Here is a 72,089-nt window from a genome sequence, read left to right on the forward strand (position 1 = left end):
GCAATGTAGTTTATTATGTTTGAACATATCAGATCAGTAAATACTACCCATCCTGATATTTAAAAATAGCTATTATATGGAATAGTTTTATTCTAAACTGACATTAACATTCACACTCACATTTCATTCTTTCTTTTCTTTTTTAATGAATGGAAATCATAGTCTCAATCATTTTCTGAATGGGAAAGGACCATAGTGAAAGAAAGAATGGCAAGTTTCTATTCTGATGTAACTGGAAAGTCAGAATCTCAGTGTTTTTTCAGTCTCATAACAGTTTCAGGACCCTTATGTAAGCAACAACAGTCACGTTGGGTCTACTTTAGCCATAGGCAACTTTCACTGTGAAAAAGTGAAGAATCTTGAGGCCCTGAGCTCAAACTCCATATTGCCAAAACAAGAAACAACAAACAAAAGTAAGGAATCTGCTGTTAACTTTTATATTCATATGCTACTTTTTTCTTAAAGAAAAAACTCTGAGTTTCTTTTTATTTTTAGTTAATTATTTCTTTTATTGCTAGTATTTGAGAAATTCACTTCCTCTACCTGTGTGTTCTTAAATCTGTTTTCTCTAATCTCCTTGAATTGGTATAATAGATATCTTGGGTTCAAAGTAAGTAAACACTCTCAGCAACATTTCATAAACAAGGCCAGGTAGCACGTGCAAAACCTTATAAGGAGTAAGTAGGAGAGTTGAGGCTTAACCTGAGATTGACATAAAAGCCTAAACTTCTATCCACGGTGCTGAACAATTCTAGTTTTCCCCATTTCTTTCCATTACATTCTTCCCCCAACTTCTAAGCATGTGCTAGTGTCTCTTTCCTTAAACCAGTTACAGTGATTTCTTCCCTAGATCTTACTCCTCCAGGTCATCTTTTCTTTTCCTTTTTTGAGACAGGGTCTCGTTATGCAGTCCATGCTGACCTTGAAAACCCACATCTTTCCCTATTCTTTAGGTTTATATGAATAGTTCATTTTTAAATGAATGAATCACAAATTACTTATTTCTACTAGTGATGGAATGTGGATTTTTCCATTTTTTTTCCTACTTTTAGTAGAGCTGTCATGAGCAATCTTATATGTGACTTTTGATGGACAAAGCACCATCTTGTTTATGTATAAATACAGGAGTGGAAATTTTGCCTCATAGACTACAAGTTATTTGTTAAGTTTTAGTAGATATGCCCTAATCCTTTTAATACATTTTTATTGGTGCATATTAATTGTACAAAGGGGTTTAATTGTAGTATTTCCACAATGCATATATTTTACTTTTAGTAAATTCACCCCCTCTATTACTGTTTCTTATGTTCCTCTTGCCCCCGCCACCTTATTTTTAGATAGCTTTTAGTGAATTTCATTATTTTTTTAGACACAGATATAATATGCTTTGATATTATTTAACCTCCATCACCTCGTCTTTCCCCCCCCCACACACACTGGTTTCCCTCAAACAGTTCCACATTGACATTCATGTCACACACACAGACACTTAGGCCTACATTCCAGAGAGTCCACACATGGGAAAAAACATATACTACTTTGTCTTTCTGAACCTGTTTTATTTTGCTTGACATGATGATCTCCAGTTCCACCCACTTTCCTTAAAATGACATAATTTCATTCTTTTTTATGGATGAACAGTACTCCACTGTGTATATATAAATTTCAGTTCACCAGTTGATGGGCACCTAGACTGGCTCCATAGCTTGGCTATTATGAATAGTGCTACAATATTGCTGCAAATGTTTATAATTAAAGTAAAATAGTGTGTAGATGTCTTTATTGTATCCTGACTTACATTACTTTGGATATTTGTCCAAGAGTAGTGCAGCAGGGTCATATTTTAGTTCTAATTTTAGTTTTTTAGGAACCTCAATGCTGATCTCCATAGTGACTGTACTAGTTTACATTCCTATCAATGATGTGTAAGGATTCCATTTTTCCCTGCTTCCTTGCAAGAGGTTTCTTTGTTCTATTTCATATAAGTATATGAAGTCCATCAACCACATACGCTCACCTTAATCTCCTTCATTTACCCTCCTCCTGGCATTAGTAACTAGTGTCTGTTTAGTCTATCAGTACTGTGTCTATTTCACAGTCTTGTCTTTCATTATTAATATTTAAGTTGATGTTCAAAGGGGGTTCTCTATGTATCCCTGTGGGTATACTTTATCTTGGTCCATTCAACTCCATTACTCTCCCTTACCCCTTTACCTCCCACCCCTCTTTTCAACAGTTTTCAATATTCATCCTTATATCCTCTACCTTCACAGATGTGATGTTTTATGATATTACTGATGCTCTATCACTCTCTTTTCCTTGCCCTCTTTCCCTGAGTTCCACAGAGCAGTTCCACTACTACAAACATGTTCTACATATGAGTTCATAGTGATCATACTTGTTTTTTGTGTATGTGTTTATCTTTTGGATCTATCTTCCATGTATGAGAGAAAACATGCGGCCTTTGTCTTTCTGAGCCTGGCTTACTTCACTTAACATGATGTTCTCCAATTGCATCCATTTACATTAAAACCCCATGTCATTATTCCTTGTGGCTGACTGAAACTCCATTGTGTATATATACCACAATTTTTGATCCATTCATCAGTTGTAGGGTATCTGGGTTATTTCCATAGCTTGGCTATTGTGAATAGTGCTGCAATGAATATTGGTGTACAGGTGTCTCTATTGTATACTGACTCACATTCCTTTGGGTAGATGCTCAGGAGCGATATCACTGGATCATATGGCTCTTCTATCTTTAGCTTTTTGGGGAATCTCCATCTGCTTTCCATAGTGGTTGTACTAATTTGCATTCCCACCATCAATATATAAGGGTTCCTGTTTCACCATATCCTTGCTAGCATTTGTTGTTTTTGCCCTTGATTATGGCCATTCTAACTGGAGTGAGATCAAATGAGTGTAGTTTTGATTTACATCCCTTTTATAACCAGGGAAGTTGAACATTTCTTCATGTATTTACTGGCCATTTGTATTTCTTCCTTTGAGAATTTCATGTTTAACTCATGTGCCCATTTCTTCATTGTGATGTTGATTCTTTGGGGGCTGAGTTTTTTGAGTTCCCTGTAGATGCTGGATATTAGTCCCTCATCAGATGAATAGCTGGCAAAGATTTTCTCCCATTATGTGGACTGTCTCTTGAGTCTAGTGACTATTTCCTTTGCTGTGCAGAAGCTCTTTAGTTTGATGCAATCCCATTTGTTCATTCTTTCTCTTAGATGCTGAGTCTTTTGAGTTCAGTTTAGGAAGTCATTCCCTATACCTTTATGTTCCAGTGTATTTCTTACTATTTCTGGAGTTGTTTCAAAGTTTCAGGCTTTATATTAAGATCTTTGATCCACTTTGAGTTGATTTTGGTACAGGGTGAAAGACAGTGATCTAGTTTCAGTCTTTTACATGTGGAGATCCAGTTTTCAATATTTGTTGAAAAGGCTGTCTTTCTCCATCATGTATTTTGGTCTCTTTTGTCAAATCACAGTTGGCTGTAGATGTGTAGGTTTATGTCTGAGTCTCCTATTCTAATCCATTGGTCTTCCAGTCTGTTTTTGTGCCAATACCAAAGCATACATGTTTTGACAAATAATCCCTCCCATAGACAAAATGAACAAACAATAGTATTGACTACAAAAATAAAATTGATCATAATAAAACTCCTTTGTGCAATTAATACATGATAAATGGAAAAACTCAAGTCCTATGGAGACCTATTTTTCATTCTTGTCCTTTGTTGTTTAAGTGTCTGTTTATTGTTCACTGGATTTTTTGCCTTGGTATTATACCTGTATTTGTATTGTGCTTAAGTCAATGTAACCCCCTCTCCACTGCACTTCCTTGCCCTTTCTCCCCCCATCCTGTGTTAAGTTTTCAGCGTACTTCCTTGTGTCTTGTTCCTACACAGGTGTGATGTGCTTCATTATTATTTGCTATCTTTCTTTTTCTTTCCATCTTTTTCTCCTTTCTTGGTCTCCTCTACCAGTCCCACTTTTGGATACATGTTCTGTAAATATTTCTATGTTTTACCCTCCTATATGAACAACTACATTTGCAGAATATTGGATCTTGTAACTATTTTAAATTTTTGTTACCTAACTCATTTTTCTTCTTCTTTGTTTTTTTTGGTAATACTGGTGTTTGAACTCAGGAGTTCATACTTGCTAGGCAGTACTCTACCACTTGAGTTAATCCACCAGGTCTTTTTTCCTTTTGGGTATTTTCTGGACAGGGTTTCATGAACTACTTGCGCAGGCTGGCTTTCACCCACATGACACTCCTGGTCTTAGACTCCCAAGGAGCTAGGATTATAGGTGTGACCAGCCAGCTCCTGGCCTGACTCATTTCTTAATAGCTGAGTTTTACATATTCTAGGAGTGTTACATATTCTAGGAGAGAGAAGATACTCCTCAAATACATGATCTATGTAAAATCACAATCAAAGTTTGCTGAGAATTTGTCTAGTTCTTTAAATATGTACAAAAACAATATATGTAGCACTGGGCTTAATATATTCATATGCACCTTCCCATACTTGTACATACAAACACAACAGAAACAAAGCAAAACTCATTAAAATAAAGAACTTTAATAATATAGCGAGACATATTCATTTGAACACATGGGGCTGGAAATATCTGTTTACATATCTGGGGTCTAATCTGTTTGGAATATAATGACATTTCCTTTATGTCTATGTTAAGAATATTTTATTCTTTTGGTTGAATTAGGGGTTGAAATATAACTTACGGATAATTAATATGGGAGTTAAAGGAAACTATACCTAAGCTAACAGTATTGGTGTTAGAAGAGAAAAAAGAAAAAATATTTTCACATTTGGAAAAGAGAACAGTAATAAAAGTATTGCTCTTTTAAGAACCAAGCATGAGAGGTTTGTGTGTGTATGTGTATATATGTGCGTGCTTGTGTTTGAGTGTGTGTACATGTGTATTTGTGTGTGTCCATGTGTGTGAGTGCCTGTGTGTGCATGTTTGTGTTTGTCTGTATATAAAAGAAATAATAGCAGAAAATAAAGGTTGAATTTTAAAACAACATGTTACAATGACTTAAAGTAGTTCAAAACTTTCCAGTTCTCTGTTGAAGGCCATGTACACATGAAGCTGCATGTGGACTCTGTACTCTCCTGGCCTCTGGCTAGCCAGGACTGCCTGGAGGACTTGGGAATGGTACCTGGCCAATCCTGTGCCAAAGAAGATGGGAGCTGACTCTTTTTCTGGAACAGAAGTTTAAAAATAAAGACTCAGCCATCACCCAGATGGGCAGGGGTCTGCAGCTGTTTGTGCACCCTGTTGAAACTGGAAGTTTGATATTGCTATTCTAATAGAGGTGACTGGGAAGGAGTGGCAGGGACAGGGTGGCAGGGAATTGGATGGGGCAGAGACCTAACCCTACTTCCCCAGGCTCTGTTTTAGATCATCATGAGCCACCCCCAACCCCTATGATCCCAGAAGGTGATACATGGGCTGCCCAGCCCTTCCTGTTCCTCTGGCTTCTAGATCTCACATGGCACATCAGTAGGGCTCGGGGGGGGGGGGGGTGGGGGGGGGCAAGCTGCCAGAGCCTGTCCTTGTGTGGGCTCCACCATCTCAATGAGGCTCACCTCTTGAAGGTCATACTGCTATGCCTTCAGCACTGCCCTCTCATTTTCATACAGGACAAAGAATTCTCCCATGGTGTCCATGGCTCTGGACAGCTGGTGATAGAGATGTTCTAGATCCTTCAACTTCTTCCCAAACTCCAGCTTCTCTTGCAGGACCTGCAGGGCCTGGTGACTTTGCCCTCCCTCTGCAGCCCCCACAGTTGTCCCAGACAGCTGTCCCAGGAGTCAGGCCTGCCAGCTGAGCCAGGTACTGGCAGTGTGTCTTCTGCTTCCTCCGTCGCTCCAGCAGCTGGGCCTTCTCTTCCTCAGCTCAGGTGAGAGTGACACTGAGAAATGCCACCATGGCTTCAGGGCTGTCCTGACCCTCTGGGATGGTGTGATCAAGTGGAGGAGACGCCTCATCATTGTTCATCTTATCAACTCCATCTTCTTCCTCAGGGACAGACAGGAAGCTTAGCTGGGCCTACAGGTGATAGTTTTGCTGGTTGGTTGCTTCCAGCTCATTCTAGGTTTCCCTCAACTCCTGGTGGACCATCTCCAAGGCCATCTTGCCTTGTACCTGCCCGTGCTGCAGCTGCTCCAGGAGCTGGGTCTGCATTAGCAGCTGCCCATGCAGTGCCTTCTCGTCAGAGGTCAGCAGTTGGTAGGTGGCCAGGTGTTGCTAATATGCGGCCACTTACTGCTACAGGTGAGAAAGGTACTGGTCTTGCTGCCCCTGTAGGCCACAAGCCTCCTGGCTGTTGGCTACCATGGTTGCCTTCATGTCTCTCAGTATCTCCTGCAGCTGGCCTACCTTCTTAGCCAGCTGGGTCTTGATGTGCTGCTCCGAGTGCAGGGCTCTGGTGAGCTCCACATTGTTTCTAAGCATGATGAATTCATTCTGCAGCTCAGCCAGCTGATCTTTGAGCTGGCAGTTCTGTTGGAGTGTGCAGCTGACTGTGGTTCAGTCGTTTTCCACAGTTTCTAAGATCTTCTTGTGGTCTTCAGCCTGCTGGCTCCAGACCTCTGCCCTGAGCTGCAGCGACAGCAGCCGCTCCTCCTGCTCCTGGTTGAGCAGAAAGGGGTGGTGGCTGAGCTAATAGAAGTAGTTAATTGAGAAGCAGACTGGGATAGGTATGAAGGATCAAGTAGGTATTAAGACAGGAGAGAGTTGGGGGAGAACAATGGGGAAAATTGAAAAGATAGACAAACATATAAATACCACAGAATAGAAAAAAAAATCTGGAAATCTGTACATTAAAAACATTGGTGGTGAAGAAGGATTGTGGGTAGGTAGAGAGAGAGAGAGAGAGAGAGAGAGAGAGAAATTGGAGGCTAAGAATGCAAAACTTTTGTTGGGGTGTACAGAAAAAGAAGCTACAAATAAGTAAAAAATTCTACAGCACAAATTTAGCTGCAACAAACACAAATTCTACATAAAAATTGTGAATTTTCTATTACTTTTCTGAGCTGTTGATCTCTGTCCACCCTGTGTTTGAGTATTTCAGTCCACTAAATGGCAGGCTAATTGGATACCTGCCTCAGGATGGTGCCTGATGCTGGGGAGAGAGAGGTGTTTGAAGATCTAAGAGGGATCTCTGGAGTTTTTACTGTCAACTTCCCTTCCTCACTCCCTCCACACTTGCAACTTTTTCCTCTCTCAAGCACCCCAGAACTTACAGACTGTAGTTGTACACAAATGCGGTTTTTTGTCTAGATGTCTTCACTGGTGTTGGTCTCCAGTGGGGTTTGAGGTGCAGCAACTTGTTGGTGTTGCTATCTCTGCTACACCTGCTGTTGTGCATCCCACAACTTCTTAGGCTGCACTGTGCCATGTTCCAATGACTGTGGGCTACTGCCGGTTCCCAGTAAGTTTTCCCTGGTGGGTACCTTTCCCTGCTGTCCTTCACTACCCCTGCAAATGGGTGTGTGGGTTCCAGGGATTGTCATGCATGGGTTCCAGGAAGGGTCTTTTTTCAAAGGTACCCATGCCATGTGGCTCCACTTCTGCTCCCTGGATCCCAGCAGCTTTCCTCAGCAATTCACCTTTCTTGTTTGGGTGCAGTTCTTGGGGTGAATATTTCAGTTTCCCCTTCCCTGCTGGAGGAGGAGGAAGGTGTTCATCTCGTGTGGGGGGAGTGCACACTTACAAACTGTTTCTCCATGAATTCTGTTGCTTCACTCTTTGTGGGTTCAGAACAGAGCTCTTCTATTTGCTAACTCTGGGACCAGGTGTGGTCTTCAAGGGCCCTCAGTTTCCACCTTTGTTCAGTTTTGTCAGAGCTCCAGGATTTGGAGCTGTCAGCAATCTGACATCTTGCTCCTCTTTCTGCAAATGCCATCTCATTCCTAATTATGTTAATTTTGGTCTTTTTCCTCCTAATTTTAGTCAGATTTGCTAGGTGTTTATTAATCTTATTTATCTTTTCAAAGAATCAACTTTTTGTTTCATTGCTTCTTTGTATTTTTTTGCTCTCTGGTGTATTGGCTTCACTCCTTATTTTTACTATCTCTCTCCTTCTGGTTTTGGGTTTAATTTATTCTTGTTTTTATAGGCATTTGAGATGCAGCATTAGGTCATTTATTTGAGCTCTTTTTGTGTTTTTAATATATGCATTCATGTCCATAATCTTTGTCTTTAGCACTGCCTTTACTGTGTCTCACAGGTTGTGGTTAGTTGTGTTTTCATTTTCATTAAATTCCAGGAACTTTTTTGATATCCCCCCTTATTTCTTCAATGACCCACTGTTCATGGAGCAATCTGCTGTTCAGCATCCAGGTGTTTGAATATTTTCTACTGCATCTTCTGTTGTTGATTTCTGGAGTATTATTCTGTTGTAGTTAGACAGTATGCCAGGAGGTTATTTCAATTTTCTTTGTTAAGATTTGTATTGAAAGTGAGAGCACACAAGGGAGATGTGAGGATAGGTAAGACACCTAAAAAACTAGATAGCATTTGTTGTCCTCACTGCAGAGAAACTAAAGAAGATACTTTAAAGCAACTGAGACCAATAGGAGAAGGGGACCAGGAACTAGAGAAAAGGTTAGCTCAAGAAGAATTAACTTAGAAGGTAACACACATGCACAGGAAATCAATGCGAGTCAACTCCCTGTATAGCTATCCTTATCTCAACTAGCAAAACCCTTGGTCCTTCCTATTATTGCTTATACTCTCTCTTCAACAAAATTAAAGACAAGGGCAAAATAGTTTCTGCCAGGTAGCGAGGGGTAAGGGGGGGTAAGGGAGGGAGTGGGAGGGGGAGGGAAGGGAGGGAGTGGGGGAAGGGGGGAGAAATGACCCAAACATTGTATGCACATATGAATAAAATAAAAATTAAAAAAAAAGATTTGTATTGAGACCTAAAATATGGTCTGTTTTGGAGAATATGTCATGGGCTATTGAGAAGAATGTATATTGTGCTGTTGCTGGGAGAGAATACTCCACAGACGTCTGTTAGGTCCCTTTGATCTATGGCATCATTCAATTCTAAAGTTTCTTCTTTATTTTTGTCTAGATGGCCTATCTATTGGTGATAGTGGAGTATTGAAGTCTCCCACTAACACTGTTTTGGGGGCTCTCTGTGTTTTTAAGTCCATTAGTGTATGTTTAATGAAGTTGGGTGCACTGACATTGGGTGCATCCAAATTAGGAATTGCTATTTCCTCTTGATGTATTCCTCCTTTTTACTAGTATTAAGTGAACTTATTTGTCTCTTCTGACTAATTTAGGTCTGAAATCTACTTTATCTGATATAAATATTGCTACTCCTGCCTGTTTTAGGTAGCCATTATTAGCTTGGAAAATCTTTTTCCATTGCTTCACTCTAAACTGATGTTTGTTTTTGTTTATTAAGTGGGTTTCTTGTAAACAACAAATCATCACAACTTTCTTTTTACTCTAGCTTCCCAGTTGGTGTCTTTTGATGGGGGAGTTGAGGCCATTAACATTCAGTGGTAATTTTGAGAGGCATGTGCTGATTGCTGCCATTTAGTTATTTTTGTTGTATTAGGGCTTGTGTGTGTGTGTGCAATTGATTGTATGATATTCTCAAATTACTTGTGTGCTCTTCCTTTAAGAATTAATAATTCCCATCCTTTCACAGAAGTGTTTATTTTCATCTTCTGTGTGTAGGATTCCTTTGAGTTTCTTCTGGGGTGCTAGTTTAATGGTCATGTATTGTTTTCAGTTTCTGTGTATCATGGGAGGTTTTTGTTTCTCCTTCAATTTTGAATGATAGTTTTTCTGAGTTGGGTATTCTGGGTTTGAAATTGTTTTTATTCAGTGCTCAAAATACCTCACTCCATGCCCTTGATTTTAAGGTTTTTGTTGAGAAATCTGCTGTGATTTTAGTGGGTTTACCTTTATGTAAACCCACCAAATTATATATATATATATATATTATTGTTCTCTTGTGGCCTCTAATATTCTTTTCTTGTTCTTGGTGCTAATTGTTTTACTTATAATATGCTGTGGGGAAGTTATATCTTGGACTTCCTGTATCTGGATTGGCATCTCTTTCTTGAGATTTGGGGAGTTTTCTGCTATTATTTTGTTGACTATGTTTTCTATATCTTTGGCTTATACAACTTCTCCTTCTTTGATGCCCATGGTTCACAAGTTTGGTCTTTTGATAGAGTTGCAGAGTCCTTGTATATTCCTTTTATAACTCTTCAGTTTTTTTCTTGAAGTATGCCTCTGTTTTTTTCTTTCAGAATTTCTTTCTGAAATTCTGTCTTCCACTTGTTTCAGTCTGCTGGAGTGACTTTCAACTGCATTTTTAATTTGACTTAAGGAACTTTTTGTTTCTAGGCTTTGTTAAGCTGCTGTTTTGCACCTTGTATTGCCTTCTTTAGTTCATTTATCATTCTTTTAAAAATAATTTCCTTGGTTTTGTTCCAATGTTGTTGAAATTCTCTTTTAGTTCATTTAGTTGTTTCTATGTTTTCTTAATTTTTTAATTCATATTCTCTTGGGATTCATTGAGTTGTTTTTGTATTTCCATTTTAAGATCTTTAAACATTCTTGTTATTATTCTTCTGACCTCAGCACCTGAGTATTCATCCCTTTCACTGTCTGCCAAGTCCTCTATTGTGTGATTGTTAACCTTTTGAGGAGTCATATTTCTCTTCCTTCTTTTTTCCCCATATTCTGTTTTTGAGATTTGCTCATGTATTGTTGATTAGTTGGCTGGGTGTTTCAATCACCTGTTATCTGTCCCTTGACTTAATTTCTATGCTCTGGGTAGCTTAGTTGTTAGGTTGTTGTAACTTTTCTGCCCACTGAAGTATTGTTAGCAATAACAAATTCACAGATTTAATGCCAAACTAGTTATTTACTTAGTATATAAAACCCTTGGCATTATTATCTATAAACAGTATGTATTGGGGAAATAAAAGTTGTTTGTCTAGAGATTAAAATTTAGGTAATAAAAATGATGGGGATAGAATAAGAGATGGAGGGGAGAAGGAGATGGAGAATAGGTGTGAGGTGTGGGGCTACAGAGTGATAAGTCCTAATATATGTAAAGGTGTAGTTAAGTCATTGTGGAGGAGGGTTCTATTTTCAGGGATTGCAGAGAGATAGGGATGGGAGTAATGTATAAGGCTGGTAGTAGACTACTCAGTGAGTGGTTAGTATGGAGGAAATATGGACAGCGGGGGTAGAAGGAGGGTGAGGAGAGGAAGATAAGGAGAGGGAAGGAAGAAAAAAGAGAAAGAGAAAAAAGTAGGGTGAGAGAAAAGAAAATGGAACAAAAGAAGCTAAGCAAATTAAAATTTCAACAGAATGGAAAAAAAGATAATTTTAAAAATTAAAATATGTATTTATTGTCCACATATCTTCCTTGTGGAGGGGAGTGGGTTTTCTCTCAGCTCAATGAGTGTGCTGGGCACTTCCCTTGCATTTCTAATCTGGGTTCTGTCCTTTTCTGACAGGGGCTTTCTCTGGATCCCTGCCTCTCTTTAAGGTTGATATACTTGGCTGGATTGCAGTTGGTGGTCCTTCTCTCTATTGGATAGGTTTGGGAGGGTTCCACTCAGGATGTTTAAGCCCAAGCTTCTCTTGGTGGGGTAGGCAGTCAGGGTCAACTTGTTTGAGAAAGTGGGTTGTCTGAAATGGTCCAGTGAGGAGGTGATGTGTGAGTAGTGTCCAGCCCTTCCCATCAGCTGGGCAAGCCTAGGAACTGTAGTTAGTTGTTTGATCGAGAGCTCTTTTCTGGGGTTATTAGTTTCAACTCTCTACTAGCTTCTCCATGGTGAAGTATTGTTTTAAACAATGTTTTATAGTTTTCAGAACATGTTAGACAATTCTTTTGTAAAGTTTATTCCTAAGGATGTTATTATTTTTGATGGTATTACAATTGAAATTGTGTTTTAAGTTCCTTTTTGTTTATACAGCAAGTAAAATTGGTTATTGTATATTGATATTGATGCCTGCAATTTTGCTGGTTTTTTTCTAGTTCTAGTAGAAATTTAGTGGATTCATTGAGCTTTTCTATGCATAAGGTCATACCATTTATGCAGGTATAGTTTTATTTCTTCCTTTCCAGCTTGGGTTTCTTTATTTTAATTTCTTTCACCTAATTTCCCTGGCTAGCCCTCAAGCATAATTTTGAATACAGATGTTGAGAGCAGAAATGCTTGTCTTCTTTCTGATGGGGGGTAGTGCAATGAGATTCAATCTTTGCCTTTAAGTATTATTATAGTTATTTGGTTTTCTTTGTAGATATGCTTTATCAAGTTAAGGGTATTCCCTTCTATTTCTAGTTTGTTTAGACTTTTTTTTGCTTTTGCTTTGTTTGTTCATTTTTTACTAGTGGGGATTAAACCTTGGACCTCCCCACATGTTAGGCAGGTGTCCTTAATCTAAACCCTCAACCCTTTGGTTTTCAAAAAAATTGAAACAGAGTCTTGCTAAGTTGCCCAGGTTGGCCTCAAATTTGTGAACATCCTACCTCAATCTCCTGAGTAGCTGGGATTATAGGCATGTGCCATAATTGATGTACCATGACCAATGATGCAATTTTTTAAGATCATGAAACAGTGTTGAATTTTGCCAAATGTTTCTATTTTAATGATCATGTTTTTGTCTATTATTCCTTTGATATCATGCATTTGCATTAATGTATTTTGAGATGTTAAACAAACTTAGCATTCATAGGATAAATCTCACTGGGCAAAGGTTTAAAAACTTTTACTCATTATAGATCTATTCAGATTTTTTATTTCTTCTTGAGTCAACTTCTCTTGTGTGTGTTTTTCTAAGTATTTGTTCACTTCATCTAGCCTATGGCAGCTAGTCTTGGCCTTGGCCTTGAGACAGATTCCTTAAACCCCCATGTAAACTCTGCAGATCAACACTCTTGTTGAGGACATACTTATGTAGAGCAGCCCCTTTACTTACTGTCCATCTTGAGGACCACTTCAGTACTGTTTAAGATTCTTAACAAGTGCTCTTAAGTGAACACAGTGGCATTTAATTCTTCTTTCTTTAGAATACCAATCATACCCACATCAAGACACTTTGAACAGTCCCTTGCAGAAACTCTCTTCCCAACACTTTTCAACTGACCCCAGCTGAGAGTTTGGCTAGACAGACTGGTGTTTCTTGAAGTTCATATGTGCTAATAGCTTCTCTGATTTTTTCTTCATCTTGGGTTGTACTAATTTCTTCATTTTTGAATAACAGTTTAACTGGGCATAGAATCCTTGGTTGATTGTCTCTTTCAACACTTTGAAGATGCATCCCACTGTGTTCTGATATTCATGGTTTCTGATGAGAAGTCAACTGCAAATGTTAGTGAAGCACCCTGATAAAGTTGTTTTCCTTTGCTGCTTTCTCTGTCTGCCATCCATCAATTTGACTATTGTGTATGAAAGTGTGGATCTCTTTGAGTATATTTTGCTGAAATTCATTGAGCTATTTGAATGCATATATTAATATTTTTAATTGAGTTTGGGATATTATTTCTTTGACTGTATTTTCTGCATGTTTCTTTCTTCTATTAGGACTCAAGATTATATATGGAGAGATCCAAGATGGTGAGTAAGGTGCAGAAGCAGACAGCATGAGCTCTGTGACTCCAAAACCTTTCTGGGATGCTGGAGCCACACTTGGCAGAAATAGAGCAGCAAAGAGAATCAAAACTTTGGCACCCTGAACACCTAGCCCATGGAAAGCTTCTCCACACCACGTTACACTGAGAACACAGGAGGGCTGCTGTGCCACCAGATGCTGGCTCCAAACCTGCTTGGGAGACATTCAGCAAACCAACAGCAACCAAGCATCATGTGGTATTCCCCCAGTCACCCCTAGGATAAACCAGCATAGCACCCTGGGCAGACTGACCCCCCCCACCTGCAAAAAACAATCTGAACATTCAGCAAGGAACTGAAAACTAACACACAGCAGAAGGGTGGAGTTGCTGAAAGTGCACTGAGGAAGGGGGAGGGGCAAGGAGCTAATCTCCACACATACTTTCAATAAACAAAGGCTGGAAAAGCAGAAGGGCTGCTAGTGGGCAGGTGATGAGCTGCTGCCTGAAATAGAGCAGGTAGCAGTCCACAAAACTCATCTCCTGAGCCAGTGAGCAACATCCAAAGCAAATGACACTGCAAAATTGAAAAATAATCAGCAAACCATCACAACATGCTGACATCAGGGTGCTGGCTGACGGATCACTGACCTTGCCCCAGAGAAAGAGGGCAAGGCAAAGAAACAGGCCCCTAGTAAACAGCACAGTAAAAACCCAACTCCAAAGCAGGGCAGCTGGTGGGCTACAGAGCTGATTCTGGAACCTGAGGACAATATACAAACTTAAACTGCCACACCCCACTGAGGTAGGAGTTGACCAAGAAGCTGCCTCTGAAAGACAGAAGAAAAAAAAAAAAAAACCAACAACACTACCCAACCACCTGGCAAAACTACAACAGAGCTTCTGCTTATATACCAACACCAGGATTGGATTTTGGAGGAGTAACACCAGAACTCAAACTAAGATTGAAATTCTGTTGTTCCTGAACCCGGAATTGTTTGTTGGTCTGTTTGTTTGTTTGTCCTGTTTCTTCTTTGTTTGTTCATCTCTCCACATTGATTTCTTTGTTTTTTTTTTTTTGGTAAGTTTTACTATTGTGGATTAGCAAATATGAAATTACACCCAGACCAGGGACAGAAACAGCATACACACACTTAGCTACAACCCAGTACAGCCACAAAACAAAATTAAACCAAGGAAAAGAAAACAGGTGATGAAACCGCCATCTAGCCTATCAAGAACATAGTTGCACAGTACCAGTGAAGTGATGGGAAGATGAAAAAGGTATGTAAAACATTCTCTGCCAAAAATAATTCAATACAGGATTCAGAGGGAAATGAAGAAAATGGGTACCCAGTTCTGAACTCTAACAAAACAAAGATAAACAATGCCAAGGAACCCAACGAAGCCAAAAAGAACATCCTCAAAGAAGAAATCCTACAAGTAATCACTGAGAATTTCATGAAGATGTTACTAGACATGGTTAACCAAAATGTACAAGAGGCACTCAAAAAAATTTAAGACACCAAAAATAAAGAATACGAGAAGACAAGGAAACAAATAAATGAACTCACAGGAGCCTTAAGTAAACATCAAAGTGAAACAGAAAACACTATGAATAGAGAAATAAATGAATTAAAGATGCAAATAGACAATATTAAGGAGGAAGTGACCCATGATATGGAAAACCTCAGAAAAAAGAATAAAACAGAAATACAAAACACAATGGAAGGCCACTCCAGAAGACTAGAACAAGTGGAAGATAAAATGGATATTAAAGGAAAAACTGAGGAGCTATTAGTCAAACAACTCAAGATGTTTGAAAGGAATATACAAGAACTCACCAACTCCATCAAAAGACCAAACCTGAGAATCAAGGCATTGAAGAAGGAGAAGAGGTGCAAGCAAAAAGAATTAGTAATATATTCAACAAAATAATAACAGAAAATTTCCCAAATCTAGAGAAAACTATGCCCATTCAGGTACAGGAAGCCTCCAGGACACCAAACAGACTTGACCAAAATAGAACTACCCCATGACATGTTATCATTAAAACAACAAGCACAGAGAATAGAGAAAGAATATTGAAGGCTGTAAGAAAGAAAAAACAAATAACATACAAGGCAAACCCATCAAAATCACAGCAGATTTCTCAACAGAAACCTTAAAAGCAAGAAGAGCATGGAGTGAGGTCTTCAGGCACTGAATGAAAATAACTTCAACCTTAGGATACTCTACCAGTAAAACTATCATTCAAAATAGATGGAGGAATTAAAGTCTTCCATGATAAACAGAAGCTAAAACAATATATGACCACCAAGCCACCACTACAAAATCTTCAAGGAATTCTGCACACAGAAAATAAAAGCAAACAAAAGCATGAGAAGACAGGCAACACCAAACCACAGGAGAAGAAAAGACAAGGAATCAGAGAGTAACATTAATTCAGCTGCACATAATCAATCAAACCCTTAAATAATAAAAACAAGTAAATGACAGGAATCACTACATACATATCAATATTAACACTGAATGTTAATGGACAACTCCCCCATCAAAAGACACTGTTTGGTAAATTGGATCAAAAAGGAAGATCCTAAAATTTGTTGTTTACAGGACACTCATCTCATTGACAGAAATAAGCACCGGCTTAGGATGAAAGGCTGGAAGAAGATTTACCAAGACAATGGCCCTTGAAAACAGGCAAGAGTAGCAATACTTATCTCAGACAAAGTAGACTTCAAACTTACATTGATCAAATGAGATAAAGAAGGACACTCCATACTAATAAAAGGGGAAATAGACCAAAAGGAAATAACAATTATCAACCTATATGCACCCAATTTCAGTGCACTCAATTTCATCAAACATACTCTGAATAACCTAAAAGCATATATAGATTCCAAGACAGTAGTAGTGGGATACTTTAACACCCCCTTTCACCAATAGATAGGTCATCCAAACAAAAAATCAATAAAGAAATTCTAGAGCTAAATCATACCATAGATCAAATGTACCTAGCTGATGTCTACAGAATATTTCATCCAACTTCTGCACAATATACATTCTTCTCAGCAGCTCATGGAACCTTCTCTAAAACTGATCACATCTTAGGGCACAAGCAAGCCTCAGCAAATATAAGAAAATAGAAATAATCCCATGCAGTCTATCTGATCACAATGCCTTAAAATTAGAAATCAACAACAAAAACAACAGTAAAAAACATGCAAACAATTGGAAGCTGAACAACACATTGCTCAATGATCAATGGGTCCTTGATGAAATAAAAGAGGAAATTAAAAGGTTCCTGGAAGTTAATGAAAATGAAAACATGACCTACTGGAACCTATGGGACACAGCAAAGGCAGTCCTAAGAGGAAAGTTTATAGCCATGAGTGCATATATTGAAAGGTCAGAAAGATCTCAGATCAATGACCTAATGCTACATCTCAAACTCCTAGAAAAACAAGAACAAGCAAAACCCAAAACAAGCAGAAGGAGAGAAATAATAAAAATAAGAGTTAAAATTAATTAAATAGAAACAAACAAACAAACAAAAGCATACAAAGGATCAACAAAACAAAAATCTGGTCCTTTGAAAAAATAAACAAGATTGACAGATCCCTGACAAACCTGACTAAAATGAGGAGAGAAAAAACCCAAATCATGGATTGGAGAATCAACATAGTAAAAATGGCTATACCGCCAAAAGCAATCTACATGTTTAATGCAATTTCCATCAAAGTCCCAATGACATCCATCACAGAGATTGAAAGTCTACTTTCAAGTTTATTTGGGAACAAAAGAGACTGCGAATAGCCAAGGCAATACTCGGAAAAAAGAGCAATGCTGGAGGCATCACAATACCTGACTTCAAACTATATTACAAAGCAGTAGCAATAAAAACAGCATGGTACTGGCACAAAAACAGATACAAAGACCAGTGGAACAGAATAGAGGATCTGGATCTGAATCCACACAGGTATGCCAACCTTATTTTTGACAAAGGCACCAAAGACATATGGTGGGGAAAAGATAGCCTCTTCAACAAATGTTGCTGATAAAAGTGGTTATCTGTCTTCAAAAAACTGAAACTGGATCCATGTTTATCAACCTGTACTAGTATGGGCTCAAAATGGATCAAGGACCTTAATATCAGACCCGAAACTCTGATATCAGTACAGGAAATATCAGGGAATACTCTGGAAGCAATAGGTATAGGCAAGGACTTCCTCAATAGAACCCAAGCAGCCCAGCAACTAAGAGAAAGGATGGACAAATGGGACTTCATAAAATTAAAAAGCTTCTGCACAACAAAAGAAATGGTCTCTAAACTGAAGAGACCATCCATAGAGTGAGAGAAAACATTTGCCAGCTATACGTCAGACAAATGACTGATAACCAGAACATACAGGGAGCTCAATAAACTAAACTCTCCCAAAATCAATGAACCAATAAAGAAATGGGTAACTGAACTAAATAGAACTTTTTTAAAAGAAGAAATTCAAATGGCCAAAAAAACACATGAAAAAATGCTCACCATCTCTGGCAAATAAAGGAAATGCAAACCAAAACCACACAAAATTCCATCTCACTCCTGTTAGAATAGCTATCATCAAAAACACTACCAACAACAGGTGTTGGTGAGGATGTCAGGAAAAAGGAGCCCTTGTACATTGCTGGTGGTAATGTAAGCTGGTGCAACCACTCTGGAAAACAATATGGAGGCTTCTTTAAAACCTAAACATAGATCTACCATATGATCCAGCAATCCCACTCCTGGGGATATACCCAGAGGAATGTGACACAGGTTACTCCAGAGGCACCTGCACACCCATGTTTATTGCAGCACTATTCACAATAGCCAAGTTATGGAAACAGTCAAGATGCCCCACTACTGAAGAATGGATCAAGAAAATGTGGTATTTATACACGATGGAATTTTACTCATCCATGAAGAAGAATGAAATCTCATCATTTGCAAGTAAATGGATGGAACTCAAGAACATAATCCTGAGCAAGTTAGCCATGCTCAGAAGACCAGAAATTGTATGTTCTCCCTCATATGTGGACTTTAGATCAAGAGCAAAGGCAGCAATGTTGTTGGACTTGTTCACATGCTAAGGGGAGAGCACATATGGGAGGAATAGGGAAAGGTATGAAACCCAAAACTTGAAAGTGTTTGATGTCCCCACGGCAGGGGAACTAATATAGTAACCTTAAAGTGACAGAGGTTAATATGGGAAGGTGACCAGGAAGTAGTGAAGAGGTCAGGTAGAGATGAATCAATTCGAGTTGTTATACACTTGTGCATGGAAGCAATGCCAAGAATCTCTCTGTATAGCTATACCTATCTCAACTAGGAAAACCAGTTTTGTCTTTCTTATTATTGCTTATGGCTTCAACAAAATTGGAGAAAAGGGCAGAACAGGTTCTGCATGGAAGTGAGGGGTTGGGGGAGAGGGAGGGCATAGGGAGGCAGGGAGGAGAAATGACCCAAGCAATGTATGCACATATGAATATATGAATAAAGAAGAAAATATTTATCAGCTAACAAAAAAAGGATTATGTATATGCTGACATGCTTGATGGTGTTCATTTTCCTTTTCTTTTTCCTGTCTTGTCCTCAGACTGAGGAATGTTATTAGCTTAGTTTCAAATTCACTAATTTTCTTACCAGTTCATAATTGTTGAATCTTTCCAGTGAAATTGCACTTTGCTTGCTTGTACTTTTCGACTCAAGAATGTCTAGTCAGTTTTTTTCCTACAATGTGTATTCTTTTTAAATCTTCTCTGTATAGTGAGGCATTGTTGTTTTACTTTTGTTTAATTCTTGCAACATGGTTTCCTTCAGTTTTTAAATATATTTATAATAATTGATTTCAAATTTGTTTTCTAAGTACAAAATCTGGGTTCCTTCACAGGTATTTTTGTTGGCTGTTTTTCTACCCCTGTGTGTGTAGCATTCTTTTCTATTTTTTTGCATGTCTCATAATTTTTTGTTGAAAACTGGAAATTTTAGATAATATAAAAATTTTGGTTTCATATTTTTCTGTCCCCTAAATTTTGTCATTACTGTTTTAAAAAAATTTTTTGATGATTATTTGTTTGTCAATGTTCTTGGATTAATTCTGTAGATTCTGTATTCCTTGCAATATTTCTCACATTTTGGAGGTTAGTTCATTGATTTCTTTGGCTTCTTAGTTCTCTCAGATGTGCTTTTAAAAATCTAAGGTTTTATAGCATACATGACTTATGCTACTTAATTGAGAGTCACAGTAGTTTATGATTTTCTGCATCTAACTAGAAGTGGAACCCTTCCTAAGATTTTGAGATACTGTTTATTTTTCCCATGGTAGAGGTCTTGTTTATGCCCATTTCATAGGTCAGGAAATGTATATTATGTGAATTTCAGTGATTTGTTCTGGACTAACTACTCAGTGAATTTCAATATCTGTTTAAAATCAGGTCATTTTTTTTTTTACTCTCAATCTGGCAGTTTTCCCATTCATTATATTGTTTAGGGTGAAGAGAAAGGACTTAATGATTCACACATCAGAACTGAATTCAGGGAACCATCTCTTGGTGTTGGATTGTCAATTATGTGATTACCCATGAAGGTAGAGCTTAAACTGGTCCATCTTAAAGTAAATTGGGAACATTTCATGCATTTTTCTATTGAGAGTTACAATTTAATTCTAGTTTTAGTGTTCTTCTCAGTAGCTAGATAAGGAGACTTCAGAGGTTACACCTGCCAGGTAAAGGGCAATGGCTCTGTACATAATCTAGGGCATGTTTTCTGATGTACCTATTAACACCTGGCTTAGCAGAATTTTTGCACTTCTCAGTCAAGTTTTCCAAGACCCAGAGAGAGAATGTCCAGCTATTGACATAAGCTAATGAAGCATAAGCTAACTCCAATTTTGAAGAATTTCTCAAGTATAAAAAATGTATATAAACATTTTCATATTCCTAAAGAATATGTATGTGTATGTATATATAGCTGAAATTCTTTAAATTTTATATTGTGAGACTGCTAAAGTAATGATTCTTTGTTTACTAAGACAGCAATTAACACAAATGTTTGCCCTATGCCATTTTTGATTTTGTAAAGTGGGATCTCATTTTTCCAATTTAAGATTATTTTAAAAGAAACAAGCAGATGTTTCTTAGAGTTAATGGCATCATGGTACCTAAAGACATTTTTCAGTATTTCTCCCCAGCTCCAGTCATATTTCCTTCTTTGTGGCTATACTATTCATTGTGCTTTGACTTTAAGCATCTTTTTTCCCCCCATACTGGGATTGCTACTGTGTGCTTGCTAGGCATCTACTCTGCCACTTGAGCCATTCTGCCAGCCTTGTTTTGCATTGGCTATTTTTGAGATAGGGTTTTGCTGTATGCCCAGGTCAACTGCAGTCCTCCTCTTTGTGCTTTTCCTGTGTAGCTGGGATGACTGGTGTGCATCACTGCATCCAGCCATTAATTGAGATGGGGTCTCATGAACAGGCTGTCCTCAATCTGTGATCCTTCCAGTTACTACCTGCTGAGTAGCTAGGATTACAGGCTTGAGCAGCCATGCCCCATTGGCTTTAAGCATCTTTATATGTTAACTCAAAGGGAAGATTTTGTCCTATCCTACAGGCTGTATGTAGGAAGAAACATACTTATGGGCAAGTGGTGCCTTCTCTGTTTTATTTTCTCCTTCTTATCCGCCTTTCCCTTAACATCCATAATAATCAGAGTTTAAATGAAGAATAAGATAAGAACATATTTGTTGTAGTAATGGGGGAATGAAGAGTCTTCTGTCTGTCGAGTAAAAATGGCATTTGTGAAGTGAGGAAGTGAACAGATAGTTCCATAGTTGGCAAATGGCTCAATGGTTCTTTAGCATTTAACATGGAAACCGCCTCGCCCACACTCCTTCCATTGGGAAACACTCCACTCCTTTTGCTTCTTTGACAACCTTTTGTTCTTATGCTCCTCTCTCCTCATTGTCATTCTGTCTAACTTCAGTTTTGGACATGTTGATTTAGAAAGACACATGAGACAGCCAAGCAGAGATCATGTAGCCCTTTGGATCTAGAGATCCTAATGTCCTTTCTGAGTCTCCTTCAACTCTCAGGCCTGGGTTCTCTTCTCCTCTTTCCTTTCTCATCTCATTTCTCTTTTTTCCCCTCCTCACTGATCTTCTGTTTGGCAATGACTTTTGAAATTCATGAGAATTTTCAGATTTACATCTCTAGCCAGTAGTCCTCTGGGCTGTAGATTTTCATATAAGCCTGTTTGGAAATGTGTCTATTTTTCCACCATAATTCGAGCTGCCCAGGAATAGGCCCTATCTTTCTTGTGCACTATTGTATCTGTATTACCTAGAAAAAGTTCTTGGGATTCAATGGATGCTACAAAATTACTCAAATTAAGAAATGTCTAGATTTATCAGGTCTTTTGAGACTCTTAATTGAAGTAATCAATTTTCCTCCCCTTACTAGACTTGTGATTGGCTGTGTGGATGGTGTAGTGAGAAAAATGCACAAACCAATTACTGAGGTGACCATTATGGGGGCATTTTATAGAAGCTTTGGAGAATAAGACTGTACATTGTGCACCAATGGATTGTGCCTGTAATTGTAGTAACTTGGGAAGCTGAGATCAGAAGGATGGTGGTTCCAGACAAGCCCCAGCAAAAAAGTTTGTGAGAGCCCTCTCAAAGGAAAAAAGATGGTCATGGTGGTATGTGCCTATCATCCCAGCTATGGCAAGAAGCATAAAATAGGAGGATAATGGTCTATCTAGTCAGTCTATGCAAAAAGAAGACCCTATCTCCAAAATAACCAGAGTAAAAAGGGCTGGAAATGTGGCTCAAGTGGTAGAGTGCCTGCCTTGCAAACACAAAGCCCTGAGTTCAAGCCTCAGTGCTGTCCCTCCCTCCAAAAAGAATAAAGTCATCTGGAGGTGTGGCTTGGGCTATAGGGCACCTGCTTTGCAAGTGCAAAACCCTGAGAAAAGGATAAAGTAATAGATGTGCCATTAAATTTAGTCTGGCTTGTTGAATATTTGTGTGAGTACATCACATACTGATGTCCATTCTTCATCAATGGATACTTGGCATGTTTACATTTTTCTGTGATTAAAAGCTTTTATACTATTAATATTATTAACAAAGTCATATTCAGTGAAAACTTTATAGAGAAGCAGGGTCAAATAATTTTGTGAAAGAATCTATTTTAGTGGTTAAGATATTCTAATATCCTCGAAATGTTTTTTGAGCAACTGAATGAGAGCTAAGATTGAGACCATTAAAAAAATTTCCTCCTTTGTTATCTTTCAAAACATTCATAAAATAAAAAGTGTCCTATAACATATGGTAGTTATAAATCCTAGTTGTATAAGGAACACTGTGTAATTGACCCCCTTTCAATCCAATAATAGAACATTAAAAACCTTTAAGCTACCATAAATTCCTCTCCTTCTGCCATCTTTCTGCCTTCCTGCTACCTCCATGTCACAAGGTATCAACTATTCTAAAACTTTTATATTATGACATTGTTTCTTTAAAATACAGTTTTATTACAAATACATGTATGCCTACATAGGCCCATGGTCTGTATTTATGTTTGAGTTTCTTTTTTTGGGGGTGGTATTGGTGTTTGAACTCAGGATCTCATGCTAAGTAGGCATGTACTCTACCACTTGAGCCACACTTCCAGTCTTTTTTTGCTTTAGTTTTTCTTCATATGAGGTCTCTCACTTTTTGCCCAGTACTGGCCTCAGACCACAATCTTCCTACCTACGCTTCCCACATAGCTGGGATTATATAGTGCATCACCATGCCTGGCTTGTTTGTTGAGAGGGGTTTTATTATTTTTTTTTCTGGGACTGGTCTCAAATCACAATCCTCCTAATCTTTGTCTTTCAAGTAGCTGGGATTAATGGTGTGAACCACCATGTCCAGCCTGTTTTGGGGGTTTGTAAAGATGGTGTTCTACAGGTATCATTTTTCATTTGCATACCTGTGTGCACAGTATTTGTACTATATTCACCCTCCCACACCATCCTCCCCCACCCACTGGTTCCAGTCTCCCCAGACAGGATCTGTTCAGCCCTCCTGGAATGATGGAGGGGGTGAATTCAAGTATACTATCTTTGATATATTATAAAAATTTTTGTTTGTAAATGCCACAATGTATCCCCATCCAGCACAACAATAAAAGACTCCAAAAAAACCAAAGAGAAGGAATTTTGACTATCTGAATGTCCAGAAAAAATAGCAAAGGTTTTAATTCATTATCATTAATGCTGAAAATTCTGCTGACAAATTCATTTTTTTCTAAATTGAATATTGTTACCACATATGCTGAAATCTGTGCGTTATCATTTAATGTGGGTTGAGTAAAAACCAATGAATATAGAGAATAATTAAAAAAGAGATGGTATTCTATGTAGCTTATTGGGACATGGCTTTTTCTTGTTATATATTGTTTTCAAGGTATACCTATGTTGGTACAGGTAACTGTAGTTCAAACATTTTCAATAATATATATATATTTTATATATATTTCACAATTTTGCTTGTCTGTTTACAATCAATGGACATTTGTTATATTTCTACTTTTTATGCCATTAAAACTTTTCTCATACAATTTTAAAGAAAATATCTGTTTTGTTAACAAATAATTTTTCTTTACTGTTTAAAAACACATAGCTAATACATTATGTTATTTTTCTTTTTTTTTTTTTCATTTTTCTTTTATTATTCATATGTGCATACAAGGCTTGGTTCATTTCTCCCCCCTGCCCCCACCCCCTCCCTTACCACCCACTCCACCCCCTCCCGCTCCCCCCCTCAATACCCAGCAGAAACTATTTTGCCCTTATCTCTAATTTTGTTGTAGAGAGAGTATAAGCAATAATAGGAAGGAACAAGGGGTTTTGCTGGTTGAGATAAGGATAGCTATACAGGGCATTGACTCACATTGATTTCCTGTGCGTGGGTGTTACCTTCGAGGTTAATTCTTTTTGATCTAACCTTTTCTCTAGTTCCTGGTCCCCTTTTCCTATTGGCCTCAGTTGCTTTAAGGTATCTGCTTTAGTTTCTCTGCATTAAGGGCAACGAATGCTAGCTAGTTTTTTAGGTGTCTTACCTATCCTCACCCCTCCCTTGTGTGCTCTCGCTTGTATCATGTGCTCATAGTCCAATCCCCTTGTTGTGTTTGCCCTTGATCTAATGTCCACATATGAGGGAGAACATACGATTTTTGGTCTTTTGAGCCAGGCTAACCTCACTCAGAATGATGTTCTCCAGTTCCATCCATTTACCAGCGAATGATAACATTTCGTTCTTTTTTATAAAAATAACATTTCGTTATTTTTCTTTAATAGGATTTTGCCAGCAATGCTTGTACTTTTTGTCATATTGTAGGTGACAATTATTCTTGTAACTTCCTACAATCCCCTAATTTCCTCTTACTCTGGGGCCTTTGTACACACTTGAAGAATTTTTGCCTCCTACACCTAATTTTCATTTCCCTGAGAACTTCCTATTTGCCCTTCAGATTTCATCTTAAATGTCACTTTTTCCAGGAAGTCTTCCTGACCACCCCAGGTTGTGGTAGGTGGCTCCAAATCCTGTCACATTCTCCTGTACTGCTGTGTATTCCCTTTTCAAAGCACTCCAGATGTTCATATGTACAATAGCTTTTGGCTTACTCTCTGGCTTACTATTTACTAATACATTAATTTGAAATGGTAGACCTGTGCCTCATTTTATGATGTATTCTTGGAACTTAGCCCTGAGTCCTGAAGTAGAGAGCTATTCAACAAACCTTTGTTAAGTAACTAAATTCGGGAATTTCTAATCTCTTACCTTCTGCTCAAATTATCAATAAGGGCACCTATCTCTTGGTGAGTGGAATAGTAATATTTTCCCTGTGGGCCAGGTACTTTAACACTGTCAGCTGTCAAAGATGGAGATCAGCAAAGAACTAAACAAGCTGGGCCTCTAGTCATTCTGTGCCTCCTGGGCCCGCAGAGACATACCCCACAAAGGCAGCTATTGATTTCTGCCATTAGTCTGCCAGGCAAGCCAGCAATAATGGCTTTAGGAATTTTGTCCATGAATATTTCCTGTTAATTTCCCAGGAGTAAACCCAGCTGCTCCTCCTCTTTTAACAAAAAAAAATTAAGGAGCAGGTGGAAATTAGCATACTCATGAATGATTATTAGAAAAGAATTATTTACGTGAATTTGGTATAGCAAAGAATAAGAAGTAAAACACAGAAGCACTGAAAGTTTTCAAAGGATTTAATTTGCAATCTGAAATAAATAAAGCAACAACCCAGGTAGAAAAATATATCTGATTTATGGAAACACATTCCCATTCCATTTAAAAATACTTATTATTTTTTCAGGAACTGGTAAATCCTGAGATATCTAAGTCCTTCATTGTTCAGACAAAGGAACAGTTGGTTAGCTGAGTAATTTTCATCTCTTCTTGTATCTCAGATCATTTTAAAAAAGATATTATTTTCCTTTCCTTAAAGTACATCCCTGTAAGCATCCGTTCAGGGTGGTCTACTTGGACTGACCTCTTGGTTTTTGTCTGCCTAAGTATGTCTGTAATGGTTAATTTTGTGTGTTAACTTGGCTACATTGTGAGACTGAGATATTTGATCAGATACATCTGGATGTTGCTTTGAAAGTATTTGATTCATATGAGACCTTCATTATAAAGGTTATTTCTTTTAATTAATTAATTAATTATTTAGCAGTTTATATTTACAAAAATTTTGAGTGCAAAGAACAGAGGAATCTCATATGTCCATTGTTTCCGAGTTTTGTCTCTTATTAACATGTTGCTTTAAGTGGTACATTTGTTACAGTTGATGAACCAATGTTGATGTATTATTATTGATTGAAGTCTGTAATCTAGAGTGCACACTTTGTTTTACATTCCATGTGTTTTGACAAATGTGTAATATCATATATCCATCATTACAGTATCATTCAGAATAATTTTACCACCCTACTCCCAATGCTCATCATTACAGTATCATACAGAATAATTTCACAATCCCACTGCTCATCTCACCCACTCTCCCTTCCTAATGCATGGCAAACATTGATTATATGCTCTCTCTACAGTGTTGCCTTTTCCAAATGTCATGCACTAGGAACCATGGAGCATTTTCAGACTGGCTTCTTTCTCTTGGGAATGTGCTTTTAATGCTCACCCATGTCTTTTCAGGTCTTGATGGCTCATACATTTTTTTATATAATGTTCCATTGTAGGGCAATACGTCAACTTGTTTTTTATTCACTTATTGAAGGTCATCTTTATTACTTTCACATTTCGACAATTATAAAGTTGTTATGAATATTAACATGGAGGTATTTTTGTAGGTATGTTTTAATTTCTTTTGGGTATATACCAAGGATGGCAATTATTGTTATTTGTAAACAAAGATAGCTTTATTTCTTCTTTCCCTGTCTATATATCTTTCTTTTACTGCCTGCTACATTAGTGAGGACTTCTAATATGATTTGAAAAGGGGTGACCTTGCCTTTTTCCTGATCTTGGAGGAAAATCTAGCTTCTCACATTAATGTGATGTTAGCTGTGTAGGTTTTTAGATTTTAAAAAATCAGAGTTCCCCTGTATTTTTAGTTTACTGAGAATTTTTATCATGAGTGGGTATTGGGTTTTACCAAATGCTTTTTCTGTACCTATTGATTTGATATATGATTTTATTCATTAGCGTGGCATCTAGTAGACTGAATTATTTATTCTTTAATACTTTTATTACATTTTGAATTAGCATATACTAATAACATGAGGGGGTTTCATTGTCATAATTCCATACATGTATGCAGTATACTTTGATTAAGTTCACCCCCATATCACATTCCTATTCCAGTGTTGGTAGGTTTCATTATGCTGTGATGTACTTTGATCCTCTTTACCCCTCAGTATCCTTTCTTTTTCTGCTGATCCCCCCAGATCACATCTCTTTTGCATTCATCTATCATCTATCATCATTATCGTCATCATTGTCATTTTTGGTCTAGGTTCCACATATGAGCAAGAACATGTGATGATTTGTTTTTTGAGCTTGGCTTATCTCACTCAACATGATGATCTCTAGTTCCATCCATTTTTCTAGAAATGTTTTTCAGAATTTGAACCAACCTTGTATACCACGGATAGATCTATTTGGTCATGGGGTATGATTCTCTTTATACATCGCTAGATTTGATTTCCTTATATTTTGTTGAGAGTTTTTCATCTACTTTCATGAGAGATGTCAGTTTGTAGTTTTCCTTTCCTGTGATGTTTTTGTTTGGTTCTGGTTTTAGAGTAGTACTGGCTTTATAAAAACTTAGGAATTATTCGTTCCACTTCTATTACTTCTATTTTCTGAAAGTAATTGTAGAGAATGGGTAGAATTTTTCCTTAAATGTTTAGTTGGATTCAGTAGTGAACTAATTTTTGCCTGGTGATTTCTGTTTTGGAAAGTTATTAATTACTATTTGATTTCTTTAACAGATACAGGCCTCTTCAGATCGCCAAAACTCACACAAGAAGAGATGGATTGTGTCTTTCCAGGAAATGGTCAATTTCATCCAGATTTTTAAACCTGTGTGCATATTGTTGTTCATAAAATTTCTTTACTATCTTTTAATGTCCCTAGTATTAATATGTCACCTTTCCAGTCTAGCTCCTTTTTCCTAAATGTGCTTAAGATCCTTCAATGTCTTTTCATGACTTTATTATTCATTTCTTTTTATTACATTGAAAGATTGCCAGTTTGTTCACCCATTTACTGATTGAAGGACATCTTCGATTTTACAGTTTTGGCAATGACAAGTAAAGCTGCTCTAAACATTTTTTGTGAAGGTTTTTGCATGTGCAGGATTTCAAACCATGTGGGTAATTAACTTTTATGAAAATCAGTAAATCCTATGTTTAGATTTTTTTTTGCTGGTGGATGTATGGTTGCTCTAGCATCCTGCAATGAAATCCTGTCCTTTCTCCAGTGAGTTGTTTTGCTCTTTTGTCAAAGGTCAGTTGACTATATTTACGGAGAGCTATTTGTGGGCTCCTATTCTGTTCCATTGATCTACATATTTATTCATTCAGCAACATCACACTTCTCTAGGTATTTGGATTTATAGCAAGTCTTGAAGTTGGGTAAAGTCAGTCCTTTGGCTGTTATGGGTCTTTTCCCTTTTATATAAACTTTAGAATCGTTTGTAATCATCTATAAAATAAATTGATGAGATTTTGATTGCAGTTTTATCGAATCTGTCCATAAGATTATTAAGATTGACATCTTTACAGGATTGAGTCCTCTTATCCATAATTGTGGAATATCTTTCCATTTATTTCTTTCATTTGACTTGTCTAGTTAAAAATATAAATCTTGTACATATTTTATTAGATTCATGCTACTCTCAGTTTTTCTCTTTTCCACAGTCTTATTGAGGTAAAATTGACAAATAAAAATGATATGCATTTAAGGTAAGAATATGATGATATATGAATCCTTTGTGCAATGATTACCACAGTCAAATTTAATTAATGTATCTGTCAGTTCACAATGACCATTTATTTGGTGTGAGAACATTTAAAATTTGTTGTTACAAGTCCTTCATTTTTTAAACTACTAAGGCATTGAGCATAATTATTTAATATTGCTTCTGATAATCCCAATTCTTCTGTCTGTTTCTGTTGGTTCTCACCCATAGTGAGTGCTTGGCTTCCTTCTATGTTCATTTCTGTTGGACTGTGAAGTTTCATCTTTCCTAGTAAACTTAGTAATCTTGATGAAACCCAAATATATGTTTCTCCAGAAAAGTTCTGTTTGATTCCACCAGGGCCTGGGAGTACCACTACTTAGGGAATATTTTTAACTAAAACTTAAACTAAGTTTGTTTTGAGGATTTTTTCAACCATCCAGGTATATGAATTTAGGTTGAAAATCTGAGGCTATGAATTTTCAGGGAGATTCTTGCCCCTCTATTCCATTAAAATTGAAGTCAGGCAGTTCATGTTACAGTTCTGGGATAGTATAGTGGGATCCTGCTGGAAGTTGTGGTTTATTCCTAATTCATCTTTGTCTTGAGATCTCTTTTAGGTGCTGGTTTTTTGGGGAAGATGTTTGCTTATTAAACTGGCTTCCTTGGGCAGGTCAGGATTTGAGAGACCCTGTCATGAAAACAGAAATGCAAATTAACCCAATTTATGCTTTCTCTCAAAAAATCAACTTGAAGTCTTCTGCTGATGTCCCTCTGTCCCTTTCTTTTCTCATTCTGGTTGACTGTTCCTCTTTCTTTTTAGATTATTATACATGATGTAAAGAATTTTCCTCTAAAAATTAATTAAGATATTTTATTTAGCATTCCTAATGGATTTTAGAATAGTAGAAACTTGTACCCGACTGCTTTGGGGGCCCCAGCTCCAGTGTTTGACATTTACCTGGAGCATCTATGGCCATAGCTATAGCATGTGCACTTTCAGCCTGCTGGTGGTCCTCCCTGGAGTGGCAGCAGGCACATGCTCTGTGTCACAGCCAGCAGCACTTGAGGTCAGCTGATGACCACAGCGCTGTATTTCCATGTGTTGAGGATGGGGTTGAGATGGATGCTAGGGAGACTGGAGTTGCAGATGGAGTGAGCAGTATGTGGGGAGACCCAGATCTGTGGCTTATTCTTGGCTCCTTCAAGGGCTCAGGGAGAAAGTGGCTCCATTTATTTTGACTAGAAATTAATCTTTTGGTTTTTTTTTTTTATCTATCTGTGTTTGTTTATTTTAAGACTCTTTCTGGATTTGGCTTTGCTTACAAAATAATTTTTAAATTTCAACTTCAGTCTTGAGTTGTGTAGCACACTTCTAAGATTGTCTAGTTCTGATGTATGTTGGTCTTATGTCTTGAATCATTGACTCATGACACTGAGTTTGTCTTTAAGTAGAAAGTTGCAGTTTTTATCCCTTCTGTGACCATGTTTCTGGTATACTTTCATTGTCTTTTAGGGATGCTAATTTACCACTTTTTCTTTTCTTATAATAAATTTTCATGAGATTTGAGGGATTAAGAAACTGTTCTGTGGCCACTAAAATATTTTAAGCTCATTCATGCAACGAGAGTTTTACACACAGAGTTTTTTTTTCCTTTCTCCTTTTATTTTATCATTTTTACATTTACTTACAGGTGTATACATTGTTTGTTCTAACCCCCTCCAAACCCCTGCTTCCAGGCAGATCCTGTTCCACTCTCTTCTCTAATTTTGTTGAAGAGAAAACATAAGAGATAATAAGAAAGACATAGTGCTTTCACTAGTTTGAGATAAAGACAGCTATACAGAGAGAGTCCTAACATTGCTTCCATGCATTTGTGTGTTGCAACCACATTGGTTCATTTCTACCAGACTTCTTCACTACTTCTCGGTCCTCTTCTCACAGTGGCCTCTGCTATTTTGAGATTACTTTGTTTGCTCCTCAACAGGGAACAGCAGCACATCAACCACATTCAAGTTTTAGGTTTCCTTTCCTTTCCTTATTTCTCCCATGCATGTTCTCCCATTAGTGTGTGACCCATGTCCAGTAATATTACTGAATTTGTTTTGGGTCTGTAATCTGCATATGAGGGAGAACATGTGATTGTTGGCCTTCTGAGCCTGGTTAACTTCGCTTAAGATGATGTTCTCTAGTTCCATCCATTTACTTGCGAATGACAAACTTTCATTCTTTGTGACTGAATAAAATTCCATTGTGTATAAATACCACATTTTCTTGATCCATTTGTCAGTAGTGGGGCATCTTGGCTGTTTCCATAGCTTGGCTAGTGTAAATAGTGCTGCAATAAACATGGGTGTGCAGGTGCTTTTGTTATAAATTGAGTTGGATTCTTTCAGGTATATGCCTAGGAATGGTTTTCCTGGATCATATGGCAGATCTATGTTTAGCTTTTAAAGGAGACTCCATACTGTTTTCCAAAGTGGCTGTACTAGCTTACATTCCCACCAGCAGTGTATGAGGGTTCCTTTTTCCCTGCATCTTTGTAAGCATTTGTTGTTATTGGTGTTCTTGATGACAGCCATTCTAACAGGGGTGAGGTGGAATCTTAGTGTGGTGTAGATTTGCATTCCCTTTATGGCCAGGGATGATGAGCAATTTTGGTCATTTTTATTATTTTCCTGAGAAAAGTTCTGTTTAATTCAGTTTCCCACTTCTTTATTAGTTCATTGATTTTTGGGGAGTTTAGTTTTTTGAGCTCTCTGTATATTCTCATTATCAGTCCTTTGTCTGATAGCTAGCTAGCAAATATTTTCTCCCACTCTCTGAGTGGTCTCTTCAATTTAGAGACCATTCCTTTTGTTGTGCAGAAGCTTTTTAAATTTCATATAGTCCCATTTGTTCACCGTTTCTCTTAGTTGCTGGGCTTCTGGAGTTCTACTGAGGAAGTCCTTGCCTATTCCTATTGTTCCCAGGGTATTAACTGTTCTTTCTTGTACCAACTGCAAGGTTTCGGGTCTGATGTTAAGGTCCTTAATCCACTTTGAGTTGATACTAGTACAGAGTGTCAGGCAGAGTTATGGAAGTTTTTTCCTTTAGTTGGATATTATTGATAATAATTGCTACATATTAGTATATTACCCTTTTCAAGAAACTTTCTGTCATATTTACTCAATAACCCCAAACTAACCTATAATCTGAAACTTTATTTTGTATGTATCTGAAACTAGTAGGGGTAAACATTTTTAGGAACACCAATTCCACTTTAAAATACCATTATTTACTTAGTCCAAAGAATTTTCCCCTCAAACAAACATGGCGGCACGAGCAGCAGCACCGCCCAGTAATCAGGAGCAGGAAAGCTTGTAAAAGTGGCAGTGGGAGGAAAACTGCACAGGAGAGGGGGGAAGACCCACCTCCCACATGAACTGTAAATAAACACGCAGGCCTGACAACGCGGGGGCAGTGTCACCTTTCCCATTGTGCTTGGAAAGGGGAAAGCTTGTAGCAGAGGCTCCCACATAAGAGAACTCTGAACAAACAAAGCCTGCAGGCCAGGTGAGTGCTAAGCTCACCCCAGAGAACTGCAAAAATAATGCCGCCAGCTACAGCAGGCTGAGAGCAGCAGGCAGGCAAGCCACAGCTGCAGACACCATTCTCAGAACTATCTCCAGACTCTTTTTTTCTTTTTCTCCCTACCTTTGATGAGAGAACAACCAAATTACATCTGCATGCTGAAAAACTTACTGAAACTGTATTGCATTTGAACTTGGGACACTTGGTGGGGTTTTGAGTGTGTGTGTGTGTGTGTGTGTGTGTGTGTGTGTATGTGTGTGTAGATTTGTTCTACTTTATGCGTCCCCTTTGATGAGACAACTACAGAACAACATCTGAGGCACCATCTCCAGGATTGGACACTGAGATGGACACCCAAATTATTAAGACTGAAACTTCATTGCATTTAAACTTGGAGGTTTTTTGGTTTTTTGGTTTTTTTTTTAATTTTCTAGTTTCCATTTTATTTTAATTCATTTTTATATATAGATATTTCTTTCATTTAATTATTTTTAATTTTTATTCTTATCTTTATTTTTTTATTTTTGATTTTCAATCCTCTCTCTGTCTCTCTAATGTCTGTTCAGCTTACTGTCAATTAGTACACTCACGCTCCCTGTTTATACCTTTGAAACTTTCTTGTCTGAAACCCTGTTTTGTTTTCTCCCTCTTGTCTGTGTATTTGTTTTCCCCTTTTCTTTAACTTCTTGCTTTCCATCTCAGCTCACCCTTCCATTTTAAATATCACCATTGTTATTATTACAAGCTAGAAAATACTTAATTGCACACAGTACAGGGACAGTAACAACACCAAAGAAAATGATGGGAAGACAGAAAAAACAGGGAAACCAGTTTCCCCACAGCAAAAAGTTAGTACAGGAACCAGAGGGGAATGAAGAAAACAGAAACTCAGATCCAGACTCCAACAAAATGAAGATAAACTATGCCAATGGACCCAATGAAGCCCACAAGAATAATTTAAAAGAAGACATACTACAGGTACTCAATGAGAATTTTATAGAGATGATACTGGATAGGGTCAACCAAAATGTAGAAGAGACACTCAAGAAATTCCAAGACAACAAAAATAGAGAATTTGAAAAAGCAAAAGAAGAAATAAAGGAAACCATAGAAGCACTGTATAAACAGCAAAGTGAAACAGAGAACACGATGAATAAACAGATCAATGACCTCAGGACAAAAATAGACAACATAAAAGAGGAAACCATCCAGAATATGGAAAACCTCAGAAAAAAGAACAAAACAAAACTGCAAAACAAAATGGAAGGCCAATCCAGCAGAATAGAACAAACAGAAGACAGAATCACAGAACTTGAAGATGAAATGGTAATTAAAGGAAAAACCAAAGAACCATTAATTAAACAACTCAAGACCAGTGAAAAGAAATGTAAGAACTCACTGACTCCATCAAAAGACCAAACTTGAGAATCATGGGCATCGAAGAAGGAGAAGAGGTGCAAGCGAAGGGAATGTGTAATATATTCAACAAAATAATAACGGAAAATTTCCCAAATCTAGAGAAAGATATTCCCATACAGATGCAAGAAGCCTCCAGGACACCAAACAGACCAGATCAAAATAGAACTACCCCATGACATATCATCATTAAAACAACAAGTTCAGAAACTAAGGAAAGAATATTGAAAGCTGTAAGAGAGAAAAAACAAGTAACATACAAAGGTAAACCCATCAAAATCACAGCAGACTTCTCAACAGAAACATTAAAAGCAAGAAGAGTGTGGGGTGAGATCTTCCAGGCACTGAATGAAAATAACTTCAACCCCAGGATACTCTACCCAGCAAAACTATCATTCAAAATAGATGGAGCAATAAAAGTCTTCCATGATAAGCAGAAACTAAAACAATATGTGACCACAAAGCCACCATTACAAAAGATTCTGCAAGGGATTCTGCACACAGAAAGTGACACCCAACTTAACCATGAAAGGACAGGCAGCACCAAACCACAGGAAAAGAAAAAGGAAGGCAGTAGAGAGTAACCTCAACTTAGGTACACACACTCAAACCCTCAAACAACTAAGACAACTAAATGACAGGAATCACCACATACCTACCAGTATTAATGCTTACTGTTAATGGACTTAATTCACCCATCAAAAGGCACCGCTTGACAAAATGGATTAAAAAGGAAGATCCAATAATTTGTTGCTTACAGGAGACCCACCTCACCGACAGAAATAAGCATAGGCTTAGGATGAAAGGCTGGAAGAAGATTTACCAAGCCAATGGCCCCCCAAAACAGGCAGGAGTAGCAATACTTATCTCTGACAAAGTAGACTTCAAACCTACATTGATCAAACGAGATAAAGAAAGATATTCCATACTAATCAAAGGGGAAATAGACCAAAAGGAAATAATAATTATCAACCTGTATGCACCCAATTTCATCAAACATACCCTGAAAGACCTAAAAGCATATATAAACGCCAACACAGTGGTTGTGGGAGACTTTAACACCCCATTATCATCAATAGATAGGTCATCCAAACAAAAACTCAATAAAGAAATCCAAGATCTAAAATATGCAGTAGATCAAATGGACCTAGTTGATGTCTACAGAACATTTCATCCAACCTCTACACAACATACATTCTTCTCAGCAGCCCATGGAACCTTCTCCAAAATAGATCATATCCTAGGGCACAAAGCAAGCCTCAGCAAATATAAGAAAATAGAAATAATACCGTGCATACTATCTGACCACAATGCAGTAAAAGTAGAACTCAACAACAAAAGTAAAGACAAAAAACATGCAAACAGCTGGAAACTAAATAACTCATTACTTAATGAAGAATGGATCATCGATGAAATAAAAAGGAAATTAAAAAATTCCTGGAAGTCAATGAAAATGAAAACACAACCTACCGGAACCTATGGGACACAGCTAAGGCAGTCTTGAGAGGAAAGTTTATAGCCATGAGTGCATATATTAAAAAGATTGAAAGATCCCAAATCAATGACCTAATGATACATCTCAAACTCCTAGAAAAACAAGAACAAGCAAATCCCAAAACAAATAGAAGGAGAGAAATAATAAAAATAAGAGCTGAAATCAACGAAATAGAAACCAAAAAAAAACCATACAAAGAATTAATGAAACTAAAAGTTGGTTCTTTGAAAAAATAAACAAGATTGACAGACCTCTGGCAAACCTGACTAAAATGAGGAGAGAAAAAAAGCCAAATTAGTAGAATTACAAATGCAAAAGGGGAGATAACAACAAACACCATGGAAGTCCAGGAAATCATCAGAGACTACTTTGAGAACCTATATTCAAATAAATTTGAAAATCTTAAAGAAATGGACAGATTTCTAGATACATATGATCATCCAAAACTGAACCAAGAGGAAATTAATCACCTGAATAGACCTATAACACAAAATGAAATTGAAGCAGCAATCAAGAGTCTCCCCAAAAAGAAAAGTCCAGGACCTGATGGATTCTCTGCTGAATTCTATCAGACCTTTTTTTTTTCTTTTTCTTTTATTATTCATATGTGCATACAAGGCTTGGTTCATTTCTCCCCCTTCCCCCACCCCCTCCATTACCACCCACTCCGACCCCTCCCTCTCCCCTCCCAAATACCCAGCAGAAACTATTTTGCCCTTATTTCTAATTTTGTTGAAGAGAGAGTATAAGCAATAATAGGAAGGAACAAGGGTTTTTGCTGGTTGAGATAAGGATAGCTATACAGGGCATTGACTCACATTGATTTCCTGTGCGTGGGTGTTACCTTCTAGGTTAATTCCAATAGGAAAAGGGGACCAGGAACTAGAGAAAAGGCGAGATCAAAAAGAATTAACCTAGAAGATAACACCCACGCAGAGGAAATCAATGTGAGTCAACTCCCTGTATAGCTATCCTTATCTCAACCAGCAAAAGCCCTTGTTCCTTCCTATTATTGCTTATACTCTCTCTACAACAAAATTAGAAATAAGGGCAAAATAGTTTCTGCTGGGTATTGAGGGGGTGGGGAGGGGAGGTAGGGGGCGGAGTGGGTGGTATGGGAGGGGTGGGGGCAGGGGGGAGAAATGACCCAAGCCTTGTATGCATATATAAATAATAAAAGAAAAAAAAATTAAAAAAAAAAGAATTTTCTTCTCATTTAAGGCTAATTTTAAATGTCTTTCCCAAAACTATTTATTTTTGCTAAAATTACATTGGTTGTATCACCAAATAATGCTTAGCATCTAAAGAAACGAATGTAAGCAGAAAGTATCTATTTCACTTTGAAAACATTTCAGCACAGTAGAAGTGTGATGGATCTCCCTCCTTATTTTGAGGGCAATTTTAGGTTGCCATGGGATCTCCTTTGTTGTTGTTTATGGAAAATGTATTGTTTTTAGAGTTTTAATGATGATTTATGACAGTCAGGACTTTTTAAAATCGGAAAATATTTACTTTTTAGAGAGTTTCCTATATTTACTTCTGTGCTCTGGAGTTTCGTTCTAAGACACATTTACACGAAAATATAATGTTTACCTTTAACAGTACATTTATCCCTTTTATCCTGTTTCCCTGTTCGAAAGACAAATGTCAATATATATTTTCAGGCTTATACAGAAACAAGATAGCTCTAAAATTTTTAGTTAATTGAGACTCATGAAGTATTGAAAGGTAAAGCAGTTGTCTTTGCTTTTATGCATTTGTTAGTAATCCCCATCAAGGCAAAAGACAATGAGAATCTCACAGACCAAATGACATCTGATTAAATTATGTTTTAACAAAATTGTGACTGATTTGCACTTGTGAGTTTCTCTATTTTAGTAGAGTTCTGTTTAGTCAGAACACTAGTAAGCTGAATAAGATAATTTCATTTTTAAAAGATCACTCTCACTTTTTCCCTCAGATTCTAAATTTATAATTACTAGGAGGCATGTAGAACTGATTCTACAGGTTTCTGGTAGATTGTTTAGGGTATTCTATATGTATAATCAGATTGTCTGTGAATCATGACCACTGTATTTCTACCTTTCTGATTTATATGTGTTTTATTATTTTCTTATTTATCCCTTAATGCTGAATGGTAGTGGTGAGAGTGAAAGTCCTTGTTTTGTTTTGATCTTTGGAGAAAAGCATCAAGCCTTTTACCACTACACATATCCTTACCTGAAGTGTTATTATTATTTTTAATAGGTGCTGTATTTGCAATTTGCTCAGTTTTTTAAAAATTTATTTTTTAATTGACAAATAAAATTGTCTATATTTACTGTATATAGTATGTTGTTTTGAAGTATATATACATAGTGGGAATGACTACCAAGAATCTTTTTTTTTGCTGGGATTTGAACTCAGCACCTTATACCTGGTAGGCAGACACTCTACCACTTGAGTCACGTTCATAACCTTTTTGGTTTTAGTTATTTTCCAAGTAGGGTCTTATGTTCATTGCCTGGGATCGGCCTTGGACCACGATCCTCCTACTTATGCCTCTCATGTAGACATGTGCCACCTCACCTGGTGGCACATGGCCTCAAACCATAATCCTCCCAACTGCCTCCCAAATAGCTGCCGTTACAGGTATGCATGAGTCAATTTGTCCTATCTTCCAAGAATTTTAACATTGTTTTTGTTTCTTGATTCCAACTTTAAGGTCATTGATGCCAAGGAAAAAAGTGGATCTATTACATTTTTACTGATCTTTTTTGTTCTTTAGTTATTTACTCTCCTAACCATTGAATCCTATGCTTCCCCAGCTCCTGTGTGCTAGATCAACTGTGCTAACCAGACCTGTGAAAATGTGTTGTACAAGGTCCTTGCCATTATGGACTAACTTGATCTGACATGTAAAGTATGTCATTTGAAATACTGTAAAAAGCTGCACTGGTGTTTAAATTACATCCTAGCACTGGGAGAACTTATGCTCAACTCAATATCCTTACAAGACATCTCAAGAATAAAACAAGAGCAAGGGAATTCAATCCTAGAGCCAGTAAAAATTACTGCTGAGTTACAGAATCTGCAGAAATAAGAATAACTCAATACTAAAATGTGTAAACTACTATTCACCAAATTAACAGATAAGAAAAGACATCCATGATCATCTTTCTGTCTCAAAAAATTTTTTATGAATTTCATCATCCATTGTTGATAAGAAACTTCCAGTGTAATACAATTATGTTAATATTAAATATCCTTAACATAAAAATGTTACTATTTTTTCATATTTAAAAAGAATAGCATCTAAGACATCTGGAAGCCATTCCTTTGCATTTAAGAACAAGAGAAAGACTCATTATGACAGCATAATGTAGTCTGACTAACGTAATTAAATCAGAGAAATAATTGAGGATTGTGAAAGCTATAAAAGAGGAGGGAAAATAAATATTTGTAGGCAATAAGCATTAAAAACTTAAGAATAGAACAATATGAAAATTCAGTGAGGTGGAGTACATTAATATGAAAACAATAGTCTTCCCATATGAAAAATAAAACAAGATAAAAGACTAAAGGGATGCACTTATTAACTATAATCACAAAAGGTGACATACCTAGGAATAAACTTAACTAGAAGTATAAAATATGAATGAAAATTTAGAATACAACTAAAGTATCCAAGAAAACTTCAATAAATCAGACATTTCCTCTTCTTGAACATGGAAAGTCAACATTGTTGTGATGTTTATTCTCCCATCCCCATTAAATCCGTATGTTTGACATGTTTCTAAATACTTATACCAAGAAGATTTACAAATGAACTGCACAAATAGATCTCATTTTCTTTTGTTAAAATAACCTTGTATTAATTGTTAGGAAAATTCTGAAAAATAAGTCCTTGTTTTTCTTAATGTACTCACAAAGTAGAGAGGCAAGTAGTTTTACAGGGTATTAAGCATTTTGTAAAGGCATACTAACTAAAGGGTTGGTGTTGACACTTACATGAATTAGATATAATTTCATAAGACAGAGTTGAAATGGGCTGAGATAGAGAGGATCTACTTTGAGACCAGCCAATGCAAAAAAGTTTGTGAGACCCCATCTCAATGGAAAAAGGCTGGATGTGGTAGTGAGCCTGTCATCTCAGCTATGTCTCTTTTTTTGTTGTTGTTTTTGGTGGGATTGAACTCAGGGCTTTATGCTCATCTCAGCTATTGTGGGGAGCTTAAAATAGGAGGATAATGGTCCCATCTCCATATAAAATTATGATTGGATACAATTTTATTTTTTCCAGAAGAAAAGATTTTAGTCTTAAAAATCAGTCCAGAAGGATCTCCCTCTATAGCTATCTTTATTTCACACAAGCAAAAATGCCATGTTTTTCTTATTACCTTTTATGATTTTTCGTCTACAAAATTGGAGAACAGGAGGGCAGAACAGGTTTTGCGGGAGGTGGGAGAAGGGGAGGTGGCACGGGGAGGGAGGGGAGAAGGGGAGGGGAGAGGTGGCACAAACAGTGTGTACACATATATGTAAATGCAAAAATGATACCTGTTGAAACTGTTCCAGGAATTAGGGGAGGGGGTATGAAAGAGAGCAGTGGAGGAGGTGATTCAAGTATGATATATTTGATACATTGTAAGAACTTTTGTAAATATTCCAATGTACCCCCACCCAGCACAACAATAATAAAAAAATAAAATCAGAAAAAAATCAATCCATAAAAGTACTAGAATAAAACAGAAAAAAAGAAAAACCCTTTAAAATCAGAAAGCTTTTATAAATGTCATGCAATACCAGAAGCCATACAATATATGATTCATAAATTTGACTAAAAATAAAATATTTATATGGCAGAAGGAGCCATAAATAAAATAAAAATACAGTAACAGGCAAGGACTGGAGTTGTGGCTCAAGTGGTAGAGCACCTGCTTTGCAATCATGAAGCCCCGAATTTAAACCCCAGCCTCACAAAAAAAAAGAAAAAAAAAAAAAGAAGAAAGAAATGGTAGTAAAATGAATTTTTAATAAATTTTTTTCCTTAAAAAAATGCAAATCAAAACCACACTAAGATTCCACCCCACCCTGGTTAGAATTGCTATCATCAAGAACACCACCACCACCAAATGTTGGCGAGAATGCAGGGAAAAAAGGAACCTTCATACACTGCTGATGGGAATGTAAGCTGGTGCAACCACTCTGGAAAACAATATGGAGGCTTTTTGAAAAACTAAACTAAATCTGCCATGTGATCCAGTAATAACACTGCTAAGGATATACTGAAAGGAATGTGACACAGGTTATTACAAAGATACCAGCACTCCCATGTTTTTTTTTTTTGCAGTATCATTCACAATAGCCAAGCTGTGGAAACAGCCACAATGCCCCACTACTGATGAATGGATTAAGAAAATGTGGACAATGGAATATGTACAATGGAATTTTACTCAGCCACAAAGAAGAATGAAATTTTGTCTTTTGTAAGTAAATGGATAGAACTGGAGAACATTATCTTAAGCGAAATTAGCAGGCTCAGAAGGCAAAAAAATTACATGTTCTTCCTCATATGCAGATTATAGACCCAAAACAAATGCAGTAGTATTATTGGGTGTGGGTCACACACTAAAGGGAGAACGTGTAAGACACCTAAAAAAAATTAGCTAGCATTTGTTGCCCTTAACGCAGAGAAACTAAAGCAGATACCTTAAAAGCAACTGAAGCCAATAGGAAAAAGGGACCAGGAACTAGAGAAAAGGTTAGATCAAGAAGAATTAACCTAGAAGATAACACACACGCACAGGAAATTAATGTGAGTCAACTCCCTGTATAGCTATCCTTATCTCAACCAGCAAAAACCCTTATTCATTTCTATTATTCCTTATACTCTCTCTACAACAAAATTATAAATAAGGGCAAAATAGTTTCTGCTGGGTATTGTGGGGGTGAGGGGGGGAGAGGGAGGGGGCATAGTGGTAAGGGAGGGGGTGGGGGCAGGGGGGAGAAATGACCCAAGCCTTGTATGCACATATGAATAATAAAATAAAAATAAAAATAAAAAAATAAAAAAAAAGGTTTTAAACACACACACACAAAGAAAAGGGAGAACGTGTCTGGGAGGAATAGGGAATGGGAAGGAAACTCAAAACATGATGAGCTCACTATAGAGGAGCGAACAAAGTAATCTTAAAGTGGCAGAGGCCACTATGGGAAGGGGACCAGGAAGTAGCAAAGAGGTCTGGCAGAGATGAACCAATGTGGGTTGCAATACACAAGTGCATGGAAGCAACGCTAGGAATCTCTCTGTATAGCTATCTTTACCTCAAACTAGCAAAAATGCTATGTCTTTCTTATTATCTCTTATGCTTTCTCTTCAACAAAATCTGAGAAGAGAGCAGAACAGGTTCTGCCTAGAAGCAGGGGGTAGGGAGAATGGGGAGGAGGTGGCCCAAACAATGTGAACACATGTAAGTAAATGTATAAATTATAAAAGAAAAGAAAGAAAGTAACAGGCAATACAACATAAATAAGAGCAAAAGTCACAAGCAAATAGTTCACAGAAAATACAAGTGACTCTTTAACTTATGAAAATATACTTCAGTGCATTCAACATAAATATTAATTAAGCCCACAACAAATCAAATTACTGTTAGATTGAAAAAGATAAAAGTGAGATGATGCAAACTTACTCTCTGTGTAACATGGGTTAGTAGTTCTGTGAGTATTCCTTTGTGTCAGGCAGTGCTTTAAAAGTTATACATGTACTTTTTCACTAATTCCTCACAACATTCTTTTTAAGCAAGTATGATTATTACTCCAATTTTTATATGGCGAAATTGAGTTCTAGAATGATGAGCAACTTGCCCAATCACAAAGAAAGTAAGTGACAGTAGAAGAAATTAACTGAGGCTATCTGGCTACAAGATATGCAAGTAGCTCTACTACTGTTTTTCTCCAAATGACCTGTAGTGAAAGTACAAATGCCTTGTTCCTGAACTCTGAGATTCCACTTTCTGAGTTTTATCTCACAGGTTCTCTCACCTATACAAAATGATGAATGTGCATGCATTTACTGCAGCCTTGTATGTGAAAGCATAAAGTGGAAACTAAAGTTCATCAGTAGGAATGGGTTACATAAACTATGGTATGCCACTCCACAGGCTCCTAAGTAGGTGAAAGCAAAATGAGTAAGCTTCAGTTTCATAACCTGCATATATACCTATCATTTGTGTACCTCATGCAGGAGAATATATACCTCTGGTAATTGTCACTGAGTTTGGGAGGGAAATTAGGAGGATAGAGATGGGGGAAGACTTACTTTTCACTTTTGTCTAATTTTTTAACCATATGAATGTACTCTATTCAAAATGAAGTCTATTGGTTAAGTATCTTAATATAGTTTTTGGAAATGGATGCATCAATACTATGAACTACTTTCTATAGAAAGGCTGCACGTGTTTGTTTTTTAATTATTGCATATTTGAGGTATGCAGCATGATGTTTTGATATATTTGTACATAGCAAAGTAGATCAGATTGTTTCAATAACCTAGAAGCGTTGTTATCTTTTTCTCTAACACTGTAGTCCCCAAGTGTGGAACTTCGGAATGCTTAGAGGTTTTCTAAATCAGATTGTTCAATCTGAAGGGCACTAATGCCCGAAGTGAAGGGACTTAACCTTAGCAAACTTTCTTTCTTGCCTGGTGGGGCAGTTGTGGCTTCTTGTCTGCCTAACCTGACTATCCCCAAATGCTTCTGGTCTGGCTCTATTTTGGATGGTTTTGTTCCACTAGATGGGATCACTCTAGAAAAAAATTAAAAATAAATTGTGGTATAGGCAGATGGTAGATTGGACAAGAAAGTAATGTAAAGCCAGTGATGATGCAAATAAATGTTCCTACTTTCTCATTCAGTCTAACTTTTGTTCTTAGGTACTTTTCTGATTCACGTTTGTGTTCATCATGGTTGAGTACACAGGGTAGTAGAGGTATTCTGGAGAGGCAGGTCTCCCTGGTCATATCCATTGCAATTAGTTTTTTGTGATACAGTAGAGACTTTGCTCTTAAGAAAAAAATGACAGAGGTTGAGCCTATCTAGATCTGGAATTTGACACTGGCATTGGTAAATAATTTGTGCAAGTATAATGTAAATTTTCAGGTAAATTAAAACACATTCTGAGTAGCATGATTCTTCTACATACTTAAGGTGGCAAAATTTGCTCATTGCATTTAAAAATTCATAGATGCCTTATGAATTAATTAAAGTTTTAGAGTAGTCAACTCATTATTTTAAGAGAAGTTTAGCTGGTTGATCATGATTAATAGATAACTGAATTTTAAAAATTAATGAAAAAATGACTTTATTGCAACACTATGCTATGAATACTCAACTGTAATTAATAAAGAAAATGCCTATAACACTGAAGCACATGGGCAAAGTGTTATTATCCTGACAATCAATATTAATTCCACAAATCATCATTGAGATCTGTTGTGTGCAAAGTCCTGCAGGAGCTGCTAAATGTCTCTTGTTACTCAACTCAGTCATTTTGTAACATGTGTTTTATATCATACATTAAAAATAACTTCAGATGAATTAAAAGGTGAAGTTTAAAAAAGTTAATGAAGAAGAAAATATTGCTGGAAACTTCTCCACCAATATTTAAACCAGATTTAATTATGAAAATAAATACTCAATAGTCATGACTAAATTAAATTACTATACTTCAAAATAACCACCTTGAGTCAATTTTATTTTATTTTATTTTACTTATTTTTTTTCCTTTTTCTTTTATTATTCACATGTGCATACAAGGCTTGGTTCGTTTCTCCCCCCTGCCCCCACCCCCTCCCTTACCACCCACTCCACCCCACCCTCTCCCCCCGCAATACCCAGCAGAAACTATTTTGCCCTTACTTCTAATTTTGTTGTGGAGAGAGTATAAGCAATAATAGGAAGGAACAAGGGCTTTTGCTGGTTGAGATAAGGATAGCTATACAGGGCATTGACTCACATTAATTTCCTGTGCGTGGGTGTTACCTTCTAGGTTAATTCTTCTTGAACTAACCTTTTCTCTAGTACCTGTTCCCCTTTTCCTATTGGCCTCAGTTGCTTTTAAGGTATCTGCTTTAGTTTCTCTGCATTGAGGGCAACAAATGCTAGCTAATTTTTTAGGTGTCTTACCTATCCTCACCCCTCCCTTGTGTGCTCTCGCTTTTATCATGTGCTCATAGTCCAATCCCCTTGTTGTGTTTACCCTTGATCTAATGTCCACATATGAGGGAGAACATATGGTTTTTGGTCTTTTGGGCCAGGCTAACCTCACTCAGAATGATGTTCTCCAATTCCATCCATTTACCAGCGAATGATAACATTTCGTTCTTCTTCATGGCTGCATAAAATTCCATTGTGTATAGACACCACATTTTCTTAACCCATTTGTCAGTAGTGGGGCATCTTGGCTGTTTCCATAACTTGGCTATTGTGAATAGTGCTGCAATAAACATGGGTGTGCAGGTGCCTCTGGAGTAACAGTCTTTTGGGTATATATCCAAGAGTGGTATTACTGGATCAAATGGTAGATCGATGTCTAGCTTTTTAAGTAGCCTCCAGATTTTTTTCCAGAGTGGTTGTACTAGTCTACATTCCCACCAACAGTGTAAGAGGCTTCCTTTTTCCCCGCATCCTCGCCAACACCTGTTGTTGTTGGTGTTGCTGATGATGGCTTTTCTAACAGGGGTGAGGTGGAATCCTAGCGTGGTTTTAATTTGCATTTCCTTTATTGCTAGAGATGGTGAGCAATTTTTCATGTGTTTTCTGACCATTTGAATTTCTTCTTTTAAGAAAGTTCTGTTTAGTTCACTTGCCCATTTCTTTATTGGTTCATTAGTTTTGGGAGAATTTAGTTTTTTAAGTTCCCTATATATTCTGGTTATCAGTCCTTTGTCTGATGTATAGCTGGCAAATATTTTCTCCCACTCTGTGGGTGTTCTCTTCAGTTTAGAGACCATTTCTTTTGATGAACAGAAGCTTTTTAGCTTTATGAGGTCCCATTTATCTATGCTATCTCTTAGTTGCTGTGCTGCTAGGGTTTCATTAAGAAAGTTCTTACCTATACCTACTAACTCCAGAGTATTTCCTACTCTTTCTTGTATCAACTTAAGAGTTTGGGGTCTGATATTAAGATCCTTGATCCATGTTGAGTTAATCTTGGTATAGGGTGATATACATGGATCTAGTTTCAGTCTTTTGCAGACTGCTAACCAGTTTTCCCAGCAGTTTTTGTTGAAGAGGCTGCTATTTTTCCTTCGTATATTTTTAGCTCCTTTGTCAAAGATAAGTTGCTTATAGTTGTGTGGCTTCATATCTGGGTCCTCTATTCTGTTCCACTGGTATTCATGTCTGTTTTTGTGCCAGTACAATGCTGTTTTTATTGTTATTGCTTTGTAATATAGTTTGAAGTCAGGTATTGTGATACCTCCTGCATTGTTCTTTTGACTGAGTATTGCCTTGGCTGTTCATGGCCTCTTGTGTTTCCATATGAATTTAACAGTAGATTTTTCAATCTCTTTAATGAATGTCATTGGAATTTTGATGGGAATTGCATTAAACATTAAACTTTTGGGAGTATTGACATTTTTACTATGTTGATTCTGCCAATCCATGAGCATGGGAGATCTCTCCACTTTCTATAGTCTTCCTCAATCTCTTTCTTCAGAAGTGTATAGTTTTCCTTGTAGAGGTCTTTCACATCTTTTGTTAGGTTTACACCTAGGTATTTGATTTTTTTTGAGGCTATTGTAAATGGAATTGTTTTCATACATTCTTTTTCAGTTTGCTCATTGTTAGTGTATAGAAATGCTAATGATTTTTCTATGTTGATTTTATATCCTGCTACCTTGCTATAGCTATTGATGATGTCTAGAAGCTTCTGAGTAGAGTTTTTTGGGTCTTTAAGGTATAGGATCATGTCATCTGCAAATAGGGATATTTTGACAGTTTCTTTACCTATTTGTATTCCTTTTATTCCTTCTTCTTGCCTAATTGCTCTGGCTAGGAATTCCAGTACTATGTTGAATAGTAGTGGAGATAGTGGGCATCCTTGTCTGGTTCCTGTTTTTAGAGGGAATGGTTTCAGTTTTTCTCTGTTAAATATAATGCTGGCTGTAGGTTTGTCATATATAGCTTTTATAATGTTGAGGACTTTCCTTCTATTCCTAGTTTTCTTTGAGCTTTTATCTTGAAATGATGTTGGATCTTATCAAAGGCTTTTTCTGCATCTATTGAGATGATCAAGTGGTTTTTGTCTTTGCTTCTGTTAATGTGGTTTATTACGTTTATTGATTTTCGCATGTTGAACCACCCCTGCATCCCTGGGATGAAGCCTACTTGGTCGTGGTGAATAATCTTTTTGATGTGTTGCTGAATTCGGTTTGCCATTATTTTGTTGAGAATTTTTGCATCAATGTTCATTAAGGAGATTGGCCTATAGTTCTCCTTTTTGGAGGTGTCTTTGCCTGGTTTTGGGATAAGTGTAATACTGGCTTCATAAAATGTGTTTGGCAGTTTTCCTTCCCTTTCTATTTCATGGAACAGTTTAAGGAGGGTTGGTATCAGTTCTTCTTTAAAGGTCTGATAGAATTCAGCAGAGAATCCATCAGGTCCTGGAATTTTCTGTTTGGAGAGACTCTTGATTGCTGCTTCAATTTCATTTGTGTTATAGGTCTATTCAGGTGATTAATTTCCTCTTGGTTCAGTTTTGGATGATCATGTGTATCTAGAAATCTGTCCATTTCTTTAAGATTTTCAAATTTATTTGAATATAGGTTCTCAAAGTAGTCTCTGATGATTTCCTGGACTTCCATGGTGTTTGTTGTTATCTCCCCTTTTGCATTCCTAATTCTACTAATTTGGGTTTTTTCTCTCCTCATTTTAGTCAGGTTTGCCAGGGGTCTATCGATCTTGTTTATTTTTTCAAAGAACCAACTTTTTGTTTCATTAATTCTTTGTATGGTTTTTTTGGTTTCTATTTCGTTGATTTCAGCTCTTATTTTTATTATTTCTCTCCTTCTATTTGTTTTGGGATTTGCTTGTTCTTGTTTTTCTAGGAGTTTGAGATGTATCATTAGGTCATTGATTTGGGATCTTTCAATCTTTTTAATATATGCACTCATGGCTATAAACTTTCCTCTCAAGACTGCCTTAGCTGTGTCCCATAGGTTCTGGTAGGTTGTGTTTTCATTTTCATTGACTTCCAGGAACTTTTTAATTTCCTCTTTTATTGCATCGATGATCCATTCTTCATTAAGTAATGAGTTATTTAGTTTCCAGCTGTTTGCATGTTTTTTGTCTTTACTTTTGTTGTTGAGTTCTACTTTTACTGCATTGTGGTCAGATAGTATGCACGGTATTATTTCTATTTTCTTATATTTGCTGAGGCTTGCTTTGTGCCCTAGGATATGATCTATTTTGGAGAAGGTTCCATGGGCTGCTGAGAAGAATGTATATTGTGTAGAGGTTGGATGAAATGTTCTGTAGACATCAACTAGGTCCATTTGATCTACTGCATATTTTAGATCTTGGATTTCTTTATTGATTTTTTGTTTGGATGACCTATCTATTGATGATAATGGGGTGTTAAAGTCTCCCACAACCACTGTGTTGGTGTTTATATATGCTTTTAGGTTTCAGGGTATGTTTGATGAAATGGGTTCGTTGACATTGGGTGCATACAGATTGATGATTATTATTTCCTTTTGGTCTATTTCCCCTTTTATTAGTATGGAATGTCTTTCTTTATCTTATTTGATCAATGTAGGTTTGAATTCTACTTTGTCAGAGATAAGTATTGCTACTCCTGCCTGTTTTGGGGGGCCATTGGCTTGGTAAATCTTCTTCCAGCCTTTCATCCTAAGCCTATGCTTATTTCTGTCGGTGAGATGAGTCTCCTGTAAGCAACAAATTGTTGGATCTTCTTTTTTAATCCATTTTGTCAAACGGTGTCTTTTGATGGGTGAATTAAGTCCATTAACATTAAGCATTAGTACTGATAGGTATGTGGTGATTCCTGCCATTTAGTTTTCTTAGTTGTTTGAAGGTTTGATTGTATGTACTTAACTTGATGTTACTCTCTACTGTCTTCCTTTTTCTTTTCCTGTGGTTTGGTGCTGCCTGTCCTTTCATGGTTAAGTTGGGTGTCACTTTCTGTGTGCAGAATCCCTTGCAGAATCTTTTGTAATGGTGGCTTTGTGGTCACATATTGTTTTAGTTTCTGCTTATCATGGAAGACTTTTATTGCTCCATCTATTTTGAATGATAGTTTTGCTGGGTAGAGTATACTGGGGTTGAAGTTATTTTCATTCAGTGCCTGGAAGATCTCACCCCACACTCTTCTTGCTTTTAATGTTTCTGTTGAGAAGTCTGCTGTGATTTTGATGGGTTTACCTTTGTATGTTACTTGTTTTTTCTTTCTTACAGCCTTCAATATTCTTTCCTTAGTTTCTGAACTTGTTGTTTTAATGATGATATGTTGTGGAGTAGTTCTATTTTGATCTGGTCTGTTTGGTGTCCTGGAGGCCTCTTGCATCTGTATGGGAATATCTTTCTCTAGATTTGGGAAATTTTCCATTATTATTTTGTTGAATATATTACGCATTCCCTTCACTTGCACCTTTTCTCCTTCTTCGATGCCCATGATTCTCAAGTTTGGTCTTTTGATGGAGTCAATGAGTTCTTGCATTTTCTTTTTACAGGTCTTGAGTTGTTTAATTAATAGTTCTTTGGTTTTTCCTTTAATTACCATTTCATCTTCAAGTTCTGTGATTCTGTCTTCTGTTTGTTCTATTCTGCTGGATTGGCCTTCCGTTTTGTTTTGCAGTTCTGTTCGTTCTTTATTCTGAGGTTTTCCATATCCTGGCATTTTTCCTCTTTAATGTTGTCTATTTTTGTCCTGAGTTTATTTGTCTGTTTATTCATTGTGTTCTCTCTTTCACTTTGGTGTTTATATAGTGCTTCTATGGTTTCCTTTATTTCTTCTTGTGCTTTTTCAAATTCTCTATTTTTGTTGTCTTGGAATTTCTCGAGTGTCTCCTGTATATTTTGGTTGACCCTATCCAGTATCATCTCTATAAAATTCTCATTGAGTACTTGTAGTATGTCTTCTTTTAAATTATTCTTGTGGGCTTCATTGGGTTCTTTAGCATAGTTTATCTTCATTTTGTTGGAGTCTGGATCTGAGCTTCTGTTCTCTTCATTCCCCTGTGGTTCCTGTACTAATTTTTTGCTGTGGGGAAACTGGTTTCCCTGTTTTTTCTGTCTTCTCATCATTGTCGTTGGTGTTGTTACTGTCCCTGTACTGTGTGCAATTAAGTATTTTCTAGCTTGTAATAATAACAATGGTAATATTTAGAATGGAAGGGTGACCTGAGATGGAAAGCAAGAAGTTAAAGAAAAGGGGAAAACAAATATACAGACAAGAGGGAGAAAGCAGAACAAGGTATCAGACAAGAGAGTTTCAAAGGTATAAACAGGGAGTGTTAGTGTACTAATCGACAGTAAGCTGAACCGACATTAGAGAGACAGAGAGAGGATTGAAAATCAAAGATAAAAAAAAAAGTAAGTAAATGAAAGAAATAGCTATATATAAAAATGAATTAAAATAAAATGGAAAATACAAAATAAAAAAAAAATAAAAAACAAAAAACAAAAACTTCCAAGTTTATATGCAATGCAGTTTCAGTCTTAATAATTTGGGTGTCTGTCTCAATCTCCAGTCCTGGAGTTGGTGCCTCAGATGTTGTTCTGTAGTTGTCTCATCAAAGGGGATGCATAAAGTAGAACAAAACTACACTCACACACACACACACACACACACACACACACAAAGCCCCACCAAGTGTCCCAAGTTCAAATGCAATACAGTTTCAGTAAGTTTTTCGGCTTGCAGGTGTAATTTGATTGTTCTCTCATCAAAGGTAGGGAGAAAAAGAAAAAAAAAGAGTCTGGAGACCATTCTGAGAGTGGTATCTGCAACTGTGGCTTGCCTGCCTGCTGCTCTCAGCCTGCTGTAGCTGGCGGCATTATTTTTGCAGTTCTCTGGGGTGAGCTTAGCACTCACCTGGTCCCACAGGCTTTGTTTGCTCAGAGTTCTCCTGTGCGGGGGCCTCTGCTACAGGCTTTCCCCTTTCCAAGCACTGGGAAAGGTGACACTGCCCCCGTGTTGTCAGGCCTGCGTGTTTATTTACAGTTCATGTGGGAGGTGGGTCTTCCCCCCTCTCCTGTGCAGTTTTCCTCCCACTGCCACTTTCACAAGCTTTCCTGCTCCTGCTTACTGGGCAGTGCTGCTGCTCCTGCCGGCCGCCATGTTTGTTTACAGTTCATGTGGGAAGTGGGTCTTCCCTCCTCTCCTGTGGAGTTTTCCTCCCTCCTCCACTCTCACAAGCTGTCCCGCTCCTGGTTGCTGGGTTGCTGTCCCACCAGAGGCTCTCTGGCCCACCCGGCTTGTTTATTTACGGTCCCGGGAAGGGTTCCCTTCCCCCAATCTTCAGTGCTCAGGGTGCCCCACCCTCTTTCCAGCGTGTCTTAATTGTTCTTATTGCTTATTACTCAGTTTCTCTTTTTTTCCCCTGGGTGGAGGTCAGTCTGTCAAGGGGCTATGCTGCTCTGGCCCAGGCTTGTCTGTGGGGGAATCGTGGTACCGCAAAGCTCACCTCATCCGCCTCTTCCCAAGCCATCTGGGTGCCGGCCACTGGCGGCCAGGGGGCTCCTCCTCGTTTCTCCGTTTAACGTGAAGTGGAGATTCTCTGCACCGGCTGGAGATGTGGAGGGGTCAAAGTTATGCCTTTTCTCAGTGATTATGCCTGCAAAGTGTGTCTCCAGCATCTCTCCAAGATTTCACTATAGGAGGCTCGCTTTCTGCTTCCTCCCTCTAGCCGCCATCTTGGAATCCCCCCCTTGAGTCAATTTTAAAAGCAAAGAATAGCATAGGAGAAAATTGTAGAGGCAAACAACAAGAAAATACTTTATCAGAAGTTTAGGTTTAATAACAATATTACTTTTACTATTTATAATGTAATATATACCATTTCTAAAGCATGAGAGGTAAAAATTATGCCTAATAGTGATTTTAAATTTAGAATCTAAGGAAAAAAGTGAGAGTGATCATTTAAAAATGAAATTATTTTCATGCACTCCTGTCCATGAAACTCTTCTGATTCAATTTAGAATCAGAACAAAACCAGAGTCCTTATTTTGGGTTACCAGGCTGTATGTATCCAAACCTCTCCTGTCTTTGATTCTCATCTGTGGCCACTATACCCTACCACCTCTTTTTAGAAATCCAAAAGTCCTTGTTTTATTTATGTGTCCAGGAGGGTGTGAGAGGTTATGTGTGAGCTCCTTCTCAGCTAAACTCAAATATCCCAGTCCTTCTCCTTGCTCTTTGAGTATAGGGTTAGTAACATCCTGTTTTTTTGTTTTTGCAAGACCCTGAGAGGATCAACATACTGGTTGGTTTTCTTAGTTCTGCCGTACCTCTTTGAATAGTCCCTTTAGTTTCTTCAGATTCCAGATGAGACTGCCATGTGTTTCTTGTTAGGAATCTGAATCATACAACACTCAGAATCCAAAATTAAACAGTATTAATATTTTGTGAAGTAGTCTTAAGTTTTATTATTTAAAAATCAATGTTAGTAGATATGCTTTATATACAATGAAGTGTACTCATTTTGACCATAGAATCTGGTGAATTTTGGCAAATGTATATTCCTGTATAAACACTGCTATGACTAAAAAAGAGCAAGTGCCCACTACCGCCCACCCAAATTCCTTGTGATCTTTCTCAGTTAGATCTTCCACCCACACCCCACCCACAAACCTCCAGGCAGTCTGTCATCTGATTTCTATATTGTTAGGTTAGATTTATGTTCTAGATTTTCAGCTACACGTAATCATATAGCATGTACTTGTTTGGATCTCACATCTTTTGATCATTATTATATTTTAGAACTTTATCCATGTTGTTGAATTTATCAGTAAATTTGTTTTTGTTACCAAATAGTGCTTAGTTACATGGATGTATTTCAGTTTATTTATCCATTCTCATATTGATGGGCACTTGGGTTGTTTCCAAGTTTTGGCTATTCTAATACACATAAACATGCTATAAATATTCATATAGAAGTCTTTGTGTGGATATATGCTTTTTTATTTTGGGGGAAATAAACACTTCAGAGGAGAATGGCTGAATCATACAACTCTTCTTCTTTTGCCTTTTTTGAGATGGGGTATTGCTGTTTAGCCTAGGCTGGGCTCCAACTCTGAATTCCCCTGCCTCAGTCTCCTGAGTATTGGGATTATAGGCATGAACCACAATCCCCAGCTTCAGTGATATTTTATTGTGGTTTAATCTGTATTTCTCTGATAGCTAGTGATATTGAACATCTTATCTTGTAATTTTTTCATCACTTTGTCCATCTAAAAACTGAGGCTATTTGTCTTTGAGTTATTGAAGGTACACATTCTAGATACAAATCTTTTCATTACAAACATTTTATCCCAGTTTGTCTTGCCTTATTATTTGCTAGCAGTGTTTACAAAGAGCACACATGTATGTAAATGGAAAAATGAGACCTGTTGAAACTATTCCAGGAATGGGGAGAGGACTGATAAAGGAGAATGGTGGAGGTGGTGAATTCAAGTATGACATATTTAATACAATGTAAGAACTTTTGTAAATGCCACAGTGCACTCCTACCCAGCACAACAACAACAACAACAACAAAAACAGCAGACATTTTGTATTTTGATGAGGTATAATTTAACATTTAACATTTTTTTTGGTGTGTAATTTTTGAGTTCTAGCTAAGAAATCTTTGCCGACAAGGGTTGTGAAGATTTTCTCCTGGAATATTATTTTACTTTCTAAGAAAAAAATTCTATAGGTAAGTTATAAACAGTTCCTTCGCTCCCTTTCTTATTGTATTTTTATCCTTTCTTTCCAGTGCTAGCCACTATCATGAACTTAATAATTATGTCCTTATCTATGTTTTGTAATTTCGCTATGCCAATTATTATGCATGGCAATACTTAACATTTTGTGAACCTTCAAATTATATAAATGGCCTTATGTATACATATGTGTATCATTTAAGTTTTTTTTTCAAATCACCCCAACATGCAGTGGCTTAAGTCTATAACCATTCACTTACCTCATAGCTGTGTAGGTCTGTAATTTGGATTGGGCTTATACAATCCAAATTGCATCTCTCTATGGTCTTTTAATTTTGCCTGGGGTAGGTGAGTCTAGCAGGTGATGTTGTTTTTGCTTCACATCATTTCTTATCCTCCAGTAGGCTAGCCATGGTTTATTCCCATGGCACAAAATAGTTGTGAATTAGGCCAAATGTTCAGATGATTTAAAAGTCTGCTTGGGTCATATTTGCTACTCAGCAATTGGGCAAAGTAATTAACAAAGGTGAGTTTTGAATCAGAGTGTAGGGACACTCAGAGTTACATAGAAAATACGCAAGAATACAGGGAGTTGAAGAATTTATGAACATGTATAGACCTTATCAATCTCAAAAAATCACCCATTTTTATTATTCATTCAATTTTATCAAATGCATCTTATTTGTATTGCTACACATAATTATTGTTTGTTGACATTAACTGCTGCATAGTGCTGTGGCTGACACCATCACAATGTATTAACATATTTCTCTTGGATGGCAAGTAAATTCTTTCCTTTTTCCATTTTTGTTTTTGTCATTACCTTCACTGTTACAATGGACAGCCTTATTCATATCTCTTTGCATACATGGAAGAGTTTTTTCAGAAGTAAAATGGCTAGTTTTTTGACTATATCCATTTTTAGGAGATATTACAAAATTACTCTCCAGCATGTTTATTATATGTTATGGGTTAAATTGTGCCCAACCTTTCCCTATTCATATGCCAAAGTCCTGGTCATCAGTAACTCAAATTATGATGCAATCCTGAGTTAGGTCTTTGTAGCAACATGAGATCACCAGGATCACCAGGATGGGCCCTAGTTCTTTTATAAAAATGAGCCTCTTGCCAGAGTGGAAGGACACACAACTTTGGCAGCAAAGATGCCACATATTTTTATGCACATTTAGTTTGGATTAGTAATTAACCAAGACATTTACACATGATTTTATTTCCAATAGAATAAAATCTTTTCAATGCATGTCCTAATTAATTTGTAACATGTGATCATTTGATCTTTTGTTGTGCAGAAGCTTTTTAATTTCATGTAGTCCATTTGTCTGTCCTTTCTCTTAGTTGTTGGGCTTCTGGAGTTATACTGAGAAAATCCTTGCACATTCCTATTGTTTCCAGGGTTTTCCTTGTTCTTTCATGTACTAACTGAAAGGTTTTGGGTCTGACGTTAAGGTCCTTAATCCACTTTGAGTTGATACTAGTACAGGGTGATAGGTTTCGGTTTTCTGCAGTCAGATAGCCACTTTTCCCAGCATCATTTGTTGAAGAGGCTGTCTTTTCTCCATTGTATGTTTTTGGTGCCTTTTTCAAAAACAAGGTGGGTATAGCTGTATGGATTCATATCTGGGTTGTCTATTTTAGGGAGACTCTCCATGGGATATGGGTCCAGGATGTCACAGAGCTTGATTCTGATTGATGCTCTGTCTTCTGCTTGTTGGGAAAAAAATAAAAAGAGAAACAGCTGGGAGAAACCTTTTTTCCCAGGGCTGTACACGTCTGGCTGCCTGTGCTGCATGGGATTTTTGTGGCTGTTAGGTGCAATTAAAGGTGATTTAAAAGTCAGTCTTTGAATTTTATGTGCATCTAACATGATGGCAGTTATTATTTTGGCTAGAAGACATGAGAATTACCCAAGTGTAGCATCAATGTCTCAAGGTGGTTTCTGGAGTCACAGAGCTTAGGATTTCTGATTCCCTACCCTAACTGCCATCTTGGCTCTCCCTCTTCACTTTTATTCTTAAACTGATATGTTGTGGATGAATTTTTTCTTCAGAAAAGCTTGCCTGGGGGTGTTGGTATGGGTGGGAGGGGGAGGAGATGGGGAAAGGGTGAAGGAGGGTGAATATGGTGCAAGTACTGTGAATACATGTATGTAAATGAAGAAATGGTATCTGTTGAAAGCATTCCAGGAATGAGAGGAAGAGAGCATGAAGGAGAATGGTGGAGGGGGTGAATTCAAGAATGATATATTTGATATATTGTAAGAACTTTTGTAAATGCTACAATGTACCCTCACCCAGCACAACAATGAAAAAATTTTTAAAAATCACATAGGTGGCTTAAAAAAGTATGCTCTGAGTGTATTTGACTCCTAATAAAAGTTTATGCTACTTGTAAATATTATGATTAATTATATATTTGAACTATTTTATTTAATCTTTATTCAAAATTACTCTCATTTCTCACTTGCTCTTGATAGTTGTTCTGTGGAATGTGGTATCTAGATTGATTTTGTTTTCTTCTTGTCACAATAAAATACATCATTTTATTTCATTCTGATATGTTTGACTATATCAGAAATGTAAAATTGGTTTTTCTAATTTTATTTAATTTTTTAAGTATTGACTATAAAGGAAAGACTTCAACATTTTGCATGGTTAGCTTTTCAAAGCAGAAGTTTGATTTTTATTTATTGTTAATCAAAGACAGAGATTTCTCTTATGTATTTATAACTATATATCTGTGTATACAGAGAAAGACAGAAACACACAAAAAAGTTTAATTATAGAAGTGTGAATAAAGCTAACTTTTAAATAATTATTGAATTGCTCTTTTCTTGTGTTATTCTTGTTGATAAAAAACTTAAACAGAAATATTGTTTACTATAAAATATTCTTTTTTATAAGCATAATGGGACATACATTATAATGACAGACTCTGTAGAGTAGAAAAATGGTGGCAGACAGCAGGGTGTTGTGTTCAGAATCCCTTTGTTTTACCATGTGAACACACATCTAACTTATCTTTTCAATCTATTGCAGGTAGATTTTTTTGGTAGTACTGGGGATCTAACGCAGAGCCTTGCACTTGGTAGGCAAGTGCTCTCCTACTGAGCTACATCCCCAGTCCAGCTGATTCTTGATAATATCATGTGGATGGAAATGATGTTTGCACTCCACACATTGGCTATTATGACATTATGAATAGTCTTCCACCTTCTCAGTGAAGAAAATGGAAAGGTCCAGTGGGGAGTCTGAGATCAGGTGATGGGGGCAAGGCACTGCAGAGCCCAGATGTGGAAGAAGCCTAAATTCCTGTATCACTTATCCTGACCAATACAAGTGAAAGATTTTGAAAATTGCAGTTACACACACTGTAAAATCGTTGCCAAATTCTAATGCAATTCTTTTCTATATACACATGATAATAATTTAAGAACATAGTTGTAGGTTATCAAGGGTAAGAAATTTGTTTCAAAATTTTAAGGAGTTCTTGAGGCCTTAGACTCTCCTTATTTGTTTAATAAATAATTTAGCTGAATTAAAATAGTTATTCCTGCTTTAAATATTCATTAGATTCTTGGAGGTTTATAAGGGTGAAAGGTATACAGTGTCAATTGAGGAATGGGAAATTAAGTCATAGGAAACTTCACCCCTCAGATCAAACTTCTGTCTGATTTTCTTTTCCTTACCCTCAATATTTTACTATCAGAATGGTTACCTTGTTATATGTCTCTTAAAAGATTAAAGCTCTTCTCTGCTCCCCAGTCTAAAGTGGGGAGATGTGCATTGGTTAAGTTCCTTTGGTCATACACCCAGATTTGGAATTTGACTAACTTAAGTGAAGAAAAGTATAAGAAAACTGGAGAGTTCACAGAATTTAATAGAGAATGAGGTGGATAATTATTCCTCATAAAGATCAGGAAGCTGCAAAGACTTAGGCTATCAACAACACAAACTTGCAGAAGGTCTCCTTGGGTTCTACCATTGAGAAACATGGCACCAATTAGTTTTCTGCCCTTTGGGATCTCTGCTGCAGATTCAGATACCTGGGAGTGACAATATAGCCAGCCCAACTTCTACCACCAGTTCATCCTATTGCCTAGGAAGGAAGCTGTATTAGGATTTGTAGACAACCAGGGACATACAGAAAAGGGGAGAAGGAAATTCTTTGAAGAAAGTAAGGGCATCTAATTGGTGCAAGAGGGAAAGGCATACAACAAAATGAATCCATCAAAAAGGAGGGCCTGTTAAGTCATTGATAAGTTGATGTAAATAAGTTTATTAGATTTTGTCATATGCCTGTACTTGGTTAAAGAAAAGGGAACAGTATTTAGGGTTATATGCTGTCTAAATGCTACATATTCTTACAGAAATTGCATCATCTCCTTGAAAAGGATAGCTATAGAGTCCAGGAACAGGGATGGTGATGAAAGAAAAGTATTGTAAAGAGGGAAAATAAGGAACCAGAACAACCCAAAACAAAGTTTATACACACTTTGCCTAGATGCCAGAATCACATGACAAGTTGCTATTCAATTGTTTCTCATCCCTATGAAACTTGATTTAGATGTCTTATATTGCTTCTTAGTAGCAACAAGCCAGAAACTCAAAAAATAATCAATTTTAGATAAACTTCTTTTGGAATTCTGGGTGATTTACTTTGTGGTAAAAAAATGAGAAGTACCAGTACCATATGTCAAGAAAAAAGAAAAATCATAAATCAAAAGTTATGCACCACTAACTTAGTTTCTAGACCTGAACAAATGGTGTTTAGGAGAGAAGAAAGTGGAGAAGCACTCAGATGAAGCACAAGTGCACAGAAATTAATTTCTTAGGGAAAGTGAGGCTAAATTTTGTTTATTTATTGATTTTTTTGTATTAAAGTAGGACACAAACTTGAGGGATCAGGAAACCTTTGCAGGATTTTGCTTGTAGAACGAGTACATATACCTTTATCTAGATAATCTTTTCAGTTCTGACTGCAAAGACTGATGTTAGATGTTTTTAGCTGGATGTCTCCTGAGTATATTCTCTCTGGGTCCAGTTCCTTCCTCAGTACTTCCTAACAGGCATCTAGCTCATTTACTGAAGATTCTCACTGGCTTTTGATAACAGTTTTAGAGTTGAATTGTTTTGGCATTTGATCTTTAAAGATATAATGAGTGATGTTCATATGCCTATAATAGTCTAAACACTTGTGAGTTTTATTTGGGTGGCCATTGTGTTTTTTACTCATTTTGAGTAAATAGAACTTGCTTATTTCTGCTATTAAGAAGACTTGAGTGATTCCATTCTCTACCCAATTCCTTAGGTTATGAGAAATTTATCAACCAGATCCTTTGTATAAGGTACCTTTAAAAATTTCAAAGAAGAATAAATCCTTACCAATTCAGACATTTTAAAATTAAGACTTTGTGACTATTTGGAAGGGAATGACACTTACCTTTGTATCATAAAAAAAGAATAATATAAGAAATATTGTTAGAATATGTTTAACCTTGATTTAAAAAAATCATATCAGTCATATTGAATACATTTATCTTGTGGTTAAGGATTACTCTTGTCTACTAAGTATGTCTAATGGAATTTCAAGCATTTTTCCAACACAGTCATGCATAAGCTAGTTTTGGTGCTGATTGTTCTTGTATCAGAGGGGAAACTATTTTAGGGAACATTTTTTTTTAAAGTTCTAAATCTTTCAATAGGAGCTGTATTGAAGCCATGAGTATGCTTACATGAGTGTAGTACACAAATAATTTCTAAGGAATGCAGGCCATCTTTAGCAACAAGACTGGGATGACACGCTGAGATAACAAAGCTAGTTTTGTAGGTACCAAGGGAGAGTGTTAATGCACTGAGTCATTGCCAAGATGGTAAGGGACCAGCAATTCCCTTATCAGAATGTGTGATGGTAAGAGGAAGTAGTTTTTCCTCAAGATAGATCACATTTAAGAAGGTTGCTTGCTATAGGGAAAGACTTGAAATTAATGGAAATTATCTTAAGGAGCATGTTGTGAGGGCCAGGAGCATATCAATTAAAATTTGCTACAGATTGCTGATTTCAGAAAATGATTTTCAACATTGCAGATATGTCTTTTCTTTTTGAAGGTTAGAAAGGAAAGTTAAACCAGAAGTAAGGAAATTATTGCAGTATTCTTGATAAGATATAGTAGGATAGGGTAGAGGTCAAGGAAAGGAAGAGAGAAGAAACCAAACAGGTTCAACAGCAAAATCTATGTACTTTACGTGGATTGTATGTGGAAGATGCAGAAGTAAGGGACATTTAGCTTCTGAAGTGGAACCACAAGAGGGGTCAGTGCAGTTGTCATTGGAGGAAGGTTGGCTCCTTTTTGCTTTTGCTTCTGTGTGTAGAACTTGAACTTGCTATTGGTCAGCTTGGTCAGCTGTCAGGAAGGGTGGGACAGGTATAAGCAAGGACCATCTGGAACCCCCAGGCATCTCTAGGCTTGCCACACTTCACTGCCTCTAAATGCACACCCTTCATGCAGATATTTCCTGTGACTGTTTCTAACCCAATATCATGTGGGGAGGGAATTTTGGGAGATATGTTTTATACAGAATAAAACCTCCACTCTGTATGTAACCAGCTATCAGACCTGTATTTCTGAATATCCTCTAGAATGGCTTTTTTCCTATGTGCACTCTCTCAGTGAATGCCTCCCTCAAGTTTTCAGTCACCCAATGTTCATCCTGGAAATCTTTTCCTAAAACGTATTTTTAAAAATTTTGATTGGCACATAGTAATCTTACATATTTATGGGGGACAGTTTGACCTTTCAGTACACATATGTATATAACACAGCATGATCAGATCAGATAATTGGCACATTTATTACCTCAGGCATATGTCATTTCTTTGTATTGTGAACACTCAACATTCTCTCAACTAGATAGTTTGAAATGTACAGTTAATTGTTTCCAACCATAGTTATTCCACTGTACTTTGAAGTTATTCCTCCTATCCAGCTATACCCCAATAGCATTCATTCTGGAAGTCTTAATATCAGTAGTTTCTGGCTTCTCTTCTCCATGTGCTACTACTATTGTCCCAGCTCAGGCTATCAATATCTTCTTGGAGAAAGAGAAATTTGGAATATTAAGATTATAGAAAACTTCAAAGATGCCATCTTGTTGTTATGCATTATACCATTCTTACACATTCTACTTTGTTGTAGAACATACTGCTGAAGAGTAAATTTGATCACCATTACTCTTGATTAAAGTCCTTGCTTCTAAATATCTACTGGATAACATGTGAAATATTTGGTGTAAGATACAGGGCTCTCTAAACAAGGTCCACTCTTGCTGTCTCTCATTATCCACAGTCTCCAGTCTTCCCTTTGTTACATGGCCTCAAGCCAAAAAAAAAAAAAAATTCAGTCAGTTCATGGCCAAATTCTTTGATTAGTTTGAATTTTTCCCCAAGTTGGGAAAAGAGGCATCAGCTCCTTCTCTATTCCACAAATGTTCCTTTGCTCTTGCTCCAGCCCTCTTTCTGAACCACTGCAACTGCAACATGATCATTCAGGCAGACAAGGAGAGCTCAGATTTCTTGTTGGGCAAGGTGTGGACCTCATACCACCCTACATATAATTCCTTTCTTCCTTCCTTCCTTCCTCCCTCCCTTCCTTCCTTCCTTCCTTCCTTCCTTCCTCCTTCCTTCCTCCCTTCCTTCCCTTCTCTTCTCTTCCTTTCCCTTCCTTCTTTTATATTTTCTTTCTTTCTGCTAGGAGTTGATCCCAGGGCCATGCACATGCTAAGTAAGTGCTCGACTTCTGAGCTTACTGCCCATCCCCAGCCTAGGCCCAGATGATTTCCAAAGGATGTTTATTATAAGTAAAATCATCTGTTTTATGATTTTATGGGATGAGAGCCTTTTATTCATTGGTTTCTTGAGTGTGTGGGGATTTCTTTTAGTTAACTAAGAACCAGAAAGGAAGGTGAAGGGAACTATTGTCTGGACTTCAGAGGAATTTAGACAAGAGGGAGAAATACATCTAAAAGGTCAATGAGATGAATCAACTGGGTTGTAACACATTTGCACATGAAAGCAATGCTAAGAATCTCTCTGTATAGCTATCCTTAACTCAACAAGCAAAACTGCTTTGTTTTTCTTATTGTTGCTTATGTCTTCTCTTCAACAAAATTAGAGATAGAGGCAGAACAGATTCTGCCTGGAAGCAAGGAGGGTTGGGGGAGAGAGGGTTGGGGCAGGGGGCAGGGGGGAGAAATGACCCAAACAATGTATGCACATGTGAATAAATGAATAATAATAATAAAAAAGGTCAATTCAGCCACCCATATCAGATTATCATGGTTGCATCACACTACAAGGAGCATGAACTAGCCTAATAACCATTACTCCTCCCAACTCTGACTGTTTATAGATATCATCATTAAGGGGTTTTCTATAGAATATGTTAACTACTGGTCTGGCATTGAACCTGTGAACTTGTTAATGCTAAATTACAACCTGAGACCCAGGTCAGATAGAGCATGTCAACCTAGCTAACAACCAAGTCAGCCAAAACATACAAATTAAATCAGGGAAAGAAATTGGGCGATCATATCCACCAACTAGCCTACCAAAAATATAGCAGCATAGCACCAAGTGGAGCAATGGGAAGAAGAAGAAGGAATGGAAATCACTCTCCTCAAAAAATAATTCAATACAGGATTCAGTGGAAAATGAAGAAAATGGATTCCTAGTTCCTGACCTCAACAAAACAATGATAAATTTAACTAAGGAATTCAGTGATACACAAAAAAACCCTCAAAGAAGAAATCCAGGACTAATTTTCTGAGCAATTCATGGAGAAGATATTAGAATCATAAACCAGAATGTACAGATGCACTCAAGAAATTTCAAGACACCAAAAACAAAGAGTATGAGATGACACAGAAACAAATAAAGGAACTCAGAGAGGACCTCAACAAACACCAAAGTAAAACAAAAGACACTATAAAAAGAGAGGTACATGAATTAAAAAGGACAACAAAAATTATAAAAGAAGAGTTGAACAAAGATTTGGAAAACCTCAGAAGAAAGAATCAAACAGAAATCCTGGAAATAAAAAGTCCCTATAGTCAAACTAAAAACACAGTGGAAGGCTACTCCAGCAGGCTAGAACAAGTGGAAGACAGAATCTCAGAGCTCAGCAAGAAAACAGAAATTAAAGAAAAAACAGAAGAAATCTTAGTCAAACAACTCAAGAGCTGTGAAAGGGATATGCAAGAACTCAGTACTTCCATCAAAAGACCAAACCTGAGAGTTGTGGGCATTGAAGAAGGAGAAGAGGTGCAAACCAAAGAATATGTAACATACTCAATAAAATAATAACAGAAAATTTCCCAAATCTTGAGAAAGTTTTGCCCACTCAGGTACAGGAAGCTTCCAGGACACTAAACAGACTTCACCAAAATAGAACTTCCACACAGCATATTATTGTTAAAACAACAAGCACAGAGAATAGAGAAAGAATATCGAAGTCTGTAAGAGAAAAAACAAATAGCATTTAAAGGCAAACCCATCAAAACAACAGCAGATTTCTCAATGGAAACCTTAAAAGCAAGAAGGGCCTGGAGTGAGGTACTTCAAGACCAAATGAAAATAGCTTCAACTCTAGGATACTCTTCTGAGCAAAACTATCATTCAAAATTGATGGAGCAATAAAAATCTTTCATGATAAACAGAAACTTCAACAGAATATGACCACCAAGCCACCACTATAGAAGATTCTGATTCTACAAGGAATTTTGCACACAGAAGATGAAAGCAAACAAAGCCAGAAGAGGATGGGAAGCATCACCACAGGAGAAGAAAACTTCAACAAGCAATCAGAGAATAGAATTGATTTGACTGTACACAAACCCTTAAACAACAAAACAACTAAATGGCAGGAATAATCACATACCTATCAATATTACCACTGAATGTTAATGGACTCAACTCCCCCATCAGAAGACACCGTTTGGCAAATTGGATTAAAAAGGAAGATCCGACAATCTGTTGTTTATAAGAGACCCGTCTTATTGATAGAAATAAACACTGGCTTAGTGTGAAAGGCTGAAAGAATATTTACCAAGCCAATGGCCCCCAAAATAAGCAGGAGTAGCAATATTTATATCAGAAAAGTAGACTTCAAACTTACATTGATCAAATGAGATAAAGAAGGACACTTCATACTAATAATAGGTGCAATACATAAAAAGGAAATAACAATAATCAACCTATATGCACCCAATGTCAGTGCACCAAATTTCATCAAACATACTCTAAAGGTCCTAAAAGCATATATAGATTTCAACACAGTGGTAATGGGAGACTTTAATAACCCCCATCACCAATAGATAGGTCATCCAAGCAAAAAATCAACAAAGAAATCCTAGAATTAAATGACAGCATAAATCAAATGAACTTAATTGATGTCTACACAGTATTTCACCCAACAACAAGACAATATACATTCTTCTCAGCAGCCCATAGAACTTTCTCCAAAATAGATCATATCTTAGGACACAAAGCAAGCCTCAGCAAATATAAGAAAATTGAAATAACTCCCTGCATTCTATCTGAACACAATGCATTAAAACTAGAACTCAATAACAAAAACAATAGCAGAAAACACACAAATAATTGGAGGCTGAATAATACATTGTTTAACAATCAGTGGGTCATAGCAGAAATAATAGAGGAAATAATGAAAGTTATGAAAATGAAAACACAACCACCAGAACCTATGGGACACAGCAAAGGCAGTCCTAAGAGGAAAGTTTATAGCCATGAGTGCATTTATTAAATATGACAGAAAGATCTCATATAAATGACTTAATGCTACATCTCAAACTCCCAGAAAAGCAAGAAAAAGCAAAACCCAAAACATGCAGAAGGAGGGAAATAATGAAAATAAGGGCTGAAATTAATAAAATAGAGATGAAAAAAACATACAAAGAATCAATGAAACAAAAAACTGGTTCTTTGAAAAAAATAAACAAGATTGAAAAGCCCCTGGCAAATCTGCCTAAAATGAGGAGGGAAAAGACCCAAATTAGCAATATCAGAAACAAAAAAGGGGAGATACCAACAAACACCATGGAAATCCAGAGAATCATTAGAGACTACTTTGAGAAACTATATTCCAATAAATTTGAAAATCTTGAAGAAATGGACAAATTTCTAGATACTTATGACCATCCAAAACTGAACCAAGAAGATATTACCCACTTAAACAGATCTATAACATGTAATGAAATTGAAGCAACAATAAAGAGTCTTCCAGAAAAGAAAAGTCCAGGACCTGACAGATTCCCTCTGAATTCTACAAGACCTTCAGAGAAGAACAAATACCAACACTCCTTAAACTTTTCCATGAAATAGAAAGTGAAGGAACACTGCCCAACTCATTCTATGAAGGCAGTATTACACTCCTCCCCAAACTGGACAAGGACACATCTAAAAGGGAGCACTATAGGCCCATCTCCTTAATGAACATCTATGCAAAAATCCTTAATAAAATAATGGCAAACCAAATCCAACAATATATCAGAAAGATCATTCACCATGATCAAGTTGGTTTCATCCCAGGGATGCTGGGATGGTTCAACATATGCAAATTAATAATTGTAATATAGCACATTAATAGAAGCAAAGACAAAAACCACTTGATCATTTCAATAGATGCAGAAAAAGCCTTTGATAAGATTCAACACCACTTCATGATAAAAGGTCTAGGAAAACTAGGAATAGAAGGAATGTACTTCAACATTATAAAAGCTACATATGACAAACCTACAGCCAACATCATACTTAATGGAGAAAAACTGAAACCATTTCCTCTAAAATCAGGAAAGACAAGGGTGCCCACTCTCGCCACTCCTATTTAATATGGTCCTGGAATTCCTAGCCAGAGCAAGAAGTCAAGAAGAAATAATAAAAGAAATACAAATAGGTAAAGAAACTGTCAAAGTATCCTTATTTGCAGACAACATGACCCTATACTTTAAAGACCCAAAAAACTCTACCCCAAAACTCCTATACACCATAAACAGCTTCAGCAATGTAGCAGAATACAGTCAACTTACAAATGTCTGTAGCCTTTTTATATACCAACAGTGAACAAATTGAGAAAAAATATATGAAAACAATTCCATTTACAATAGCCTCAAAAAAAAAATCAAATACCTAGGAGTAAACTTAACAAAGGATGTGAATGATCTCTACGAGAAAGAGATAAAGGAAGACTACAGAAGGTGGAAAGAGTTCCCCTGCTAAGCAATCTACATGTTCAATGCAATTCCCATGAAAATCCCAATGACAATCACCACAGAGATTGAAAAATCTACCCTAAAGTTCATTTGGAAACACAAACACCCTGAATAGCCAAGGCAAAAAGAGTAATGCTGAGGTATCACGATACCTGAGTTCAAACTATATTACAAAGACATAGCAATAAAAACAGCATGGTACTGGCAACAAAAAACAGACATGAAGACCAGTGGAACAGAACAGAGGACCCAGAAATGAATTCACGCAGCTATGCCCACCTTATTTTTGACAAAGTTGCCAAAAACATATGATGAAGAAAAGACAGCTTCTTCAACACATGTTGCTGGGAAAAGTGGTTATCTTCCTGCAGAAAACTGAAACTAGACCCATGTCTATCACCCTGTACTAGTATCAACTCAAATGGGATTGAAGACCTTAATATCAGACCCCAAACCTTGCAGTTAGTAGATGAAAGAACAGGGAATATTCTGGAAACATAATATTGGTGGGGGATTGGGGAGGTGGGAGTGGGAGGAAGGTCCCACAAACAATGTATACACATGTAAGTAAATGTGAAAATGATGAAATAAAAGGAAAAGGAAAGAAGAGGAGCATGAAATCCATCAGCAGTTGGGGAAATGATTGCATACAAGATTGTGATGGCTGTGTGCCTTTTTCTCAGAAAAAGAAAAAAAGTGTTTTTACTTTTATCTGTTTGCTAGAAACGCACACATACTTGGTTATAGAAGGCACATGTCAAGGGTTCATATTTGGCAAGAAAAGATTATCACCTCACCTCCCTTCCCTCTCTTCCTTTCTTCTTCCCCCCTCTGTCTGTAAAGGACATGGATATTGAAGAAACTATAGACCTTTCTGCATGTCCACCATCATGATCTTAGTATATTTTAGTACTCAAGTTCTAGTGGCAGATTTCTTAGAGCCTTATTGGATTTCTGAAAACTCTCCACTCTTCTATATCATGTTAAAAATTACATCTTTTGTTTCATGGCTCATCTTCTGTACCAATCACATTCTTTCATGGCATCATCATTACTTATGAAGAGTTCTCATCTTCTAAACTCAAGTAGGAGATTTGAGGACCATGAATATATTTTAATTACCTTTGTATTCCCTAGTATTGCCAAGTGTAGTGCCATTATAAAATCAATTTTCTGAGCACTGTTAGCCAAATGAATGAGAAATTAAGATCATTGAATGATAGAAAGTGATCAAGGGCAATGGTAGAACAGAGGAACTGGGAAGCTTTCAGCATAAAAAAGCAAGTGCTAAGAAGGGGATAGAATAAATGTGAGCATATTCCTTAGCTGACAGTATGGGCATTTTAATTAGGGTCATATTTTAATCTGCCTACTTAGATATTTATCAAAGATCAACAGCTATGTATCTCTATGAGAGCATTAAGAATGTGTTGACATTGTTGCCACTATAACGTGGTTACTAGGTTATTAAGAGGGTTGCAAATTGCAGTCCTTCTAAAGCTGAGTAACTGAACAAGATTTCCATACAGATAGGCTTGCTTGAATGTGTCTGGCATTTTATGTCCTTGGACTTTACATTGGTATTTCCTTCTGGGAAATTCTATGGCCTATAGGCTAAGTTTCAGTTATAGAAAAGGCTTCTCTAGGAAAGTCGTAGAAACTATTTTTTTTTAAACTAGAATGTTTATTATTGATAGAGTTTGGTGTGATAAAAGAGTCTGAGTTCAAGTTGTGTCTCTGCTATTAACTACTTTGGGCTTTTGAAGGGCATTTTCGTCATCCTGAGTCTCCCTTCCTTTATCTTATACAGTGAGGGTGTTGAATGAGGTTACACCTGAGGGTCTTCCCTATTCTAACATCCTGTCAATTTATGTTTAAGTTTGAAAAATATCACAGTCATCTTCTCAAAAGCTATCCCCAATGCTTTGTCTTTGCTTTATAAAAGGGCAGTTCCCAAGATCTAAGCAGGTTTTTAAAATGAGGAGGCTGAAGCAGATTGTGGTAATAGCACACATGTATGTACTTGTTGTTTGTGTGTGTAACAAGGAAATGAAAATTTGTTACCAAGGATATTTATCACATAGGACTTAATGGGTGGGAATTTCCTATTCCATGCTAAGCAGAGTTGCTATAGAAATGTATATAACCTGGGAATAATTGTTAGTTGCAAGTCAAGCAGCTACAAAACAATTTCATAAAACAGTTCTGCAGTGTAGCTCTAATAAAAATATTCTGCAGACTCTTTTAAGAGGCATTTTGGAAATATTCAATTCAAGATTCAGAAATAATTAGTTAAAACAGTAGAATGGCATTTGACTATATAAACTTTTAAGTAGAACACCTCATTAACCATAATGGGATGAAGTTAACATTTCCTTATTATCCTGTTGAAAGACATGTCAAAACAAGGTGAATGAGAAAAAGAGAAAGAGAAAAAATATGAAAAGTAGGCATTAGTTAAAACTTTGAATAAAAAAATTGGTAAAAAGAGTACCAAAGATAAAGGAAATGAAACATTTTTAGGAGTTTGAAAGTATACCCATGGCCCCAGATCTAAGAAAGGACCGTCAGAGGATCTTTCTCCAAGATGACATGTTTACTCAAAATTGCAAAATGAAATCTGATATTCCTTCATTGAGTACAGGGGTCAAGGCCAAAGGTGGTAGCTTCCTGTGCTTCTGGTTGTGAGGGGCAGTGGAGGAGAGGTTAATGAAGGATCGCAGCATGAAGACAGATATATAAAGGCCAAAATAGCATTCATATTCTGGCTCCTTCTCCTAAGTTTATCTCTAATAGATCAAGTAAAAATCCACTTCATTAAAAAAAAGAGATAAAAAATAAACTAAATAAGGATACAACATAAAAAGGAGAAAATGAGCAAGAAAATAAAGAACTCAACTGGAAAAATGCTGTCATATGTTTTCTTGTGAATTATAAAAGATAAAAGATATAAAAGATTTCTTAATAAAGAAATTCCCTTGGTAAACTAGAGCACAAAGTAGAACAGGAGGAGATGAAATACGAGTAGAGAGATCTTAGGAAAAATAAAAAAGTTCAAATTCCATTACACAAATAAATTAGAAAACACACAGGGACCTAGAAATTATCAGTGAGGTAATGAGGTTGACTGTTAATGCAGATATAGAATATACACAAAGCAAATAAGACATCAGTGTAAACCATTATGTGGAGAAGTCACCATGTCCCTCTTACCCTTTTGGAAGATGTGTGAAAGCGGCAGGGCAAATGAGAAAAGAGAGAAAAAACCCTTCCTTCCAGAAAGTAAGAGTCCTCTGAAACTGAATTACAAAGTATGTGGGAAGTGTATATTATAGACCCTGAAGAAGAAGACAAAAATATTGGAGCAGAACAAAGGTTTAATGGTTTCTAAAAAACACTTTTAACAATTTTCAAAAACACTTTTTAAAAATAAAAGCATTTAATCGACAGACTAAAAATGTTTAACTTACACATCAAATCTCTGAATCCAGTGTAGTAAGGACTACTGGCTGTCCACCAAAACCTGTTCTTAATACTTCTGGGCATGGAGATAGATTACAGTTTACTCATTGAGTGGTGATTTCACTGCTCTGTCCAATGGAATTAAGTGTATTTAATGGTTGCTGTAACATAATACCAGATTCCAGCTTTTCAGCCACATACTCCCCAAACATTCTAAACTGATACCACATATTTTAGGTTAGAGTTATAGCATTATTCTATTTCTGTTACATGCTTTCATATTACTCAGTGAAAGCCGGGTGAATACAACAAATATATGTAAAATGTAATAGTTCAAAACACAAGAGTTTATTTCTTAATTCTGAAATGGTACAGCTAAAATGTTCCAGGGTTATGATAGAGGAACTTTTTCCCCTCACAGTCATTCATGAACCCAGGGTTGTTGTCCATCAAAGGTCATTACCCTACATGCTCAATCATTGCTGTCATTAACTTTTTAATGTTTTGTTCTGCATAGTTGCCATTATATACAATAGAATTGGATACAAAAGTTGGAGGAATAGTTTAGGAAGGTATTATTGGCTGAGCCTGAAAGTAACACACATTTGTGACACTGAACAACTTCCAAAGAGGTCATATTTTCCAATGCTCACTTTGTATATGGCAATGGAGAAGGGGCAAGGAAGAATATTCTAGAGGGTGGAGAAAGAGACTTCAGAAAAAAAGCAAATTCCTCTTAGAAAGCAAGTCTATGTTATAACTAAGACTTCATAATGCTTGTCCAGATGGATTCCATCATTGCTATGACTTTTGTGTTTCTTATTTTTTTCCTTTTCTGAATGGGGATCTTCATTTTGGCTAGCTTGTCTGTATTCTACTATTCTTTATTGTGTGTGTGTGTCTGTGTGTGTGTAGGGGCAAGTGTTAGTAACTTATACATTTACTCTATTAGATAATTAACACCCTGGAAAATAGAAATTTGACTGATATAAAGTGCAGCAATTACACATAAATCCTGAACTTGAATGAAATGTAATAACTTAATTATATGTTTTTCCCCCTTGGAAAGTATGGATATTTTTCATATGTGGTTAATAGGTCATGCATGGCATGTGGTAGTCAGAGGAGAAGATTGTGGCAGAAATTGCTAATGTCCAGCAAAAGCTTTTTTTCTTGGACATTCAAAAATTATATATTACACACATATGTGTATATATCTATATATACACACATATATATGTATATCTATATATACATATATATATATATGTGTATATACATATTAGCCTCCGTTTTGGCACAGTCCATAGAGCAATAGTTCTCCTTCTAATGTGGTACTATTATGACCACAATGATTAAAGAATGCACTACTGAATGACTATGTGAATTAGAATCTCTGGAAATCCCAGAAGTGTCCACCATTTTGACTCCTTGAATGAAGAGAGTCAAGTAACATAGAAGAGAGTTCCTGAAGAGAGAAAGAGAAGAAAAGCATTAAGAATCATGGAAGAGGTGACAGAATAGCAGGGAAGCACAGAGGAAAGGAGGAACAGAGAAAAGAAGAAATAGTTCTATGTCTCCATCACAGGCTGCATGAGAGGGGGAGAGAAGCTGAAGGCTCATTTACAAGATAAGGCCCTAGTGACAGACTGACAATTTTAGCTGCAAGATAAGACCACCCCTCCCATAAGTCTTAAACACAGTGAGGGGATTTAATGAGATAGTGATTTGCTCCAGTATAGAAGGCTAACCTTGATGAAGAAAGGCATTCTATCTCTCCCCTTATCTTGGAGGGCTATAGTAAGCTACCATCTTGAGAGAGGGTGTATTGTTAGAGACTGATATATTCTGAGACTTGAAAAGAAGTAACAGTCACAGCCCAGGGTATCTTGGGACACCCTGCCATAGTATCTTGGTGGGATATGACCATGAGAGGTGGGTGGTCAAGGAGAGGGAGAGGGTCTGACATGGTTCTGCAGAGAAGTTCATGTAGTGGTGATATCTGGCATAGTGATCAGAGGCACTGCCCTACCTTGCAAGGTGTGAGACCCATTGCCTGAGGGTTGTGGTGGAAACAAAGCACTGAGCCTGTGGATGGCATAGTCTTCGGCATCAGGACCTGCTTCTGGCTATGTGTGTTGGCTGCTAGGGGGTCAGAGCCCTGACGCCAGACCCTCTGAATCATATGATACCCATAGTTCCTTTCTCCCACAGGAAGGTTAACTATTGGGCAGGGCCTAAAAACACTGAGATCTATCTCTGGGAACTGTATCCCAGAGTATTTTTGCTGCTAGCTGAATCTGAGGGCCTAGTGGCCATGTTTTCTGAATCATGTGATTTCCACAACTTCCTATCCCCAGAAGGAAGGCAAGCTACTGGGCAGAGTCTGAAAGCACTGAGGTCCACTTTCAGAATTGCATCCTGGTGTGTGTTTGCTGACAAGTGGGTCTAAGGGGCTCCTGCTCAGACTTTTCAAGTCACATGATTTCTACAACCCTCCCCCAACAGGGACATGAAATGTTGAGTGGGGTCTGAAAGCACTTAGACCCACCTTTGGGAACTGCTCCTAATGTGTTACCTGCCAATCAGAACTGAGGGCCCTGAACACAGTCTCTTAAATTATGAGACTTCTGCAGCATCCTCTCACCACAGAGAGGTGAACTGATGGATGGGGTCTGTAAGCATTGAGACTAGCAGGTCGAGAAACTAGGTCTCTGAATTCTAGTGCAGAACACAGTGCTCTGATTGCTC

This window comes from Castor canadensis, chromosome 4 (genome assembly GCF_047511655.1).
Source record: "Castor canadensis chromosome 4, mCasCan1.hap1v2, whole genome shotgun sequence".
Taxonomy (NCBI): domain Eukaryota; kingdom Metazoa; phylum Chordata; class Mammalia; order Rodentia; family Castoridae; genus Castor; species Castor canadensis.